Source organism: Electrophorus electricus, chromosome 10, assembly GCF_013358815.1.
Source record: "Electrophorus electricus isolate fEleEle1 chromosome 10, fEleEle1.pri, whole genome shotgun sequence".
NCBI classification, from domain to species: Eukaryota; Metazoa; Chordata; class Actinopteri; order Gymnotiformes; family Gymnotidae; genus Electrophorus; species Electrophorus electricus.
The window spans coordinates 4,454,511-4,523,010 of record NC_049544.1 but is presented as its reverse complement, the minus strand read 5'-3'; the positions used below and the strand labels follow the sequence as shown (position 1 = coordinate 4,523,010).

Here is a 68,500-nt window from a genome sequence, read left to right as displayed (position 1 = left end):
ATCTACTTTTTTAATAAAGAATTAACAGACATGGCAACATCTGTTACTTGTTCTCCCCCAACATAGACTACCCGTGGTATTTAACATTAAAGTGCATATAATTATAGACGAGGCAGCTTCTAGTGCAGGACATTGTGGCTAGGACAAGTGACTTGTAAATAAGTGCAAATCAAAGGCATATCCATCTTTTTGTCAGGTTTACATCCAGGCACAGTGGTGATCACCAAGCAGCCAATGGATGCCACATTCTTGCCCCGCTTCGAGCAAGTCATCCTGGGCAAGTCAGTGGTGAGAAGCACCGAACTGGATGGAGATCTTGCAGAGGAGCTGCTACAGTGCGGCAAAGATCTAGCAGAGTTCGACACGGTCATTGCTAACACAATGTGCACGCTGGACTTCTACGAAGGTATTAGTCTCACTCATGACCCACATGGGACAATAAAGTTCTAGTTTTAATGTAATCATCACTGAAGCTGTTGGTATACTCCAAGAACTGAGAAACATTTTTTGTGAGTAGTGAAGATGTGTTTTGTCTTCACCCTCTTTACATTAATTGCAGCACAACTGCATTCTTGCAATGTGAACACCCACCACCATATTGTTGGGCCTGGCATATGTTTTAGGTCAAGCTCGTTTGGACGGGGCTTTCTGTTCTTACACCGAGGAGGACAAGCAAAACTACCTGGCCAAGGCCTATGCAGCAGGAGTGCGCAACATTGAGATGGAGTCTTCTGTTTTTGCTGCCATGTGCAAACTGAGTAACCTACGAGGTAGAGAATGTCTGTGTTAGAGAGGCAGACATAGAGTTTGCCTCTCTGGAGTGCATCTGCGAATAGTCACATGTATTAGACAGCTCATCACCATATCAGTAGAAGTCAGTCTTACACACTTTTTTAAAAAGTAAGGGTTCTTAAGGGAGATATGGCGTTTTGGATGCAGCTTTCTTATTATGTAAGACCCATTTGGAATTTTAAATGTGGTAGTATTACTCTAGTGGTGTCACAGTAATAAAGTACCTAATATCCATGCGTGTATAGCACAGATTTATGTGTTAAAGCAAAAAAAAATTTGCACACTCATAATTTTGTGAAAGCTCATTTTGGCATCTCTTTTCCAGCGGCAGTGGTTTGTGTGACACTGCTGGACCGGCAGAAAGGAGACCAGCTCAGCAGTTCTCATGATGTCCTGCACAGCTACCAACAACGGCCACAGATCCTAGTTGGACATTACATCAAAAAGAAGCTTAATGCTTCCAAGAAAAGTTAGGCTTCATATTTATGAATGTGGAATGTATGTGAAGCCAAAACCTCAGTGTAATTACATTATTTTGTAATGTTTGATTTAACCTCTGCATTTGCCTCTGCAGCTAGTCTTAGTCATGTACTGCTTATGCACGCATTTGAACATAGTTAAAATTTGGAAATGGAAAGGAACATTTTTTAAATCTTGTTTTTATACTGCTTATTTGAAATAACTTTAAAAAAATATATTTTTAGAGGGATGAAGGGTTTTGCTCACTGTTTTGCATTTCGTCTGTCAATGTGTCAGTGTTCCTAACAACTCTATTAAGGTATAAAGATTTAAAACCACCTGTCTACAGTTCATAACCCTCACTCTAACACATCCAGAAACAAACATTCTTTTGTTTCTTTTCAGTGTGGTCAATGCATGACTATGCAGTGAACTGTTAACCAGCAAGTATTCTCTAGTATTGATATTGTTATAAGAGCACGTTCAGTGTGTCCAATGTTTATCAAAAATAAATAAATAAATACTGAAAAATGTCTTTGAATGGTTTGTGGGTCCATAGGATCATAAAGTGGCTTTCTACTTAAAATCCACTTGGCACTTATAGTGCTTCTTTGAGCAAGATGTATATAAATTTTATTGGCAGCATAGCTGCCATTTTCATTTTACAAATATTAAAGTATAATGATTAGGAAAACCATTGTGCTAAGTAATGCATTCCTTTAGAATTGTCAGTTTACAGATTACAGTTTTAGCAAGTTACAGCCTTTATGAACTAACAATAAGGTATTAATGTATGGGGTAGTCGAACTATTTTTGAGTACATATTTTAAGATCTCAAAAAGCCATATTGTGTTTATAAATTATTGTAAAATGTTTTAATTTGATGTTTGTGTTTGCTGTAAAATAGATTTTTCTTTCTCTTGACCGTGCTGTGTAGGCTGCTAGCAAGCTAACGTTGGCTAACTTAGCGGCTGCGTAGCTTGCGGGAGTTTTGTTTCACGATATAAATGGTGGGGGTTTGTGATGACTATTGTTCATATAATTAACATTAGAAGTGTTTTCCTTCATCAGTATCACAGACGATTGGATGGATCGATGCAAGTGATTTGACTTGGAACCCACGAAAATGGTCTTTGTGGAGAAGCTGACTTCCGCCGTCGTATTGTTTGCTAACCTAGTTATTTTGAGGTCATTGTTAGCTAGCTAGCTTCCAAAAAACGGCCCTTCAGGTTTCAGATGTGTCCAATATAAGATCTTTTTTATGTGCTTGATTTCTGGTGGAAAGTGCTGCTTGTTGATGATGTCGGGTTTCATCTTAAAAGCCTTTGTTCACCTGGTGGCGTTCTGTTTCGTGTTTTCCGTTATTTTGGACTTCATTTCGTCATCTTTCACGACTGTGGTTGTAGCTGACAGTACAGATATTCGAGTCTGATGTTGGCGTCAAAGGTCGATGTGCTTCTCGATCTGGTCAATGCTTGTGGTGATGTCTTCTGCAAGACATAAAATGACACCCTAAGCTCGTTTGTGAACATATTCTTCATGGAAATTTTGTTGATTCATATGAATTACATTTGTTGTACAAATCGGTTTATTTGCTGATTGTGGACTGGACAGTTCGTGTTTCCAACGGGTTTTTAACGGGAAGCTGCAGGACATTGACGTTAAGTATTCTGGGTACTGTGGTGCATTTTTAATGTTACAGTATGAAGATTCTGACATTGTGGCTGTTCAGAGCATGACTGGGTGGAAACGGACAGCATACAAATTGTTACAAAGTCTGGACAGCACACGCTGCACGGAGTTTTAATTGCAAGCTTCAATTGTTAAGGCAGAGCGTCATAAAAATACATGATCTAGAGAACTGAATGTCAGATGATAAGTGAGGTGTTGTTGGCATCATCATAGTCCTTGCATTGATGTTAATGCTTACTGCAGGGTCCATTAATAACCATTGGGTTTGGAATTGGAAGACCTTGAACACTGTGACATGGTGGGCCATGGCCATGACAGGGATAACACCATATGTACCCCTTTTGTCTACAGGTGCTGTTGTGTGTACTTCATCATGGCGGTGGTCATCCGCTTACAGGGACTCAGAATCACTGCTGGTTCTGAGGACATTCGCAATTTCTTCACTGGCCTTAGAATACCTGATGGTGGAGTTCATATAATTGGTGGAGACCTTGAGGAAGCTTTTATAATATTTGCATCTGATGAAGATGCGAGACGAGCAATGACACGCTCTGGGGGATGCATCAAAGGTTCCCCTGTTAACTTGCTTTTGAGTAGCAAGTCGGAGATGCAGAAGGTTCTAGAGGAAAGCACAAGGAAGTCTGAAACAAATGTCAAGAAGTTTTATAAGGAGGGTGTCAAAAGGCCTGCAGCAGATGGAAGACCACCCTTATTAAATGAGGACATGAGAATAGACATGCGAAGAGGAGATCATCAGAACATGGGGAAAAGAACATCCCCACGTTCTTTGAATGATTCTCAAAGTCAGATTGGCGATGGGGCATTGAATGCAGGTGGTCTTTATTTGAACTTGTCTGGAATGCCATTCTCAGCAACGAAGGAGGACGTCCGCCTGTTTTTTAACGGTTTGCAAATTGATGACGTAATATTTTTGAGAAACCACCGTGGAATGTTTAATGGGTGTGGTTTGGTCAAATTCGCAACCAGAGAGGATGCCAAAGAAGGACTCAAGAGGGACCGACAATACATTGGTCCACGTTACATCAGAATAATGTGTTGCTCAGAGGATCAGTGGGTGGATGCTGGGGGTTCTATTAGACTAGAAGGTGCCGGTCAGAGAAAATATTTATCAGACCGTGCAAGATCTCGCTCTCCCATTCGATCTCAATCACGATCAAGTTCCCCTTCTGATGACGAGTACTGTGTGCTGTATGAAAACCTCTCGTATTCCATTGAAAAGAGGGACATAAAAGCCATGCTGCATCCTGTTTGTGTGAAGGACGATCAGATCATTATTTTTGTTGATAAGAACAGTGATAGGACCAAATCAGCAGTTGTGGTGTTTAGAAATCTGATGGACTACTGTTCTGGATTAGCTCATCATAAAGAAACATTTTTCCAAAGGACCGTCTATGTTTCTCCTATCTCCAAAGAAAAGATGGTTGCCATATTGGAATCCTCTGCTGATTCAAGAGGAGATAGCAGAAGGTCCAGTAGGTCATCTGAACGATCACAAAAAAGTGCTTATGACTCAGAAAGGAGATGCCTGTACGTTCGCAATCTGCCTTTTGATGTCCGTAAAGTAGAGATCATGGATTTCTTTCATGGATTCCAACTCTCAGACAATACGGTTGTCCTGCTTCAGGATGAGAGGGGAGCTGGTCTTGGTGAGGCTTTAGTGATCTTCCCAACAGAAAAAGAGGCTATAACGGCACAGTCTTTGAACGGGCGAAGGTTTCTTGGATCAGAAGTTATGCTGAAATGCATCACCTTGGCTCAGACGCAAGAATTCAGAAATGAGGTAATAGGCAACATGCCAGAGAGGAATGTTCAGAGGAATAAAACGAAATATGGAAACTCGTCTTTTTTCTCTCGTGCCCGAATGCATGTAGATGATCGTGTAATGGCAGATGGGCCCCACTATGGACGTGGAAACAAAGGTCCTTTCGGTCATCTTGAAAGCCCCGATGCTTATAGACACGGAACACGTGGACCACATTATGAACCACCTGACCAGCAATTTGATGGGCCCACCTGTCTTAAATTGCTCAATCTACCTTCTCAGATAAGAATCGATGAAATCTATGACTTCTGCTATGGGTACAGAGTCATTCCTGGATCAGTCTCATTACAGTGTGATAGAAGTGGAGTGCCTGTTGGTTCTGCAACTGTTGTATTTGAAACCCACAGTGAGGCAGTCACTGCTGTTCAAGAATTAAATGGAAGACCCATTGGTACCAGGAAAATAAAGGTTGTATTTGTGTAGAATTTGGTCCGGGGATTCATTAACACAGAGCAGTTTATAAGGACTCTGTTGATTAAGAAATCTGTTAAGTAATTAATTTTGGTGACACTCATTTTGTTCTTTCTATTTGATTAAAATATCATTTTTGCTGTCTTTCAAATAGGGACATACTGACTATAAAATGTTTTCTGCATTTAGGGTTTATTTTATTTGGAATAACTGATTTTTAAAATTTGGTGAGGATGTTATTGCATTTGCATTTTGCAAAGCAATTTTAGGGTGTTTTAATTATTGTATCTTGCTTTAGGAAGACTCTGTTAACACTCCAACACCCCATTTTTGCTTCTTACTTTTTCCTTCCATCTTTCTCTCCTTTCTCCCATCATCTTCTGATTAAAAGTAACATCCTGGCCAGCGGTCTGTGATTTTGCCTTTTGCACCACACACACACACACACACACACACACACATACACTCACACACACACAATCTGAATATTTACAAAATGATTTTCTGACACAAAAAAGATTAATATAGTCCTGTAACTTGATAAGAAATAAATGGATTAGAACATTCCACATATTTACTGTTGTTATAAGGTAAGGTTTAAACTGTAGTAGGTATTTGTAATATGGATGGAAATGTAGACATTGGAAAAAATGTTAAAATCTATTTTTCTGCCCATAAGGTGGTCACATTGTCCACACTGGAAAGAAAAAACTCTTTTTAATTAGATAAACCTTTTTTTTTTTCCAGCCATTTCACATGAACCATTAATGTATTTGGTGATGCTGATCTTAAAGCCTTATTCCTGATTAAAGGTCGAGCATGTTATCTCCTTTCAAAGCAGTACATATGTATCATATATCTACTTTTAATGTTCTTTGTTTTGTATATGATGTTATATATTTTATGTTATAACAATGCATTGCAATAACTGAAATAATACAGTTATTGCAATGCATTGTAATACAACCACACTGTACTTGAGAATATGGTCATATGGAGGTGTTTCTAATCTGGAAACAGCTATTTACAAGCATTGGCTAATTAATGTTATTATGACAGACAGCTGCAGTAAATCTTTCACGTTATTTAGAGCAGTAATAGATGAAAAAAGCATTTTTTTAGACATTATTAAAATATCTGCTATCAGAACTCAGCATATTCTATTTTACAACTTAAATCTCAATTATTCAGCTTTGCTTTTTATAAGCCCATTAAGTGTCCTAAATCGTACACTCACCTCCAATTCATCAGAAGCATCAGGCTAGATATACAGTTACGAGTCTATAGCTTTGTTACGCATATTTGGCTGGACAGTTTTGAGTGGCAGTTCACTCTAAACTCAGCAGCGAGGCTGACTCGTGTAAAAATGGCAACAACTATTATGCGACAAACTACCAGCTCAGAACGCACAATCATGCCAGTACCTCAGTGTTGATTAAATGTTTGGCTACCAAAGTCATATCCAAGAATTCAGTAATGAGGTTCTAGGTAACATACCGGAGAGGAATATAGCATATGCCTATAATATAACATATCATTCAGAGAAATATAGCAAAGCATGGAAACTCATCCGTTTCCTCTCGTGACTGTAAAATGTAACACATGACAAAGATGTAAATGACTGAATTAATGTAAGTGATCGTGATGTGATCCAGTGCGTAAAGGGACCGCTGATCAACATGGTAGTTGGTGAACTGCGGCGTGTAGCCTAGTTCAAATGACGGCACACCGTTGCTGATTTTAATTAAGTGGCTAGTGCACGTAAGTAGTCTGGCTGACAGCCACCCTAGGCGTATCCCAGGAAGCAAGTATCAACTAATCCACATCTGTTAACATCTGTGGACACGTATCTGTCGTTTATCTGTTACAAAAATCGAGACGCGGTTGGTGCTTAATTTTAACAGTACTTTTGACACACGTGTTGACATACGACATAACCATGTGGTATTAAGGGCATCGTTGTTTAAATGGGTTTTTGCTATAGCATATTTTTAGTAACCTAATGTTTGTTCCCCTGCAGTATAGAATTTATCCACGAACACATTAATCACCTCAGTGTGTTCAGTGTCACTTCCAGAAGCAGTTTTGAACTATGCTAGTCAGCCGCGCAACACTGGAGACGTTCTACACGTTTCAGAACTCAGCGTCCCTCCTCTGTGAGTTTGCTTGGTCTACTTGCTTGGTTCATGTCCTGTTGTTGCTCCTAAATGCTTTAATTTCACAATAATAGCACTTCACGTTGACCGGGGCATACCTGGCAGGGCAGAAATTTCATGAATTGACTTGTGGCAAAACTGGTATCCAATGACAGTGCCACCATTAAAAGTAACTGGCAGTATAATGGGTAGCTCTTCAGTGCCAGTTTGTCTATGGAGATTGTACTGGTATGTCCTTGATTTTATACACTTATTAGCAATGAGCTTTGCTGAAAAACCTTAACTAAATAATTTGACATTGGTATAAAAGAAAACATCTTCATGAACTACCCCATGGGTAACCAATAGTGACCTTCTAAATGACTAGAATTACATATGTCCGGAGACTACGGTGGTTTTGAGCACTTGTGCCAGTCTAATTAGAAGGTGTTCAGTACCCTCTAAACCTCTAGCTGTGACATGAATAAACTGGTGATGAGGATCTGGTGAGGTTGTGCCGGGGAAGGCGGCAGTTGTAGTCACGGACTGAGGGCGGTTGCGTGACATTATCTTACCTAATATTAGCAATGCTGCAGATTATAAGATTATAAGATTGCAAACCTGAATACAAAACATCAGGTTTACAGTTGGGTTAAACGCCGTATTCATAGAGAAATATAACGAGCGTATAAATGCGTATTTATTTATGCGTGTTATTAATGCCGAGCATAGTGAATTAAAAAAAAATCAATTTCTTCATTGAAAATGGCATTAAAATTAATAAAACATCAAATGGATAAAACACCAAATGGTTTGTTTCATCATTTAGTAATGTCACAGTCACATATGTGCTTTTCAGCACATAAAGATGACAGGAGCAGCTAGCGTTATGTCACTTGAGCTTGGTGTTCAAATGGATGGAGCAAATATCGTGTAAGACAGTGCTGAAACTTTAGATATGTCATCTGATTTTAAAGCTAGCGTTTCTATGAAAAGCATGTGGTTCGTGCTTTAGAATTATGGCTTTGGTAACCAGGTTTAAAATGTTTAACTTGTTCAACAAAAAAACATGAGTGTGAGCTAGCTGGATGCCACTGATCGACTGTTGGTTTGATAGCGAGCTGAATGTTACTTTCGCTACAGCTTATGCTACTTGGCAAAAACAATGTAGTTAATTTGGATCGTTTTCTGCAGCATTTAGTTAATCAGCTAACTTAGCTATGTTGGCTAGCCACATGGTTACCTAGCATACATCGAATATGTTTCTTAACGTACTCTTGAGTGTGTTTTGCGACGTAGCGCTAGCTAGCTCCGCTAAATCGTTGTATTCGGTTTCATTTTAGCTAGCTAAAAACAATAACAAAAAGCATTCTTATCAGAAATGTCAGTTGTTAATGATTGCAGCTTCTCAAGGTGTAGTAAGTTAGTTAGCTAGGTTAGCTGGCTTATTTAATTGTGATTAGGCGAAATCAACTTATTGGTTTCAGAGACCGATTTGTTTAATTTCGGAATTTTAATAACCATCATACGAATTGAAGGCATCTCGCCTTAACTCAGTAGAAATCACTGTTGATTATTTGGATAGCTAGCCATCCAAGCTGCGCGTTAACGTTTGTAGCTGCTTGTCAAACGTTTTAATATTAAGTATAGTTTTGTTGCATGCTTAATTGTATTAGGGTGACACGACGGACATGGTGATTACTACAGTGTGTGTTGTGTGCTTTGTAGCTAGCTAGCTAACAAAACTACGATAATGAGAACTGCGATCATGAAATAAAGTTGTTGGCTAGGTGGCATGGATTTGACACAAACGTCGTTTCATGTGAAGGATGGGGGTGTCGAGGAGGAGGATCCGAAACCTGCAGCCGGCTAGGCCGCTGCGTCGTTTGAACATAAATCAAGGTAGGTTAATAAGCCAGGCGGCAGGACGTGCACGCAAAGTATATTTTAGTACCGCGTCAAGAACTGTGATCTGTTCGGCGAGGGGTGAAATAATTTTGGTGTGCTTCATACTGTGATCTATAGAGAAACACAGAGAGGTAGTGGCCGAGCGATCGGACAAGACGACGGACACACCAGTAAGGCGATATAATTTAGTACAGCACACTGAAGTGCCACACTTTCGTCTGTTATACCTGCTTATCATCCCTTCTCAGAACTCTTTTTTTATTATTGTGGACAGACAAACACCATTAGTGAGAAGCAGTTTTATGAAATCCTTAAACCTCAAAGCCAATGTCAATCACTTGCCAAGACAGGTAGGTATCACTTTGGATATTCAGTTATAATTATCATTATCACAAAGAGACTATATTTGGTTGTCAGACTTGCACTGTTTATAAATCAGTCAACATAGTAGTTTTAATACAACACTTATTTGCTGTTGAGAAGTTTCATCTGTCCATTTTTGGATTATTTTGGCCTTAAATTTTAATCAGCAGGATGGGGAACCTAAGAAAACAGAAGCTGATGGAGGCATCCACAAACAGTGAAACATTAAATCAAAAGGGAATTTTGAAGACTTCTTTGTAGAGTGTTTGGCTAAGTCTCAAAAATTGCAAACGGTCAACTGTGCAGTAGCTGTAAAAACTGCAGTACAACTGCTTTGGAAGTGTTTAGAAATGTAGCTAATTTTCATTAATTTATGTCTCTCTGAGGGGGGGGGGGGGGTCAGGAGGGAAGTGAAGGGAAATAACATTACAATGTTTTTGCTCCTAATAGAAAGAATATAAATACAGTAGGGACTTGCTGATCAGGTTGGCAAGCTCACCAATGGCAAAGAAAAAACCTGACTTCCTACCAGACCACCCAGTAGTTCTAGAAAAGCCAGTAAGGTTATTTTTTATCACCAATCACCATTATGTAAATGAATACATACTGTGCTGGTCCTGATAAACTGGTATATTTCTAATATATTTCCTTTATACATTGTAATCAAACCATCTGTGTTTTATTTGGTTCTTTCTTTTTGTCATTTCAAGCATTTTATACCACTGCAACGCTATAACTAATTCACTGTCATTTTTGTTACCTTGTCTTTGTTTCACAGACAGTTATGTAATTCGACTGCAAATATTGTAATTGCTAAATGATATCTTGATAATCCAATCTTGAGGTCACAGCATTTCAGGCCTTGGTGAGTTCTCTGATTTCTCGTGGATGGCTGTAATGACATATTTAGTGTACCATGTGTGGCAGTAATGACATATTTATTGTACCATGTATGGCGCTGGCCGCGCAGAACACGCTTGCCACGTACACTTCCTTCATGCTTGTGTAGTAGCGTCACATCTTCCAGTGACCCAGCCGGATGTCGAAGCTTAAAGCTGCAATATCGGAAAATCCCCCAGTCCAGGTTTTCAGTCCATTTAAAATATCGCTCATAGCGACGTGGTTGGAGGAAGGAGCATCGGCTTGAGGAAACTAACCTAAGGCAGGTATGCGGGCGAATTCCATTGGTGGGGTTGCGTGAGGTAAAGGATTTTTAACCCGTGTAGGTGAATATGAATTTGTTACCGTCTATTCGACCGGATCGTATAATTTTTTTTTTTTTTTTTTTTTGGGTGGGTGGGGGGTTTAGTGAAAGAATATAAAAGAAAAATAATTTGGTTGCTGCTAGCATTAAACAGTTTTATGTTGACATGCTATAAAGGTCTAAAACGCTGTGTTGCAGAGTATTGTCCCAGAGTATTTAACGGCACAAACAAAATGGCATCGGGATTTGCTGATGAGAAAAATGGAAAAAAATGCGGAAGGTAGACAACATCATTTTTCAAACATACAAATTTACTCAAAGTAAACAATTTAAAAGTACATTTGGTTATTGTACATTTGGTTATTGTGGTAACCTGTGGTAACCACCATTTCACTGCACGTTATACTGTGTATGACTATGTATGTGACAAATAAACCGAACTTGAACTTGAACCTTGGAACCGGGAACGACCAAGAGCACAACATTTAGCTTCCTGTAAGTTTTTACGATTTGGTCACAACACGCCCATATCTAGCTCCACTTCGCAATTAAAGTTGCTTACAAACGTCTTATTAACCATGGCTGTTACAACGTCTATTTGCTAAGGGTTTGTTTGTTTATATAAGGTCCCCATTTGTTAACAATCCACATTTGGACTCCATGAAAGAAGATATTCTGTACCATTTCAATCTGAATACCGGCACGCTTAATTTTCCTGCAAAGTTCGGAGATGTCAAAGTAAGTTTTATATCGTTTATCGGTCAGATCGATATGTTTTTGAATTGTGACATGTGCTACCACAGCGCCATAGTTTGTTATCAAGTATAATTACCCGCTTAATGTTTGTCAATGTTGAGCTGAATATACTGATCATTTAACTGAGATGACCTTATGCATCACAGCCAAACTGTTTTTCGTGTTTATTTCCTAGTTTGTGTGTGTTGGGGGTAGTCCATGGAGGATGAAGTCTTTCGCTGAGTACATTGCTGGAGAGCTGGGTCTTGCAGTTCCAAACGCAGAGTACCCAAACATCTGTGAGAGCACAGATCGATATGCCATGTACAAAGTAGGACCTGTCCTGTCTGTTAGTGTAAGTCATTACCATCAACATTAAAAACTCTACAAACAAATTTGATGCCTTGAACAAGTTGTGTGTGTGAGAGTTTTTTGGGGGTTTTTTTGAGGGTTGAATACTTTTTTAAAAGAAAGCTCTGTGTATGGCAGCTTCACTACATCCTAAGGTGCATTGTAGGTGTACTGTGTTTGACAGTGAAATGTCTCTGTGTTTTAGCATGGCATGGGCATCCCCTCAATTTCGATAATGTTACATGAGCTCATCAAGCTCCTCTACCATGCACGCTGCACAGATGTTACAATAGTGCGCCTCGGAACCTCTGGTGGAATAGGTACTCTTGACCTTAACACATCTACTTTTTTAATAAAGAATTAACAGACATGGCAACATCTGTTACTTGTTCTCCCCCAACATAGACTACCCGTGGTATTTAACATTAAAGTGCATATAATTATAGACGAGGCAGCTTCTAGTGCAGGACATTGTGGCTAGGACAAGTGACTTGTAAATAAGTGCAAATCAAAGGCATATCCATCTTTTTGTCAGGTTTACATCCAGGCACAGTGGTGATCACCAAGCAGCCAATGGATGCCACATTCTTGCCCCGCTTCGAGCAAGTCATCCTGGGCAAGTCAGTGGTGAGAAGCACCGAACTGGATGGAGATCTTGCAGAGGAGCTGCTACAGTGCGGCAAAGATCTAGCAGAGTTCGACACGGTCATTGCTAACACAATGTGCACGCTGGACTTCTACGAAGGTATTAGTCTCACTCATGACCCACATGGGACAATAAAGTTCTAGTTTTAATGTAATCATCACTGAAGCTGTTGGTATACTCCAAGAACTGAGAAACATTTTTTGTGAGTAGTGAAGATGTGTTTTGTCTTCACCCTCTTTACATTAATTGCAGCACAACTGCATTCTTGCAATGTGAACACCCACCACCATATTGTTGGGCCTGGCATATGTTTTAGGTCAAGCTCGTTTGGACGGGGCTTTCTGTTCTTACACCGAGGAGGACAAGCAAAACTACCTGGCCAAGGCCTATGCAGCAGGAGTGCGCAACATTGAGATGGAGTCTTCTGTTTTTGCTGCCATGTGCAAACTGAGTAACCTACGAGGTAGAGAATGTCTGTGTTAGAGAGGCAGACATAGAGTTTGCCTCTCTGGAGTGCATCTGCGAATAGTCACATGTGTTAGACAGCTCATCACCATATCAGTAGAAGTCAGTCTTACACACTTTTTTAAAAAGTAAGGGTTCTTAAGGGAGATATGGCGTTTTGGATGCAGCTTTCTTATTATGTAAGACCCATTTGGAATTTTAAATGTGGTAGTATTACTCTAGTGGTGTCACAGTAATAAAGTACCTAATATCCATGCGTGTATAGCACAGATTTATGTGTTAAAGCAAAAAAAAATTTGCACACTCATAATTTTGTGAAAGCTCATTTTGGCATCTCTTTTCCAGCGGCAGTGGTTTGTGTGACACTGCTGGACCGGCAGAAAGGAGACCAGCTCAGCAGTTCTCATGATGTCCTGCACAGCTACCAACAACGGCCACAGATCCTAGTTGGACATTACATCAAAAAGAAGCTTAATGCTTCCAAGAAAAGTTAGGCTTCATATTTATGAATGTGGAATGTATGTGAAGCCAAAACCTCAGTGTAATTACATTATTTTGTAATGTTTGATTTAACCTCTGCATTTGCCTCTGCAGCTAGTCTTAGTCATGTACTGCTTATGCACGCATTTGAACATAGTTAAAATTTGGAAATGGAAAGGAACATTTTTTAAATCTTGTTTTTATACTGCTTATTTGAAATAACTTTAAAAAAATATATTTTTAGAGGGATGAAGGGTTTTGCTCACTGTTTTGCATTTCGTCTGTCAATGTGTCAGTGTTCCTAACAACTCTATTAAGGTATAAAGATTTAAAACCACCTGTCTACAGTTCATAACCCTCACTCTAACACATCCAGAAACAAACATTCTTTTGTTTCTTTTCAGTGTGGTCAATGCATGACTATGCAGTGAACTGTTAACCATGCTTGAGAGTTTGTTCTTAAGGAAAGGAGGATATTAAGGCTGCATGGCTTTGTTTTTTGACTTCTATTAGCGACCCTTGCAGGACCTGTTGGCAAGCTTTAACATTCTTTATGAAACTCTGCTGATAACATAGCTGTAAGCAGTGTTACAGTTCCAGTGTTACAGTTTGAACTTCATTCAAACTTAGCTCCTGAGGGGGTCCACCCTCTTCATTCATTGCAATACTCTTCATGCAAACCTTTCACCAAAAGACAGGCAAGCTTATGACTTATCCCAGCCTTTTTAGTACTGTGGGCACATGCAAATAGACTGGAAAGGATGCCTCCATTGCAGAGGAGTTTCCTGATTAGTTAACACACCTGATCATTTTTGGTTAATTTGGTTACGTGGCTTTATTTTCTTCTCTGAGCAACTATTTTAGTCATAGCTGTCAGGATTTAAAGACAATTTTGCCAAAGTTTTAAAGACAAAAATGGAAATATTAAAACATAGATGGGACCATAATGGAGGAAGACCAGCAAGTATTCTCTAGTATTGATATTGTTATAAGAGCACGTTCAGTGTGTCCAATGTTTATCAAAAATAAATAAATAAATACTGAAAAATGTCTTTGAATGGTTTGTGGGTCCATAGGATCATAAAGTGGCTTTCTACTTAAAATCCACTTGGCACTTATAGTGCTTCTTTGAGCAAGATGTATATAAATTTTATTGGCAGCATAGCTGCCATTTTCATTTTACAAATATTAAAGTATAATGATTAGGAAAACCATTGTGCTAAGTAATGCATTCCTTTAGAATTGTCAGTTTACAGATTACAGTTTTAGCAAGTTACAGCCTTTATGAACTAACAATAAGGTATTAATGTATGGGGTAGTCGAACTATTTTTGAGTACATATTTTAAGATCTCAAAAAGACATATTGTGTTTATAAATTATTGTAAAATGTTTTAATTTGATGTTTGTGTTTGCTGTAAAATAGATTTTGAAAGAAAAAGTCACAATCTAAATGCTACATAAAACATAAAGGAAAACATAGTCATCTGACATATTGTCAACTTCTGGGCTGAATTCCCAGATCAAGATCTTAGCAGTAAATAAAAAAGACTTACAATGTTACTGACATTACTGACTAGGCTTATATGTACAGAAAATGGCAGCCATCTAGCAATGTTGCTCAGTTTCTCTTTTACTGTCTAGAAACATTGCATTCAAACTGCTGGCCTACCTAATTCTAATGCAGACACAGGAGGTTTATTTCGCCTGGGTTAGAGCAGGCCTTCAAGGACAGCCATACAATCATTTAAAGGCTGCAAATGGACAAACTGCCTTGGTCTATGGGCTGTGATGCCTTCCCAGTTCTTCTAGTATACCATACAGTTCAAGCATGGCCCAGGCCTCTTTTGAACTCACATATCAAACACATTTCAAAGAGATAATCATCAGACCTCTTTTATTGCTAGACTATCCTGCACATTGCCATGTGCTGTGATATAATGAGTCACATGTGTAGCTATCCTCATGCCTGTGCTTTAGAATTTTCAAACTTAGCAATTTTCATGTCATGATTATATCATTGGTGACCTGATAGCCAAAATGCATAGCTGTAAACCTTTTGCACACTTTAATATCTAGTGCCTCACCTGCTTCTGGCAAAGCACAGTAATTATATTAAATGGGAATGTCATTAGAACAAACATAGAACCATTCACACACACACACACACACATATATATATATAAATATATATATATATTATATATATATATATGTGTATATATATATATATATATATATTATATATATATATATATATATATATATATATATATATATATATATATATATATATATATATATATATATATATATATATATAGTCATCCTAATCTAGGTTAGACAGGTGCTTGGCAACGACCTCCATAACTAATAATTTGCAAACCAATCAACCGTGAACAGTGTAAGCTGGCCGTTTAAATCACTTTTTTTTTACGCGAGATGCGCGTCAGTGAGGTGGCGATGCCCGATCTGCTCTTGCGCGGAGACGGTCATAATTCAACCGCTCCCATCCTCTGCTCTCCTCCCCGGCTGGTATTGTGCTCTGCTCATTCAGTGCCTTAAGCATCCTCCCTACGCCACAGACACACGCTGCAACGCTTTTTTGAACGCTTCAACAAAAGGACAAGAATGGACAAAATTGCTGTCGGTGAGTGACTTGAATTTCTTGGTTAGAAGCTATATTAGCTAATAATTTGTCAGCACTAAATGGAGGTTGTCTGATTTCAAGCAGACGAATGACTCTCTTTTTCTTCGTAGTTTAATGCTTAGGGTACTGGATACAGACACGTCTGTCTATAAAGCATTTACTATTAATAAATATTTACAAAATAAGTTTACTGCAGCGAATCGCATCAATCACGTTGTATGGTTTTCTTTAAGCACAGTAGCTGCTATCGTTTCAGTAGTGTGATTAATAAAACATCAATAGGCTATAATGAATAATTCGTAAATCAGATAAGATGAAAAAGTGTAATAAATACAAAATATATTTGCGACCATTTATGAACCAACGCATTTTCGATGCCGCACCTGCCACATTACCCCGTCTCCTGCTTTTACAGCATAATGCAGAAAGACCCCACCCAAGACACCCGGCATTTTAGCCTACGATACTCGGCCAATAGGCTGGACAAAATATACCTCTTATCTACAATGTTAAGGTCTGTTTGAGATCAATGTAACTCTAGATTTGCACATACCATTTAAATGTGGGGTAATTTTCATGAAGTATCTATTCAGGAACGCGTATATCTTATGTATGCGATCGTCATTGTGTATGTTTCCTGGCCCTTTATTGCTTAATGTCTTGAATATTGACAAACTCATTTAACCAGAACATGCATTATTAATAATGATTTAGTGAAATATACTGATTTACAGTTAACTTTGTGTTAAATATTCGCGTTAAGTAAACGTCTAACACAGCCCAGCACCCGGTTTTTATCAGCATGCTGGTCAGTTTATTGAACGCTAAGATGTCGGAACAGCAAAAGGAAATATTGTAGATTATAGGCCTAAAGATAATCACGGATCATTGATTTCTAGGGAGGGTAACGTTCAGACAGCTGACGAGTTATATTCGGTTCTTCGTTAATAGAACAATAACAGAACAGGGTTTACAAAACAATAATAATCTTTTTTTAAAAAAGCTCAAAAAACAATCACACCACAAAATGAAGGCTTCATTATTTGTGAAAAAGGAGCATGGATGAGCTGACCCCCAGTTTTTGTTGGGAGCTTTTGGTTTTAGATGGGTGTGACTTTTTTATGATCCAGACAGACAAGGCAAACCCCACGTTCAGGTTTAGATCTTATAGCCTTATTGTAAGCATTTCAGCGGCCAACCAATGCACTGAAGTTTCTGGTCATGTCTGCTTTATTTATTTCCTCCTTATATTAATGCAATACAATACTATTTTACAAATCTTACAAAATTGTATCGTACAAAATGAGCAAAAGTCTTTTGCATGGCATACTTTCTTTCCTATGTGTGTGTGGTGTGTGTGTATATATATATATATATATATATATATATATATATATATATATATATATATATATATAGAGAGAGAGAGAGAGAGAGAGAGAGAGAGAGAGAGAGAGAGAGAGAGAGAGAGAGAGAGAGAGAGAGAGAGAATGTATGTGTGTCTGTGGCAATAAAAGCCATGGGATGCATCAGACCTGACTGTATTGAACAAACTGGCTGAGTTGCAGCAGACCAAGCAGACACAGACTGGGAGGCTGGCCAGCCCTGCAGCAATGGAGCACTGCACAGGGTGGCCTTTGCAGCTCAGGGCTAATCATTACTGACAGTCTGAGGACACTGGTGGACGACCGTCCTCAGGGGACCATGAGCCAGCTCCTTTGTTACTGCGTTGAGTTGCTGGTCTGAAACAGCTTTGGCGGTCGATGTTTAATAGAAAATGTCAGTACTAGGGATGCGAGGAGTGATATCACTCCAGACAATCTCTGCCTTACTCGTGTACTGATGCTGTTTTGGGTTCAGGTGTGTTCTTTTAGATAATAGAGTTTAGAGGGCATGCCTATAATCAGTATAACCTGTATAATTTGTATAATCTGGCAGGATCCGACCAGCCTTATTACACTCCTGCATATTTCATGAGCACCGTCACTGAATGTCTGTCTTCATGCTCCATTTGTGCACGTGTGCTGCAAAAAACCTGAAAGGAAAATGTTCACTTGGTTTTACAACTGATACATCCATTCTTAAACCAGCTAAATGACTTGAATTATCTGTACTGTATACCAGTGTGATGGTATGTGGAAAAATCACTGAATGTAACGTTAGCGATATATTAAGATAAAATTCACTAACATCTCTGACATACTGATGTAATAAGCTGAAATGCAATATTTACAGTAGTTTTAGATGAACAATTTATGTAAATGATCAATTCCATCTAACAAATGGACTCATTAGGGTACCTAAAAGTAGCAACTGGGTAGGATTTCACTTGTATATCAGGCAGAATATTATAAATAGATTGTGTCTAACTGTATCTATAGAGCAGTGCAGTGTTTGGGTTTTTCGGGTGTGTTTTAATGCTCCCATCTCAAGGTTCCTGAGTGTATGAAAGCGTGGCATAAACCTGGCAAACATGTCACCCATGGGGCCCAAGTTACTGTTTGGAAAAATGACACCTTGAATCTTTTCTTCGCTCTTCTTCCTAACAATGCCATCCACAGCTTCAAGCACTTCTGCCACCCCTAATCCTCAAGCTGTGCATTAATATATATTATTGTTGTTATTATTATTATTTCAACATATTAATCATTGTTAAATAGCCACAGCCTTCTGAGGGGCATTGCTAACATGAGCGGGTGCTTCTCTCTTCTTCCCAGCATACAAGGAAAAGATGAAGGAGCTGTCTGTGTTCTCTCTCATATGCTCCTGTTTTAACCCGAGACTACACAAAAACCTGGACTCCAAGTCAGAATGTAAGTACCTCTTATAAGGTAACACTCATGCCTTATAATTTCTTGTATTGTAATTCAATGCGCAATATGAAACGGTTAGAAATGGTAGAGTTCTACTATACCTCATCCGAATACATTTTGAATGTAGGAGAAAAATGTCCTGGTCCGATCTTATTATTATTCCTGGAGGTGCTCGGTGAGCGAAAGTACAATGGCAATTGAAAGTTGAGGGGAACGCTATATAATCGCTTCACCTCTGTGACTGTGGCACAGACATGGAGGTGAAGCCCATAAACAAGAGGATCTCGGGTCAGGCCTTCGAGGTGATCCTGAAGCCCCCCTCTCCAGTGTCAGACGTGGCGCACGGCATCACGTCCCCTCCCAGGAAGAGGGACGTCTCTCTGGAAGACATCCAGAAGAAACTGGAGGCTGCCGAGGACCGCAGAAGAGTAAGTGCTTGGGCTGGCCACTCACACAACAGCTGCTGTGCTCCGTTTGGCGCCAGCACTGGAGTGTTGGCTTTTATTCGCTGCCTTTCATTATTTATTGATATAGTTGTTTATATAAGGGCTATTTCGCTGTTACGTTATTTGTACGATAGGCTGTGCCTTACGGAGCAGGTTCTAGGTGACCTAGAAAAAGTAGGCAGCTTATTTATCTAATTGTCCATATGAATGCCTCTAGGCAGTTTAGATGTAGAAAACCACAGGTTCAGCTGTTGTTAAGCCTAGCAATCGTGCACATTCGCTTAGCCAACAGTGTGCTCGGAGCATAGCTAAGAGGCTTTGTGTTGATGTCGGCTCTCCCCAGTGCCAGGAGGCCCAGGTGCTGAAGACTCTGGCGGAGAAGCGGGAGCATGAGCGCGACGTGCTCATCAAGGCCATGGAGGAAAACAACAACTTCAGCAAGATGGCCGAGGAGAAGCTCATTTTGAAGATGGAGCAGATCAGCGAGAACCGTAGGGCCCACCTCGCGGCCATGATGGCACGCCTGCATGAGAAGGTAAGACATAGTTTTATATAGCCGTCAGGCATACCAGGTAGGAGTGGCAGCTCGGTGTGGAGCCTGCCGTGGGACCCAGTGCGTCAATGTTAAAAGCGTTTCCTCAGGGTTCAGCTTGTGTGGGGTGCGTGAGATGGTCTTGGCTGGGCCGCGTGTTGTGCTCTGCTCTCAGTGCTGGGTCTTTTGCACCTCTGTTAGGAGCGGCATGCTGCGGTGGTCCGCAGGAACAAGGAGATGAGAGAAGAACTCACAGCGTGAACGTGTCCTCCTCTTCCTCGCTCCCTTCATCAGCCCACCTATCCTCCTGTTACACACACACACACACACACACGCAGTACTATCTAGTAAGTAACAAACTCCAACACAGTTTAAATGGTCTTGCTTGATTTAATAGATTATCACTCACAAATTTTGTAAATACATCATTTTTTATATCTATCTATCTATCTATCTATCTATCTATCTATCTATCTATCTATCTATCTATCTATCTATCTATCTATCTATCTATCTATCTATCTATCTATCTATCTATCTATCTATCTATCTGTCTAATTAAACAAAAAACATACATCAGCTGTATCAAAACAAATCATTATTTGTCTGTTTACTTTTTTTACTCTTACATAGGTATATTATTTGTTTATTTATTGGTTGAGAAACTTCTGGAATTATCTTGTAAAAGGCTTTGATGTTGTGGGTAAGCACACTTGTTTACAGCTGCAGTGTTAAATGATGGTCAGTTTCTGTTATTTTGAAGAATGAAAGAAGACTGCTGCACTCAAGCCCTGGTTAGAGACCCAAACCTTACACGCATAAACAAATATACAACCAATCAACTGTCAGTCTCTACATCTAGCAGCTGGCTTGAAACAATGTTGTTTCCATGGTTTCTCTTTGACACGTGTATTAGTTTATCGCCTTCAAACATGTATAAGACCTCTGAGGGGCAGTTATGCTTACTGTGCTGGCCATTCGCAGTTTCTGGTCAGCAGCACCGTAACTCTGTCTCCCTGAGCCAGCTTGCAGGCTTAATGTTCTGGTCCTTTCTCATTTTCTACCCTGGGAGCATGATTTTTCTCCCCTGCCACTTTAAACAAACGCTGTGTCTTCTCTTTGATGGAAATCCAAATTCCCCTGCTCAAGGTTGACCTTGGCCGTCAGTTTCCGTTTGAATGTATCAAACAAAGTGGATTTTGCCTCTTCCAACAGCCCACTTTTCAGTGGGGAGTTAATTCTGACTGGATGATACATGTAACATCTTTTCCAGTGGAATGTATTATCCTCCTAACTTCAGCCTTTGAGGAGTGACTACGTTTTGTGTGAATATGAGTATTTGCGTGTATGTGAGTATGTATATGTACGTGTGTGTGTTTGTGTGTGTGCGTGTGTGTCTGTGTTAGGGTGGCCAAGCTTTTGTGACCTTTCTCTTTGAAAGCAAAATGCAAGATGGGAACAGAATAAGCAGTGAATCATTTTTTAAATTATTATTATTATTTTACTGTTTCCTATCAAAATATGCCTGCCTGCATCTTCCGCTGCGTAAATTGTGTTTCCCCTCATTTCTCTGTGTGCAAAATTTGGTGAATAAAGATTTGGGGTTCTGTGAACATTGTGTGGGCTGTAATTTTTTGGGAGTGAGCTGTCTATTGGCTACACTTCTATACTTGCTCTTCCATTTTCAGCCAGTAGATGGCAGTAAAAGCCTTCATGAACAGAACAAAATTCGCTGGGGCCAGGTTTACTTAAAACTCACCAATAACGCAAATGTACTGATAAATTGCTGACAAGTATGAGTTGGAGATAAAAAATCATATCTTCCCCGTAGTGACTGTTATATCAGCCTTTAATAAAGAGATCAAAGGGCTCTCATGGGTTTCCTACACCATCTTTTACCTTCCATGCACTAGGTCATGACCTAACATCTAGTTAGTTCTTAGTAGTTAATATTGTTAAGTCTCTTGCTAAAGACATCAATATAATTTCGTATTGCAAAATAGGTAATCTGGTTGTATGGCACTTGGATGTACTTAAGTTTATTATCAACAAGGACTGCACACTGGCACCTTTTCTATACTTTTTGAAACCAAACCAATGAACACAACCTTTTTAAAAATATTTAATCAGGCAATTCGAACATACAGTAATTTATCTTAACTACATTTAAGAAAAAAATGTGACTATTTAATACAAATCTCTGACTTTATTAAAACTTGCTTTTTGAGGACCAGTGAAGCTTTATGTACAGCATTACTATGAATATATGTTGCTTTAGTTCATTTATCGAGCTCCTTTATGTTGTCTGAAAAATGTACACACCCAAATATTGTTAGCTCCCTTTCTTTTATCAAAAAAGTGGTCAATATTTCAACATTATACAAATTTTCTTACATGCATCTGATACACGCATGCATGCACGCACGCACACACACACACACACACACACACACACACACACACACACACACACACACACTTCTCTCAGGTACAAATCCCCCAAAATACAGACTAAAGAGAGTCTTTTGCCAAGTTTGAGCAGACTGCATTTCCAGTTTTCAATTTTTACAGGGACACTCTCCATGCAGTAAAACAAAAGTCCCAGTTCTAAGTCTTCGTCTCGCTGTCCAGAATACTGAGTGACAGGAGAGTAAAGGGAAGCCGAGGTCTGCGGTGCATTTGTCCGTGAGCTCAGCGCAGCTGTGACCGGCTGACAGCGAGGGCCCGGGGTGTGTCAGAATGCCCCTACCTCCGCTCCCCACGGTCTGTAAGGCTTCCTCCCTGAGGACCCGGGGACCAGGGGCCCCAGCACGGCTGGGGCCAGCAGAGGAAAGGCCTTGAGCGATAGCGGCAGAGCAGAGAGGGAGGAGAGCGGGGGGAGGGGGAGGGCGGAGACCATACGAGCCACTCCCACCGCTCTCGAGTCCACCACTGTGGCGCCGCTTGACCCGGTGCCCCGTGAGGAGGAGGAGGGTGATGAGGATGATGAGGTGCTGATGAGATGGGGGGCTTCTGTCTTTACCTGTGCCTGCCACTGCCGGCGACGGAGGGGTACGGGAAGCATCCCGAACCCGGGGCTCCAAGCAAATGGCCCCGGTCCGGACTGGGCTTCCCGCTGTGAGGCATAGCTGCTGAGATGGGACAGCAAACGGATGCGGAACAGGTCTCTGCTATCCAGGCCCTCCATAGTGCCCAGGAAGCGAGCTGTCTCTGCAAGACACTCCCTGAAGCCTAAGTAGTGGTAGTCCATGGCCAGAGCATGGGCTTCGAAATAGCCTGGAAAATAAAGCCATCAGCGTATTACTCCAGCCATGAATTATACATTCACCAGCCACTTTATTAGAAACAATTACCTTGCACACACACTCATTGACAACTTTATTAAGTACATCTGGCTTTCAGATATCTTTTACAGTTTCAGGCAGGGCATTCTCCAGTAATTCATCTGTTGCTATACACAGTTTATCACTGGTCAGTTACTAAAGCGCCCTTCTGGATTGGATCGTATTTTGGTGGACAGTAGTCCATGTGAACTGGTTTTGGCATGACTGTGGGTGTGGAGCAGGTTTAACAGCCACAGCAGTCGTGACAGAGTTTTTATGTGTCAGTGCCACTGATGGGTTGAGAATAGACTGTCACCCAAAAAAGCTTCTCTTGTCAGAAAGTGAGCACTATGGTGTAATACCAGCTGTATAGGGCACCAAACTGTGCTGATTAAGAATCTAACAGTATACCTACATTAAGTGGCTGCTGAAGGTATGTGCGTGTGCAAAATTATACAAACATACATGAATTGCGGCAATGATTATCTATCTTAAAGTAGGTGTAAAATTATTATTTTCAGTTCTGAAAAGATAATTTAACCGAATCATCTCACCTTTGCCACCTGTTGCATGGAGCATCTTCAAATGATCCACAGTCATCTGTAGGATCTCGGCCTTCTCCAGTTTAGCAGAACCCTATAGATGCATACATGCACCTTATAATTACTGCAATAAAACTGTTAAGGGGCGCACGGACAGCCGCGAACTTTCAGCGCTAAAAACATACCTGTTTCTCAAGTGCGTTTGGCAGAAGACGTCGTAATTCCGATAAACTGCTGTTGATTCGGTCTCGTCGCCTCTTCTCGATTATCTGGAAACACAATCAAAATGACAAACTGTTAACGTGGTTAACGCTTGTAGAAGCTTGTAGGAATGTGGTTAACACACACACACACACCTCCATGGCTCGGAATTTACGCACCCCTCTACGACGCTTTCGCGCTTCTGCTTGACTCGTTGTTGATGGTGACAGTGATCTACTGGACGCGCAAAAGTCTCTAAAACGTATATGTATACTGTTATCATAATTGACCAGACATGTTGCCTTAACAATTGTTAATTAAATAAATATTAACGAACAATTTATTTTCGAATGTCACTTTAGAAATATTAATCATTTACCCATTCTCATCCGCGCTTTCCCTGTCTGCATCACCGTTGTCGTCTAATTCGCTGTCGGATGAACTGAAATCGCGATTCCGCTTCATTTGTTCCACTCTAGATGGATACTCCTACTTTGAAATTCGCACAGTTGTATGTCAGCCTCTGTTAGTCCCAGACTATAAACACCCAGTGTTTCCCACGGTCCTACTTCCACCGCTCCTCTCCTACGGTATTCTGTACTGGGCGGGGACATGGGAGGGTCGTAGAAGCGCCGAACCAATCAGAAACAAGCTGGGTTTTTTTGTTGTTGTTAGTTTTTTTTCAATTTTTTTAAATTTTTTTAAAAAAAATTAAAGACATTGTTCATAATGACAAAATTAGCAAATTCAGTTTGTTAATCCTATAACATTTTATAGGCTATATAGAGCGTCAGTTGGCCTAGTTAGTGACACTAAACATCTAATGTTAATTTTAAAAGTTAAAAATGTATTTATAGCACGGAAATCTCCATAGCAGGTTGTGTCAGTGTGTATGGTTCAGTAGGTCATCATCAAGTAACAGAACATGGTTTACTAGGCAGGAATTAATAGGAGATGCAATAAATGATGAAACCTTGGACAGAAGCCTGGTTCTATATATTAGCAAGTGCCATTCCATGGTGCTGCTTAGATCTCTGACGCACTGCACTAAAATCCATTCCATTTCAGGGTCTGACAAAAGGAATTGGGGGGAAAACCTTTCCGGATTGTAATAATTTGAAACGTAGTATGATTAAAATCATGTCTACAGATGACAGGTCCGCAACGCCTCATCTCTTAAAATACAGTAGTGAACTTGGTGTAAACAATGCAACATAAACAATGTTCCTCATGTAAACATCTATATTTTGTTAACCATATACAACGCATATTTTACTAAATCTGTTTTACATACTGCTCCTATTTCACACGTCAAAAATAGCATCGTATTCAAATCCTGCTTCATTTTGGAAGTGTCCTCAGTCTTGTCTGCAGTAGCTGACATGCCTGCACAGTGGGGTTCATGTTGAGTGATTGACTTGGCCAGCCTAGAGCATAAGACTTCTCATGTGTGGACACTGGCAGTTACATCAGCCTGCCCCGGCAGCCATATCTGCCTGTGGGCCTGTCAGCCTTATGTGCCCATGCTGCTGTGTTTCACAAATAAGGTGGTGTGCTTTTGATCAGGAGTGCTCCTTTTCTGATTTTCCCTCCAGCGTTTTGTCTTTCCATCCCCCGGTACAGCGTAATCTTCATCTCGTAAGACTTTCGCAGAACTTTACAACGTATTTATGTACAGTGAACCCTGCCTTTCTGTTCTTGAGGTTTACCAGTGTATGCATTTTTTGTTAAACCTTCTGAGGCCATGCCTTTAACAGTTCAGTGCTTACATCCTGGCTAGCATTCTTGATCTGCTTAGCGCTGTTTCCTATTTTTCAGTAATCCACTTGTCTTCCAAAATCTGTTTGGTCTTCCATAGGTTGCCTAAACTGCTGTAACTAAGTTCACCAGTTCCTCCTTGTTAGCAATGAGACATTTGATTTGGACAGAGCTTCAGCTTTGGTTATGCCTCTGCTCTGTTCTGTTCTTCTGCCTCACAATTCCCTCCTTTGTGAGCACCCACACTTCACTGGTCCTCCAAAAGCAAAAGTAACAGCCTCGTTTTAACAGATTCTACATCCAGATCGGCTCTAGACCTACTTTTGGTTCTCTGGTACATAAACTAATGATGACAATTGTACAAATGCACTTGGTCTATTCAAATGAAAGGGAGATGTATAAAAGGAGCTTTGATATCTACACAGCTCACTCTAACTGGACATACAGAATCTGGCAGTCTAGTACAGTACCAAAAATGTACTGTGGATTCAAAGCAGACGACTTGTACGTGGGTTTTATGTAGCCCAACGAGCTAAAGGCTTGTAGTAGCAAAGCCAAACTGCCGAAGACGGGGAATTGGATGAGTTTGAGTTCACATATCTAATTTCTCCAAGATAAGCTGCTACATGTTAGCATCTTGTTTGTAAACGAATGGACTGAAATAAGGGCAGTGTAGATGACACTACTGGGTGAGAGCCACTGATTTAGTTACTCAGCAAGATGCGCCGATCTGGCAGAACCAGATACTGATACCAGTCTTCGTGTCGACCTGGTACTGCCGCTTAGGGGCTCTGTTGGCATTGGTAACACAAGCATTAGTAACGTAGATATCATTATATTAAATTCCTCGCAACTTTGAAAATGAAGGCTCATTAGGTCAATAGAGTCCAGCTGGAACATAACAGAGGAGAATCTTACAGTGGGCAACATCCCCGAACTGACCAAGCTGCCAGTATTGCTCTATTCCTGAGCTCATCTGTGCACAGTTTGGTGGCACACTGTCTGCTCAACCGTCTTCCCCCTTGCTAAGAAACCCTCTCTGTCCATACCCCCTCTACCATGGTGTGGTGGGGGTGGTGTATACGGAGACATTTGTTGAACCCTGGCATGTGCCCAGCTGCCTCCCTGTGTTCATCCGGAGGCCTCGGTGAGCGACGGAGCGTGTGTGTGAGCGTGCGTGTGTGTTTAGGAGGTGCCGTTTCCCACAGTGGCGATCTAAATCAGCTGTAACTCGATCGCCGTGTGAGCGTGCTGTGGCCAGCTTTTTTCCTTCCCACTGACATTCACACTGATGCTTGCTGCGTTTGTGTGTGTGTGTGTGTGTGTGTGTGTGTTTGTGTGTGTGTGTGTGTATGTGTGTGTGTGTGTGTGTGTGTGTGTGTATGTGTGTGTGTGTGTGAGACATTAGGTTAAATAGTCTTCTTTGGCTTGTTGATTTATGGTGTTATCCGAGTACGCTGACTCTAGCATGCCTCTGTGCATCCTGCAGCCCGCCTGCACTAACATTCTAAACCTGTCACTCAGCACATGTGCCTCTTGTGTGGGTAAGACAGCAGTGGCAGGTTTCTGTGTGCAAGTTGTCTCCCTCCGAGGGTGTGTGTCTGTGTGGTGGCAGGTGTCTGAGGCTGTGGTGCGCAGATAATGGCTCGTTTTTGATCCTACTGCCCCAAAGCAATTATCCTTCTTTGGCGAGAGCCACCGTACAGCTTATACTTTTGTAGATGGCTCTCAGAGGCAGGTCAAACCTTAAACCCTCTGGTGTCTTATGCCTGACGCCCCCTCCTCCTGAGAGCATTTCCAGCATTTGTTTCACTTTCGTGGGCACTGCACCAGCCAGTGCTGAGATCTGTTCATTGGGGGAACCCCGCCGGCCACCCATAGAGCCCCATGCAGCAATACAGCAGTAGAGCCGGACTCCTCTGGTGCCGCCACAGAATGTTATCCTGTGCTCCAGGACTTCCTGATTCCCCATAAGAACTCCTATTCAGCACCCAGACAGAGGGTTAAACAGAAAAGGGCATTTACATATTCCTAATGGCTAATTAGGTTTAGGCAATATAATGGTGTCATTACTGAAAAGCAGAGGGTAAGGTAAAGGTGATCAAATTGTATTGATATACCGCTATGCCTTATTATAGTTTGAATTTGTCTCTGCTCACCCATTCATGTGCTGAATCACCTTCCTGTCTTTGTTGGCAATCAGTGGTTCCTTGACCCATTTCAGGCACGGACGATGACGGAAAGGAGTTACTTCCTTCTTCTTCAAGAACTTCATTAATTAAAAATGTTATGTTTTCATTAAAGAGTTCTTAAATATTTTCGTGCAATCGTGAGCATGAAGGATCAAAGCACTAAACATTTTAATATTATACAAGCTGAATATTTTATAGGGTTGGTTTTAGGTAATAACTCAGCTTACAACTCCAAGCACTGCTTGAGTTGTCTCTTCAATGAGGAATTGACAGACAGCAAAGACCTCCATCAATCTGCGAAAGAACAAAGCTTCGGAGACCACAAGCTATGAAGTTCAAATGCCAGTTCAAGACCCTTTGTGGCCCCTTGCAACCGGCTGGTGGTCTGTCACAAGTTTATCAGGGAAACACTGTTTCTCTCTTCATGCCGGCTCTCTTCCCAGTGGGCTCCCCATGCCAGCTGTCACAGTAGCGGTGCGCGAGGGCTGGTTTTCCCAGGCTACAGCCTGTGGGAAAATGTGCAGTGGCCAGTAATTGATTCCGCACTGCTGGCCCCATTACTTTACACTGCAGCAGAATTGCCAACAAAACAGGCAAGCAATCTGTGAGCAGCCTGTTAGCGCTCTGCTACATTCTCTCTCTCTCTCTCTTTCTGCCCCCCCCCCCAACAGTCTCTCTTGTTTACTCTGGCTGTACAGATCATGCACTTCCTTAGTTCAAGTTTTTTTTTTCTAGAACATTCTAGCCTTTCTCTCCTTCTGTTGCTAATCTCTTGCTCTCAGCTATTCGCTCACTCTTCTAATTATCTCCACCTCCACCAGGCTGCATGTTAATCGAATGCTGTCACTTGCACACTCTTTGCTGTTTAGTGCAGCAAGTGTAGGAATGCAAAGTTACATACTGTGCACACGCTGTGCGTGCGAACATGATCACCATTTGAAAGTTAATATGTATAATAAGATAATATTTATAACAAGTGTATTTACATTTGCAGCATTTAGCTCGTCCTGAATGACTTAGGCTTGTGCTTACACCAAGGAGTAACAATATTTATAAATGTAGAAGACACATTTGTTTGTGATGAAACGTGAAGCATGCTGAACTATGGCATTGAGGAGGTTAGTGTAAACCTCTTAGGCACCACAAGGTGCAGTGGAAGCGGAAACCTTCACGATGTTTCGTGAAGGTTAGCATCACCAATGGTTATCTGTTAAGGCAGTACGCTGTCTGCATTATTAATTCAGAATGCATGTTTGGCCAGTTCATTTGTCCAGTATCTGCCTGAGTGTGCTGATTTAGAGTGCTGTCAATTCACGACAGCGAAAAGTCACGCAGAACTCTCTCGCCAAGCACACAGGTGTTTCTGCTGGCAGAAAGTGATCTGAAGAGTACGGTGTTTTAGAATAAATCGAGGCCCATGCTGGCAGAATGTATGCGCTCTTGTTATTTTTTTTTTTCACATAAAGAGAGATCCTGTGAGAAAGTGTGAGAGTGCTATACCAATGCTGATGACATGGGACTGCTAACAATACACAATCTCTATGTACACCCCCACTCCCCTTTTAAAATACAAATAACGTGCATCAGTGAGTGGTGGGATGTGAGCGTGAGAAGTACTGGATCCCTATGGTTCCAAACATGACACAAACCAGCCAAGCACCATGTAACTTTTGTGGGTGCTCAGTGCACATTTGGCAAACTACAGCCATCTTAAGTTATGGAATGTGAAAGTAGAAATGTATGAAGCAAGGTGTTTTTCTTGTGCAGAAACAGCGCCTTCTGCTGGACATATGACAACTTAGCACATTTTACAAATGATCAATGTCATTTCTACCACTGACGCGACTGGATACATTATGACAGTACAGCATAACTACAGACAACATAAAACAATACATTTAAACCTATAGACCTAGGAATAAAATGCATTTTCTTTTCATACAGAATGAAATTGTCTCTCTTTTTTTTGTGTGCAAAAATGCTACTTTTTTCTGTTTTATATTGTCTCTTTGCAGTAATTCTGAAAGCAGAAACACAATCAACACTCAAGCTCCATGGATATTGGAACATCAGAAAACAAAGCATAAACCAACACCTGTAACAAATAGAGGCTAAGTTTAGTTCCTGTGCAGTGCCCCACGTGCACGCTGGGCCCCAAGCAGTGTCCTCTTTCAGCTATTCATGAGTGCTCAGGTTGGAGCCTGGGAATGAGCACAGGGGGATGCTGTGTCAATACCAAACACCAGCAGACACAATGACCCTCCATTCGGCTTTTCTGTTGACAGACGCTCGTTCAGAGCGGCTGAGAGGGCCCCAGCTCTTTCAGACACACAAACACACACACACACAGGGTATTTCATTACTAAATTTGTGTCTGCTTATCTGAGCACTGTTTATACAGTATGCTCTGCTGTGCTGTCTGTGTGATGGAGGTGCACTCAGCAGTGATGAAGGTAGTTTAGCTCATAGGCATAGGAGTTAACCAGTCTGAGCAGAAACTTCAAGTAGTAAGTGATTGCTGGCATATCCCAGGGCTCAACTACCCCTCATTTTGTCTTTGGTGCAGACTTCATGGTGCAGAAATAAAAGTTCAGTAGCTTTAAAAGGAATTGTTCTGAACAATAAATGTATTTTACATACCAATGTATAGTAAAAGCTAATATAACCAAAATAATTTTTGATGTGGCCTACACAGAACATGGTCCATGGGTTTGTTTTATTTGAGTCGATCAGACAATCAGCAGTCAGGAATCTAAGGCCTGAGACTTCCTGGTTGAGCTGTCCATGTAGGACATTATATAAAGATACTGGAGTAAAAGAATGTTGTTTTTTTTTGCTCAGACTGTAATATAGCAAAACAATAACAAATAAAATGAGAGATTTAAATATATTAAAGTAAAGCAGCTCACTGCTTAAAAATATTAGCAAAGTACATTTGGCGATCTAACACCTAAATGCACATCAAACATGTGCATGCACGTGTACACACACACACACACACACACACACACACACGCGCATTTTTTTTTTTCTGTAATGGGCACACCTCAGTCAGAAAATGCTGATTTCAGCACGTTTAGTAAAACTCCTCTAAATGGGATTACAGCTGGCTGCATACACACAGCAGGTAGGCAGTCCTGCTGCAGGTATACACTAATATGCTGTGGCTGATATTAATCCACACATTACATTAATACTCTACTGTCAATGTGATTTATACTGTTTTATCATTACTCAACCCCCCCCCCCCCGAAATCTTACCAGTTGACAAACACCAAGCTTCTACTGACATAATAGCATTCCTATAAAACTGCAATGAATATATATATATATATATATATATATATATATATATATATATACATACACACACACACACACACACACACACACACACACACACACACACACACACACGGGAAAACTGGATCAACTAATCACTGGATTGCAAGCAAATGGAAAACTGGATCAACAAGTTACACCATGCTGGGCTTGGGAAACCTTTTTTTTTTTTTTGCAATAATTTAACAAGTCAAATCTGATAGCACACCATATACATCATATTAACAAGACTGCAAACATTGCTAAACAGTCCCATCCAAATGGTGTGTTTAAAGCCATTGCCTTCGAGCATTCCTGGATCTTCGCAGGTCTCCCTAAAACGTGTGTTCCAATGAAACCTCCCGTGATTGGTCTGTTTGAGCGGCGAGTGCCCACGTCTCATTAAATCCTGAAATAAAGGCTCCGAAACTTCTCAAGTTTAAGTCACTAGTATTAGAATTGTACAGTGTTTATATTTATAACACACTGTGTTTTCTTCATAGTTACAAACAACTGCGAAAATGGAACAGTTCATGGGTAAATGGAAACTGACAAAAAGTGAGAATTTTGAGGAGTACATGAAAGCAATAGGTAAGTTTCCGTTGCTTTTGACGTAATATATTTTAATTAATTGCATATCTAAGCAATGTGTTGCTGATGCTTTTAAACGTTCTTTGCATTTCCCAGGTTTTAGCCTCATGCTCTTAACAGTTTTTAGTTTTGCTAAGGCGCCTGTTGCGATGAAACCGAAGTGATGAAGGCCATGTGTCTGGCGTCGTAGGTGTCGGATTTGCTTCCAGGCAAATGGCTAATTTAGCCAAGCCGAGCCTGGTATTCAGCGAGGGTGACGGGGGTCTCATATCTATGAAATCCACGACCACGTTCAAGACCGTGGAAATAAAATTCAGGCTGGGCGAGGAATTCGGTGAAATCACCGCGGATGACCGGCAGGCAAAGGTAGGCGCAGAGCTTCTCGTTGGGGCCTCGTCTCGGACGGGTACACCTCCACATCATGTTTCTCCAACATGTTGCAGAGCACCATGAGCCTCCTCAACGGTAAACTCATTCAGAGCCAGACGTGGGAAGGCAAGACCACGACAATCGAAAGAGAGATTCAAGACGGCAAGCTGATCGCGGTAAGTGTCCTACAGGTCCTCTGACAGCAGAAGTTCTTGGTAAATTTCAGATTGTGCATGAATCCTAAAAAAGGAGATTTTATTTCATTTAGAAGTGCATCATGGGTGACGCGGTGTCTCTGAGGACGTACGAGAGAGAAGACTGAGCCGCGGTTAGCAGCTTGCTAGGCCATCCCGCCGTTACAAATACGAATGAAAAGAAATAAAATTAAAGTTCAAGCATATTGTTTTTATGCATGCTTTATATACTCTCCCTGCAGTATCTATCTCTGTCTCTGTTTGTTACCTTGAGCTAAACATGTTGCCGCACGTCATGTATTGAAAGTGTTATGCCTCCCCACCCTCTTACGAATCAAACGTGTTTTGCAGAAATATCTCTGCAACCACTAATCATCATGCAGCAAAACAAGACCATCCCCAATGCTGCTATTATTTTTTTTTTTACCAGGATTTTTTTCTTCTTCTAAATATTCATTCATAGGAAACGTTTACATAAGAGAAATGTTCCTCCTCCTAATTACCTGGAAGGTATTTGCATTAAAGGCAAACACCACCTGACTTCAAATCAGAGCTCTGCGTGTTACAATGGAAAGAGATCTGCCATCCAATAGAAATACAAACATGTGATGTTAATCCTTTTTGAGCCTTTGTACAATGACCTTCTGAACTGAAATCCTTAATACCTCAGGATTAGTGATGGTCTGGTAGGCAGAATGAAGTTGCTGGAGGGTCAGTGTGAATCTTTTTCTTTTTTTTTTTTCTTCTTTTTTTTTTTGGTGTGACTCTGACTTTCTCATGAATGTACAGCTTCCCTGCATGTCTAATCTTAATTTTGTCAAATTTAATAGCATTTTAATTAGGTTAATGTTTTTCAAACAAAAAGAATAAATATATATTCTAAACATTTGCTTATTTAAAATTAAAAATGAATAAATGTGTGATTTGTCCATATATGGTTCAATTTAAATTATGATCTAAAGCATTCTGTAATATGAATAATAAAAGAACACACTTTTATTTGCATTTTCCTTGAGCAGTTTTTTTCATGGCATCAAGTATGCCACTATTTTGGTTTTAACCTCATACTTGCATAATTGCATTATTTTTAGGAAGAACAAAGAATATCCGAACCATTCTCTCAGGCTCCTTCATGACAGCAGCATTTTCTAAGGTCACCTGTAATGGTGCTTCACGGAGTTCCCTCACCCAATCTTCAGGAACCCTCATACGCACAATTGTTTCTCTGGATTGCTCGGTTAAGGTATGTTAGTATGGAATAGAGAGAGCAAAGAAACAAAGATATTTGTGGCCATGAGCATGCCCTTGAGAAATATGCTATGCTCTTTATTTTAAATTGTCTCTAATCTGACAGAAATTTCACCTATGAATATGCAAATGTGGATAGTGTAATTTTATCATAAAGCTACATTTTTATTCACTTAATTGCGAAGCCTTTTATTTGCGAGTTATGATCATAGAAAACAAAAATAGATTCATGAAAAGCTGATCAAACTAGGCTATATTTAAAAAAACAATTAAAAGTCAAGTTACACAAAACATTTGAAATATCTACTAAGAGACGTAAGGCTCAGTATAAAAATATGAGGTGGTGCCTGCACCTGCAGCCTGTTCAGGTTGCACAGGTAGTCCAGCTCCTACAGGATAGTACATCCACATGTTGCAAGATGATTTGCTGTGACTACCAGAACAGTCTCAAAAACATGAAGGAGATGCCAGGATACTGGCCACTGCATGAGGAGAGCTGCCCAGGGCCATAGAAGGGCATCAACTCAGCACCACGACCAGTATCTGCTCCTTTGTGCAAGGAGGAACAGAAACAAGGGGCAAGAGGCTTTTTAATGTCATTTCAGCTATATACAGGTATACAGTGAAATGGAAAAAAAAAATTCCTCTAGCACCATGGTGCAATACAAAAGAACATGTGTGTACACAATAAATGTGAAATACACTTAACAGATGGCAACCCTGACCAGTGCATGACATCGGGTGGGTGGATGTGCCAAACGATGTACCGTATTGTGATATATATGTAGCAGTCACTCAGGTAACAGCCAGTACAATAATTTAACAAAGTATTGTTGAGTGGAATGTAGTATTTAAATATTATTGTTAAATAATTTGTTAAATACTAATATAACAGGAGGAGCACTGCCAGAGCCCTACAAAATGACTTCCAGTGGGCTACTGGTGTGCATGTTTGTGATCAACCTGTCAGAAACAGATTCCATGAGGGTGGCATGAGGGCCTGACGTCCTCCAGTGGGACTTGTGTTCACAGCCCAGCACTGTCCAGCTCGACTGGCATTAGCTAGAGAACACCAGAATTGGCAGGTCTGCTATTGGTGCCCCATTGTCTTCACAGATGAAAGCAGGATGAGAGCAGATGAGAGCAAAGAGATTTCTAGTATGATTTAAACCACAAATAAACCCTCACATTTTGTCCACAGTGTGGTCATTGTCTGAACCAAATTAACTGTTGTCCAAGGAAGATATGCAAAACATAATTTCTTTGCTTAAACCATACAAAAGGTCTTGAAGTGTGGTCTAGTATTGGTTTCCAGGCAGGTGCTGGGATCATTGAAACCAGTGTGCTTGAGAAAATTCCCACACAGTGGGGTACGGCACACTCAGTACGGCACTGCCATCTTGTGTGATCTTAACACAGGTACACAACATTTAATTTGCTTATAAATGGGATGAAAATACAACCGTAAGATTGAATTTAAATGTTCACATCCTTTATAAGTAATACATTATTTTATGTTTTGGTTAAAAATCACCCTATGTTCTTTTCCTTTGTAATGGTGCAAAATAAAGCTGTTAATTTCACACATTTATTGTCAGTTAGTTAAATCATATTGAGTAAAAACATTCTAGACAAATAATGGCGACTAACTACACCAGCTGAAAGCATGAATTCAGATTGTTAATACATTTTGTAATAATCATTTTCAATTTTACTTGACTGATTCAGAGAATATTGTTTAGAGATTGAGCATATCATATTGCTTGTCCCAAATTGGGTTTTCCAATATGGCAGTTAATATGTTTGTGCAATAAGTGATCGTCGCTTGAAGATGAACGAATCGTGTAATTAGTCTATCATATGCAGTACATCAACACATTATGATGAACTGGACAAAATAGTCAACATAGGGAGACTTTTATTTTGAAATAGGATTTAAGCGCCTAACAGCACGGTTGACGACAGCTTCATGTCGTCGAGACCGTTTACAACAAAGAAGAGAGAAGGCATTTTTTTGTTTGGAAGTAGCGCAGCCTATTAACAAAAGCGTTCGGAGTACTGTAGCTCTTCAGTACAAGTGGATCGACAGCTATCGTTGTGACAATCGGGTAAATATGTTTTTTCAAGTTTTTTGTTTGAAATGTATCTTGCAGTTAGCTTCGACGAAGCGGCTCGCTAGATTAATGCTAGCTAGCGTTAGCTGGACAGGTTAGGCTCGTTATATCCAGCTGCTTCAGACTAACTAAGTAGCTAGTTAGCTAGGTTAGCTGTTCAGTTAGCTAATTTATCTAGCTAGCTACTTATTTGAACCCAGCTATATATCTGCCTATCTATCTAGCTGTCCATCTAACGCTATCTATCTATCTACACATTTTTGTCTTCCGCATTGGTTTAGTAAACTAGTAACTAATCTGTTTACCTGACTTAAATGTTGACATTAAAATAAATCCTCTCTGGCTATTTGAAGCAAGCTGCTATAACTAGCTAGCTAGCGGTTAACCACCAAGTAAAGCAGCTAGCTAGCTGTTTTACTGTTATTGTTGCCGGCCCAGCGTTACCGTAGCTAGCTAACTAGCGTTACTAAGCAAAATTCGCCGGCTCTAAAACAAAGTAACTGGCCAGCTAAGCAGCTAGCAAGCAGGTATATCGCTAAACTAGCTACGCTTTAGATAACCAACGCTATTTGCGTTGACCTAACTAGCCCGAAGGGTCGCCGCTAGCTGGCTATGGATATGACTGGAAAGCACGACATTAGCTAGCTAACCTAAGCTGGGTGACCTGACTGAATTAGTGAATACACGGAGAAATCGGAGACCAGCTTAGGTAAGGTGTGTCGATATGGCGAGAGCGACGCCGATTAGATCTGGACAGTCCTGTTTCGTGTGGAAGCTGGCTCGCTAGGAGAGCTTAGGTTAGCTGTGTGAGATTTTTAACGCTTCGTTCTGAAATGCCCTGCCGTTGTATCACCCGTAGACGTCAAATGTTCTCGAGTGGCCACTAAAACTGCTTGTCGAGTTTAACTTATTGTGGGATACATTTGCCTTTGCCGAAGCGTGACAGTATTTTCTAAGCGAATAAGGTGTGGTTGTCCAGCAAGGTGTCCTAATAGCTCTAGCAAGAGCGTGTAAACAACACATCGCCCAGCCTCTTCTAGGAAATGGACATTTAGCTATAAACAGCTCAAAGAATCTGGAGCGCCACATGACCGCTGACCTCCCGCCTGAGTCTAACAGTATGGCATTTCAGACGAGTTCAAACTCCGTTTGCAAATTAACTGTACCCTGATGCGTTCTCCTGCCCATTTTGCACTTAAAATGACAAACTAAAATACTCTTCAAACTTTCCAAACGGGGTTTCCCCCCAAATGTTTTTTTTTTTTTTAAATTCTGTGCACAAATTATTTTTTTTATTTCTAATTTTTAAAATACTGTGGCATTCCTTTTAAAATCCGTTAAAAAAATCAAATGATTTTATCTTTAACCTTTTGTAGCTAAGTAGGAAGCGAGTGCGGCAGGCTACCCACCACAGCCTTGTTTAACACTGCCCGACATATGACCATGATGTAGCCTCGCAGGCAAAGCGCAGACTTGAGCGTCATCTGACTGGGCACCTCAGGTGCCCGTACGGACAGATGGCATATGGGAAGAGGTATAACTGGAGCTCTGCTGGGGCCTGCCCCTCAAGCAGAACCTCCTCTCACTGGGCTGATAAGAGTTGGCAGAGGGAGCCGGAAGCCCCTGGTGTTCCTGGGCAAAAAATGTATTTCTTTTTGCGCCACTGGCACCTGCTGCGCTTGAGTCAGTGTGTTGGGAGCCATGCCTTTGCCGCCGTGCCTTTGCCGTTATTATTAATCAAGAATAAATTGTCTTAATTCATAACGATCCTCCTTCAGTTACTCCAGCTCACATTGCTGCATGTGTGTATGATAGATTATTTCATGCAGCTTTAGTGTGACCACTGCTTTGAACATAAGGCAGCAATTATTAAAACACAGGGCAGCAACATTTGTCCACTGTGCTCATTAACAAATAAACTTTGCCCGTTAAGACAAGTTATTGTTCTGAGAGAACACTGTGATCTAAATGTTTAGGTCATTAAATCAAATGAACACTTTACTCTAACTTTGCAAAGCAGAAAGATAATCAGTTGTGACACTGATAGCCAATTAGTATCACTTGCTAGTGGTAATGTATTAGCATAAAAATAGCTGAATCCTCTGCTATTCTACCTAGTACATGTGTTAAACTATGCGGTAAATTAAAAAGACAGATGTAATGTAACTTCAAACCTCAAGATTGCTGTTTGAAGAAAATGTGGTGACAGTAGCTGCTTGACAGGTTATGTGAGACAGGCTCTGTCTATTTTTTTAAATAAAATATGAATGAGTAATAACGATTGTTTGTTACTTTTTTTTTCCTCTGATCTGAATTTAACTGTTCTGTGTTTCAGTAATACTTCACATACTGCCTCTAGAACAGGGTCAGTGTGCATTTAAAGTGAGTCAAGATTCAAGAAACACCACCTCTAGCACTGGATTGCTGTATGTCATGATGCAGTATGTTTCCAAAATGCCTTTGCAATAAGCACCCATGAGTTTGTCACGTGTTACCTAGTTAGCATTGTTAATTGCAAGAGAGTTTGATGCAAATGAGTATTAGACATTTTACTGAAGGTTGTTCACTTTAATAATGACTTTATTTAGCTCTTTGTGATAAAATATTTATGTACTTGATTCTTTATGTAAACTGTCACTCAAACAGTTCAACACATTATACAGAATGTGTTTACAGACCTGTCTAATTCTGGCTTGCCCTTGCATATAATACATGTAACTAACAATGCACGCTGTTACTCAGTAGGCCTACACTCCAGATATTTGTGTAGTTACCAGTGGAAGTATAACCTAAAGTGTTGCAGGTATTTATTTGCAGTACATTAGTCATTTCTTTATTTTTACTGCATGAGAACAGTAAGTCCTGCAGGCTGGGTGGTTTGATAATACTGAGATAAATTTGTATGCTTACATATTCCATCAAAAGCCCATTGTAGTAGTTTGAGAATGAACAAAAAAACCCAGTAGTTTAATGTAAGAATTTACACGTTTACAGAGAAAATGGGATGCTTTTCATGTCGGATTTATGCCAGATAGTTTTTGCTCACTCTGTATCAGCATCACACCATTTATATTTTATATTTTTCTTATCCATAATTCTAACCATGTTGTTTGCTGTAAAGCACACATGGGTTCCAATTAGTCCAATTTAGACTGATGACTCAAGTCCAGGTCCTTAAGGCAAATCCTTGGCTTATTTGGAATCCTGCACAGCAGGCTAGCAAATATACAGAAAATTTGCTGATTTTGATTAATTCATAAAATTGGTTTCATAACCGCAAAAAACGTGCAGCTTTTCATTGTTGGAACAACATTATAGATGTCAAAAGCATTGGTGGATTTATGGTTTGTATCTCCATATAGAATCTGATACAGGCTAAATATCAACTCTCAAAGGCAGCCCTCTCCTGCAAGTAGACCAAATGGATCAAGTAGGACATGCTGAGCATCTGCTTCTGTCAGGGCCCTCATGTGCCTGAACATGTGACTGTTTTGTGAATATTGCTGGGCCACAGTGGGGAGGAGTAACTGCACTCCAGCAGAGAACAACCTCACCTTCTATGCATGTCTGTGCAGACACTTCAGTCTCTGAACTCACTGGGCTTCTACTAGGTTTTGCAAAAACCTGAAAAGGAAGCTTGACTCCTTCCTCTCTGGTAGCCTAAGCATTTGTAAGATAATGGACTTTGAAGTGTAGGGTCATTTGAACAACATCCACTCGATTACGCCCCTTCTGTGTCCGTCCTGAATGTCTGTCTGAAATGGTCCCGCTTCTTGCTCTTCCTAGGAAGTCCCGCTATGCCAGCTGTCCACGGGTCCAACGGCTAAAGTGGCGCTGACGAGAGCAGAGCGCTGGGAGCCCAGAGATGGGGAACACGGCGACAAAGTTTCGCAAGGCGCTCATCAATGGAGACGAGGTCCTAGCCTACCAGCTGTACGAGGGCAACCCGCAGTTCAAAGAGTCTCTGGACCCAAACACCTCTTATGGGGAGCCTTATCAACATAACACCCCTCTCCACTATGCTGCCAGGCATGCCATGACACGCATACTCAGGTAGTGTATGTGCCACTCTATGCTTGTACTCAAGTAGTGAATCGAGTCCAAAATGCAATCAGTGATGAGGGTTTTTTTGGAGGGGGCAACAAAGTGGTTTGCATTGCTGTTGACATTATGGTTCATGTTTAATTGAGTGAACTGAATAGATATGTAGAGTAAGCTCTGAGAAGACTGTTGGAACATTTATATTTGAATTGTTCTGAGCACTTTTGTAATTGGCATTACCAATCCAGGAGTTGATTCTAATCTTTAGAGTGGACCTTTGTTGTCCTTCGTTGAGACAGTATGGGTCAGTTCACTTACTATTTACCTCTTAAACGCATCCAGTGGATTTTTACATAGATGGCACATGAAGTGCAGTTTTGGTTAGATTTTTCTTTGCCTTGATTTGGTAGCATGGCCTTTAGAATTGATACTATTGATCCAAGCGTAATTGGAAGTGCTTATTAGACAGGTGTACTCGGGTGTATATTTGTGGTTACAGTGCAGACACAAGACAGGGTTACAGGATAATGGATTTGCTCTTGGGAGTCTGCTAGTGTTTGACGGCAAGATGGGGTGTGTATGGAGGATCTGTCCATGTTCCCAACCACATCCATTAATCTGGATGCTTGGTGGATAGACTGTTATGGTATAACTTGGCTGGTTCACTTGACATCATTGATGATGTGGATGCTGATGTGCACACACAAACGCACACATGCAGGTGCAGACATTCATGGAGAATTCAGAGAGTATTCAGACCTCTTGTTGTACCCTTTGTGCTATAGATTTGATTTTGAATGGTTATAATTGCCATATTTACCCATCAATCTACATTTCATCATCCACAGTGATGAAGTACAAACATTTTTAGAGAGTTTTGAAAATGAATTAAAAATCAAAAACAAATCTCATGCCTTGCACCCCTGGATTTGAGAGGTTTGTCACATTCATGGCAGATTCTCTCAAGGTCCATTATATTAGATGGCGAGCTATTGTGAACTGCCATCTTCAAGGACATTCAGAGACTAGCCCCAAGCCACCCCAGTGTTATATTGGCTGTATGCTTCAGGCCATGGTCGTGTTGAAAGGTGAACTGCCATCCCCAGACTTGGCATGAGATCTGGAAGAGGTTTCTTCTAGGATGTCTCCGTATTTTGCTGTTCATCCTTCCCTCAATTGTCTCTCTGTTCCTGCCACTGAGAAGCACCCCCATAGTGTGATGGTACCACTACCATGTTTCACCACAGGGATGGTATTACCCAAGTGATGTGCAGTGTCTGTTTTTAGGTATACGTAATGCTTGATGTTCTGCCCAAAGAGTTCAAACCTTTGGTATTGTTTTATATTCTTTCCCTGATGTATGCCTTGCCACAATTTGTTTGGAGATCCACTGAGAGTTCAGTGGATTTCATGACTTGGTTTTTGTCCTGCCAATGCGTAAAGTGTAAATTGTGGAATCTTGTAGACTCAAGTGTTTGCCTTTCCAAACTGTGTCCAGTCAAATTGCAAATGATGGAATCCAGATATAGACACAGCCCAAAAATAATGAAAGAAAACAGAATGCATCAGAACACAATTTGGAGTGCTACAGTAGAAGTCACAATAGTTTTGTGAATAAGATATTTCAGATTTTGATGTTCATTTTAGAATTTAGAATTTTTTTTTCCAGCTTAGTAATTATTGGTGATAAGTGTAGCTAGATTGGTAAAATGGCAATAATTTGGCACAGGATTTTGAAGCCAAAAAGTGGAAATAACATAATTCCTCCAATCTTAAATTATGGTCTATACATAGGCCAAAGGCAAGAAGGTTCCACAATGAGCCCAGCATTTGCTGATACCTGTTTCTCCATTTTTATATGGAAAGAATATGCAAACAGATTTTAAATGATACGTTCCTATAGAACATGATGTTGGTCTGTGCAAAAGCTTAATCCTAATATGGATATGTACAAAATGTACTCTAGCTAACTTCTAAATTGGCCATCCCATAAAATACTTTATAGGTCTGTTAAGTCTGCCAGTCTGTGTTTTGCCGCTGGTGATTTTGTCTGATGTGCAACACTATACCAGGGTGTTAAAGTCCAAACACTTTTGCACTTTGGTGTATCTAAGCAGGAGCTGGGGAAACACATTTCAGATCAGTTACCTGGCTGTCCAGGTCACTAATAGCCATTGCCAGTTTCTAGTTCCAGTCCTTTACTACATAAATGATGTCTGTGTTTCCTTGAGGATGTTTGCACTTCAGTTTTTTGTTTTAGTGGTTTAAAGTAACAACAAAATCCAGTTGAAGCAAAGTGGTTTCCAATACATGCCTATTTGAGTTGATGTATTACTCTTACCTTCTTTGTTGTGAGGGCATAAGCACTTTAGGGGCAGCCACTTTGGTTAAAAGTACTTTTTGTCTGAACTTGTACAGTGCTGTACGCTGGCTGAGCCGTGAGCTGTAAATTCCTGAATCTCATGCTGTCCCCACCTCCATTGCAGGTCCTTCCTCTTCAGCAAGGACGGCAACCCCAACAAACGCAACGTGCACGACGAGACGGCGCTGCACGTGCTGTGCATGGGGCCGCGCATCCTGCTGGCGGAGGGCGCGCTGCAGCCGCGCCTCGCCCGCCCCCACGAGGACGAGCGTCGCCGTGCTGACTGCCTCCAGATGATCCTCAAGTGGACGGGCGCCAAGCTGGACCACGGCGAGTACGAGAGCGCCGACGTCAATGCCATGGACAGCAAGAGGAACACACCGCTGCACTACGCCGCTGCCTCAGGGATGAAGACGTGTGTGGAGGTGGGTGTGATGCCAGACTCGCAGGGGCCAGGCTGCTAGGCTCTGGCCATCCAGCTCTAGTCCAGGAGGGCCTCTAGTCCAGCACAGTTTGGTGATTTTGATTCAGTAAAATTAATTAATTAATTAATTAATTTTTCTTAACAACACAATCTTGATTCAATTTCCCAGTTAATTCCGAAGATTAGTAGGTGCATTTGAGAAGGGAAATGATCAAACTGTGCTGGATTCTGTCCCGTCTGGACTGGAGTTGAGCACTTTGAGTGATAATAATAATAATAATAATAAGAATAATATTTTTTTTTAAGGCATTTGACACGTTCTTCTGTCAGTTTGTTGCTGTTGAAATGTAGCCATATTGTCATTCATCTCTCTCCCCCCCCCCCCCCCCCTTTTTTTTTTTTTTTAATGGAAATATATGAAAGTTGAGATTTCAGACTGCATGATGGCTTCCTCTCTATTAAGCCCTGAATGACATGGTTTATCTTCTCCTCTGTTTGCAGTTGCTGGTGCAGCGCAGCGCTGACCTGTTTGCAGAGAACGAGAACAAGGAGACTCCGTGTGACTGTGCTGAGAAACAGCACCACAAGGAGCTGGCCCTAGGTCTGGAGTCTCAGATGGTTTTCTCCACGGACTCCAGCGCAGAGGACATCGAGGCTGAGTATGCGGCCCTCGACCGCAGAGAGGTGAGCGCTTGAGGGAAACCCCTTGATCATCTTTGTTAAAACGCCATATATAATGTTATTTTTTCTTTCTTTCCACTCAAAAGATTGAGTGGTTTTTAGGCCCCTCTAAATGTAAGCCCTAGGTCAGCTGTCTCCAGTCCCAAGAGTGGTTGTTGGGCAGTTGTTTTGGTCTAGCATATAGAATGACTGACTGGAGACGGCCTCTCATCACGTCTGTGGCAGTTTTACGAGGGCTTGCGCGTCCAAGACCTGAGGAGGCTGAAGGACATGCTGATAGTAGAGACAGCAGACATGCTGCAGGCCCCACTCTTCACTGCCGAGGCACTCCTCAGAGCTCACGGTAGGCATGGTGCTCACACACGCACTCGTATGGCCCTTGGGACGTGGCTGGTGTCTGTACATCCTAAGGGTTGAGTCCTAGCTCGGGATAGAGGGTATAATATGAGAGCTCTTTTAGTATTTGACAAAATATCTAATGTCAGTTTAGGATTTACACTTTTTAAACACACGTAGACCCTGACTGGACCTGAAATATCTCACCAGACTTGTGAACTTTATATGTTGTCAGTGGGATCGAGCTGAATATGTACAGCCACGGTGTTTTCCCTAATGTTAGTATTTGAGGTTGTTAAACAGTTAAAGGGTATTTGGCACAAAACACGTAATTGGATCAGTGCTTTCTTTAATAATATTCAATTATGTGCGCAGGCTGTCTGGCCGGCCTCGTTCCAGTGAGGTGAAGCTCTTGGGGGAAATGGGAGAGCTCTGCTCCACTGTGCTTGCTATTATTTTTACTCTGGCCTCTTTGGAGAACACCAGCTCAGGCCTGAAATCTCTTTACAGTGTTTGAAATTCTCACTCGCGTGACTCTTAAAGTGTCAAACCACTTAGCAAGCAATGTTTGTCAGTACAGGTTAAACATAAAGAAAGAAGGAAAGAATTTCTAAGTTGTCAAACGTTCACTCTGAAGAGTCCTCGTTTGGCTATGTTTATTAAATGTTTTTTTTTGGTTTGTTTCCAGTGCTGTCCTTATACTTTAGAACATGTGTCCATTTGTCTATAATTAGCAATTATTCTAAATGGCCTTATAATTACTTACTTGAGCTATACCCTCACAGTCCCATTGATATGTATTTAAAGCACAGGTATGTCCTTGAAGATCCATTATATATTGTCATTAGCTAGTTTCCTTGGGCATTTGTCTATTAGATACCATTGTGTGTGTTTTTTTTTTTTAAACAAGTGACAACCAGATGGTAGTCATTTCCTTACTTTTTATTATAGTGCAGTTAAACATTTGAGTTTAAGCCCCTTTTCTCTAAACTGATGTTAGTTATTAAACTTAGGACAACAGAATCAGTTTTGTATTACAGAATATGCCTAACCTGTAAATGAAGTTTTGTGGTATAAAGCTAGACTTTGAGCTCCTCAAATGTTAAAAATCGCATTTAAAAAGGCTGTTTGTAACAAAAAAAAGGCCAACTCATACATTCATTGGTTACTTATTATTGATTATGACAGGTTCAACCTGCTTCAGGGCTCTTTTAAGCATGTGGGACTTTATGAACCGCAGTAGAGCTCACAGCCAATTTTAATGCGGTGACACACAAATGCTTTAGCTTTTATGTCCTATGAGAAAACATCTGGAAGAGATTTTTTTTTGGGCTTTTGGAGGATAGGGTTTCCCCAAGACTGTACTTGTAAGTTTATCTGAACTTAGGTTTCCACAGAAAATCATAAAGCTGAGGCAAGACTAATTAGGCGTTGAATTTTTGACCCTTCTTGCCAGTCAACTCTAGGAAGAGTGACTGACGGGAGAAATATAAGCAAGTAGCTCAAAATAAGTACAGTACTACTACACATGGCATGGTGCCAGTTTATTCTGATACGAACACCCTTCTAGTACAGTAGAATACGGTACAGTCATGTCCACTCTCCCTGTTCTGCCCAGACTGGGACAGGGAGAAGCTTCTGGAAGCGTGGATGTCTAATGCTGAGGACTGCTGTCAGCGCTCCGGCGTTCAGATGCCTACCCCCCCGCCCAGAGGCTACAACGCCTGGGATACACTACCTTCGCCTCGCACCCCGCGCACCACCCGTTCCTCCATCACCTCACCCGATGAGATCAGCCTATCGCCTGCCGACGATGACCGCTCCCTGGTGAGAGGACAGAGCCAGGGTTTGGATCATGCAGTTCAGCCTGTTCCATTTTCTGTGTATTTTAGACTCAGTATAGTACGTTATACCATGTGTTTGATAACACACTACAGTTCCTCTAATCTGTGTTGGAGGTATTCTACCCAATGTCTGCTAACTGTCAAACTCTTAAAACACTCAGTTTGTGCTTTATGGCTTGTATCTATTGAGCTTTTACATGAGCCATTTAGAAAGGCCTCAGTAACTCATAGAACAGTCAGTCCTTTGACACATCTGTGTAGATGCTGAAGTGGACTAATTCTTCACAGGGTTCTGTCCTCTCATGGAGTCTAGAGTAGAAACACAGTCTGCACAGTAGGGGAGCTTTATAGCAGAAGACTGAATGGATGTGCTGAAGTTTGCCATGACAAATACCGTGGCTCATATGAGTTCCAGTCATATGAACTCTTCACACTCGTGTGAACTCATGATACCCCGGAGACTGGGAGCTGCAAAACTGCATATATTGGTGCCCACAATAGTTTTCAGATTCTTCAGCTTGGCTTTTCGCAGTTGGCCTGGGATGAACATGAGCCAGGTCTAATGGATCGCTGAGATGGGGAAACGCAACCTAAATGCTTCTTTGAAACATCTCGCCGTGACTTCTGTTTTGTGTTTGTTCACTCCCACAGTGTGGTATTTGTATGTGTGCTGCCTCTATGTATGAAGAGCCTGTTGATATTCCGTGTGGGCATGAGTTCTGCAGAGCATGCTGGGAAAGGTGAGTTTTTTTTTTTTTGTTTTTGTTTTTGTTTTTTTTCTCTCTCTCTCTTTTGATAAAAAGAGAGTATCTGATCACATTCCAGATCTTTTTTTCCCCTCCTGAAATTGTGGTGTGGGCCTTTCAACATTTATTGCATGCTTATGCGTATGACAGATGCAAGCCATAAGCCTTCGTTTGAGATCTGTCCTGTGTCACAGTAAATGCGAAAATGTGACCCGCCTGCCCACTAACGCAGCTTAACACAAGTCATATGTGTGCTTTCTGTGGCAGCTTTTTGAATTTGAAGATCCAGGAGGGAGAAGCACATAACATCTTCTGCCCAGCCTACGACTGCTTCCAGCTGGTGCCTGTCGAGGTCATCGAGAGTGTCGTGTCCAGGGAGATGGATAGGCGGTACCTGCAGTTTGACATCAAGGTACTGTTTACCTCCTTATCATGGGTGACCCTACTGAGTGCTTGCTGCATGGTCTGGCTTCTCTGCCTCTTACCAGCAATTATCGACTCGCTGCACTCAGTTAATGCTTTCTGGGAAGGAGATCCGTTTATACCGGATGCGCCGCGCTAATATGCAGAGACTGCGCTCAGAGTACATGTCTTGATGCCTTTCTCTCTCTTGCGCTCGCGCTCTCTCTCTCTCAAAAAACCATCAGCGTTTTCTTCGTTTGTGCAAGCCCAACTTTAAATTCAGTCTGTAGTTGATTGGTTGTTGCTCAGTAGAGTTCCACTCACATTCTAGAAGATCCTGAAGAAACTTCGATGTCTAGTGTGACCTCAGGCCAACACAGCAGTAGAATAGAATGTGAGCATTTAGAGGAAGGCCACAGTATCAATGGCCTCCCTCATCAGTGCGGGGCTCCAGAGTGACGTGTCTTGCTGGACACCCATAGGCTTTCATTATGTCACCATAGCAACTCGGACTCTCCCGCTAAGACGTCTGCTCTGTCGTAATGCTGCTCAGGGTCACAGGTTAGTAACGAGCACGACTGCAGTGTTGCTCCGTTGGCAAAAATGAACCAACTCCTTGTTTTTTGTTATGCCAGAACCATCCTTATCTTGGTGGTGTGGAATGTCCTTGTGTGTACTGCAGTTTGGAGTCAGTGATGAGGCTTCCTATTATTGTTCTTGTGCTTAGATACTGCACTGAAGGAAAGAGTTGTATTTTTAGTGAGCGTAGTGTCTTCTGTCTTGATGTGCTGTTTGTGCTAGCCTTACAGATTATAATAAACGTCTCCCTGTGTGTCGATCTGTTGTCTGTGTCTCATCTGTCTCTATCTTTTTCTTGCTTACTCTCCAACCTCCCCTCTTTCCTGCACCCTCCCTCCTACACTGACCCCCCCCCCCCCCACTTCCTCTCCGGCAGGCTTTTGTGGAGAATAACCCAGCCATCCGGTGGTGTCCGCGGGCAGGCTGCGAGAGGGCGGTGCGGCTGGCGGGCCAGGGGCCTGGTGCCAGTGCCTCCGACCCTCTCAGCTTCCCTCTGCTCCAGGCCCCCGCCGTGGACTGTGGCAAGGGCCACCTCTTCTGCTGGTCAGTGCCAGTCACTGCTCCTTGTTTCCCTAAAAGCTTTGGAAATGCTTAGATAAAGAACTAGCCCCTGCCACTTTTCAAAGCAGGGCTTTAAGTTTGGTGATGCACACTTTCCTAATCCAGTATGCAGCATCTGCGCTAGTTTTCTGTTAGGAATGTTTTTTCTTCCAAAAAGAAAACTACACTTTGCCTAAACAGCACAGAACTTTATCACAGATGTTATATTGTGCTTCACGTGTGGGAGACGTGTGTTGTGGTATGTGTAGGTTTTGCTCCCTGCCATAGCAAAAGGCTGAGCTTCACTTCCCTGTAGCTCTGGTCCTTCTGTTCTCTCTCTCTCTCTGTCTCTCTCTCGCACTCACACACACACTCCTCAGTTTTGTGTCCAACAGTGACTTTGCCAGGCCTTCACAGTACATTTAGCTCAGTACACTCTCGCCTCTGTTCCTCCATATGCTCCATGGACACTCACTCACAGCTCGGAGCTCTGGCTAAATGAGTGCTGCACAGAGAGAACACTGCTATTCAGCTCATATAACTCCTTTCTCTTAACAGCTTCTCTTACAATATCATTTAATCATGCATGGTTCCACCGGATCATGGAATTTCTGGAATATTATGGAATTATTGCAGACATGGAAAGTCAGGGAATTTGACCATTTTCTGGGTCATGGACCTTGTCCAAGTCATGAAATATCAGGAAAATTTGTATCATCTTTGGATTTTGGTTGCCATTTATCAAAATGCTATATTTTCATGCATTTCCCATACTGAGTGAGTGAATGCTATAACTCCCATTTAACATTGTTGGCCTGTGCTTGGTTCCTTATAGGTTATGGACTTTCAGCTTTTTAGTCAGTGAAAGTCAGGGAATTTGGCACTTGACCAAAGTGGGAACCATGATCATGATCCTCAATGTCTCGTAATAATGATTTCATTAGAAATCTCATCTCTACACGCAGAGAGCCCATCTTTCCCTCATGCTAATGAAAGAAATGCCTGTATCAGATGACTTCAGCTAATCCTTATAGCTTACATCTCCATAGAGCAGCAGTGTGGAACATGCGGTCCGCCTTTGGGCTGGCTCCAAGTTGATGACTCAAACGTGTTTGGAGGGTGGGGGGAAAAAGTAGTTACATCTTATAGATGCCAAGATGCAGTTACTAATTTATCTGCTAGAGGTAATTTCTAGGTAGTGCACACACAGGCGAATGTGTTCATGCTTCCATATATAAATATACAGTGTTTTACAAATATATCTTTGCGGAAGGTATATTCTGAATGCAGTGTTTTCCAGAAGAAATAATAGTATTTTTGAAGGCCTTTAAAGTAGAACCTGTCTATTGTGCAGTATTTAACAGAAAAAGTAAATGAGCAACACTCAACTCTCAAAATCGGTCTGTTTTCAATTGTGAGACATGGTGTGTTGCTGTGAAGTCTAGTTTTATTATTGCCCAAGAGATAACATCAGCATCAAAGCCGTATTGTGACAGGCAGGTTGTTTAAAAAAAAAAACAAAAAAACCCAAACAAACAAAAAAACAAACATGCATGTAGAAAAAGCATATCGAAAGAAGCTGAACTGTCCTGTAAAGGGATGGACCTTTGCCAATTTGATTGCCCTATTTTTGTTGTTATAAAATCACAGTGCTGTAAAGTAATAAAAATGCATTGTCTGCTGTAGTCATAGGAATAGGTCAGTCAAAGATACTAATTTCAGTATTCTAAAATAAACTGATCACATATTAGAAATGACAAGTGATTTGGATGTATTGTTGTGGCCACTTTAATGAGCAGTGTTAACCAGTGATGCCCAAATGAGTTTGCCATCCTTGGCTTAGACTGATGTGGCCTTCAAAACTCTAAAACCCTTTCACATCAGCCATTGGTGAAACACTGGCAGGCACTGTCAGTATTTCGTTGTTAAATATGTAATGGCTTAATTTGTATAATGTTTTAAGACTGGTGACAGGATAAGTAAGGATGGGAGGTGGGTGTCACCAGTACCACTAGGATGAACTTTGACTGTCGGTCTACGTTGTGTGTAGGAAGGGCACAGTGTTGGTCCTGTCGCTACATTCATGCTTTTATTGCTGTGTTCTGTATGTGTAAAAGATGTAACACATTTCTGTGTCAAAGGGAAGACTGCACTGCAGAGACACCTGAGACAACTTAAGAAAAGGAATTCTCAAGATCTCCGCAGATACAATGGATTAGTTTAGCTAACTCGCTCCATTTTAATGCCAGCTAATTGCGTCACCTCGCTCAGTGAGGCGCGTAGCCCGGCCCACGCAACACGACTCACTTTTTACAACTACACCAAGAAACAAAAACAATTCCAAAACATGAAATGCATCTCTAACAATCAGGTTATTACGTATGATTGATTGCCATATTACGATATTCAGTGCTTTCGGCCTGCTGGAGCAGTTCATATATGTACCTTTCCCTGCAGTACTTAATGCAGACTGAAGAAAGCACGAACCAATGAATTACACATGTCTCTTAAAGAAATGATACTGCTTTTTAACCTAAATGGTTTTAACATTTTTTAAGTTGGTTTCTTTACACTAAACATGAAAAGACATATTGTATGTTGCAGATTGACAACTATTAATACAATTACCTGATGCAGATTTCTAAGAAACTAAAATAAATTAACCAAAAGCAATATATTTTTGCACTCTGCACACACTTCCTCCCTCTCTCTCTCGCTCTCTCCTCATGCATGCACACACCATGTTGGCCCACATTTGTTAGTATATGCTGTTAGCGTATGTTGTTAGCATGTGGTGGCATGTTCACCGCCATGTTTCACCACGTTCATCACGCTCACCCAGGTCCACTTCAGTGATGACCAATAAGTTGGTCAACAATGGAGAAAAATGAAACCAGTGGCGAAGGTTCAATTACAAACAAGACCGTGCATGGTTGAGGAATGATCCCCAACAGGGTGGTGTGCTGTGCAAAGTGCGCGATAAAAACAACTTAAGGCAGCTGTACACCAAATGTATTTCACCATCTCAAACTACATCATCCACTGCAGTTGGCTGAGTTAGTGAAATACAATGGAGAGGAACAGACAGTTAAATACAGCATTTTAGTTTCACTGTTACAAATATATATACTTGATTATACTCTTACGGTTTTCATTACATTGTCATAACATATATCGCCATTTAACTTAAACCCATCTCAGTATGTTTTTTTTTTAGTCATATACCCCAGCCCTAAGGAGAAGTAGGCTGAAATGTCTGCTACGTGGCCCATCATGCCTAGTGAGATACTGTACGCCTTGCTGTCTAAAGGTTTATTAAAATCCTGATCCAGATTCCTCCACAGCAAAAAACCTAAACAGTGGTTTGAAATGTAATACTTGATTGTTGATATTCTCCTTGGACTTTTCTGAGAGTCTCAGGTTCTACACTGGGTTCTCTGTTTCTACCTTGGTTGTACTGTTTTTTGTTTGTTTTGTTGTTGGTTTTTGTTTTTTTGGGGTAAGATTTTGTTTGGCTTTTTGACGTTTTTCAGCTTTTTGTTTTGAAACTAAATTTGTATTTTGGGGAAAGCTAATCCGTGTAATATGTAAGCAGGATAGATTTTTCACCACCTCTGAATCAAAAACACCATTTCATAGTTTTGATGATTTATCATCACACCCCTCTTTGGTATTTGTTTGCAGGGAGTGCCAGGGAGAGGCTCACGAGCCATGCGACTGCCAGACGTGGAAGATGTGGCTACAGAAAGTCACCGACATGAAGCCAGAAGAATGTGAGTTGGGTTTTACCATGCCATACAGTTCTAAACACTGTGACCTACCAGCGTTGGCTGTGTTTATAGTCTGTAGTCAGAATGTTTTTGGTAGAAGATGAAAATCTGAATCCTTCATTCCATCTTCACACTTATTGCTGAATTTTTAGTGCCCACTCGCATGACGCAGGTTCTGAGACAGCTTTACATTATTGGTGTATAGCAAAGAACCCCCCCCCCCCCCAAAAAAAAATCAGAATTTTACACCACAATGCATGAGAAACAAAGAATTCTATGAAGCGTAAATACAGTTGTGCAGAAAACTGGGCTTTTAATATTTAAGAATACTTAATATTTGGAACACACAGTTGTTTGTGTTGGAGGTTACATTTTGCCCCAAGCACGAATCCAGATAATAATAATAATAATAATAATAATAATAATCACATGCACTCATCATGCGGATCTCACCTCTCCAGAAATAACAGTTGTCTGTGCCCTGAGTCAAAGGTGGGGGTCTATATTTGTCCTTTCCCGTTGCAGTGGCAGGTGTGAGTGAGGCGTATGAAGATGCTGCCAACTGCCTGTGGTTACTCACCAACTCCAAATCCTGCGCCAACTGCAAGTCGCCCATTCAGAAGAATGAGGGCTGCAACCACATGCAGTGTGCCAAGGTGCTCTTACACGCTCAAAGGTGCAGGGCGGAAGCCATTAGCTGGGGCTTGACTGATTTAGTGCAGGCCCTACCCCTCTGTTCCAGCTGCTTAAAGTAGTTGCTGAGCTATTGTGGCTTACACAGGTGCTTTGCTATGTTAACCTGAAAGGCTTTTACATTTACACTATTAGTCTAAAAGGCTAGAGAGTCACATTTGCACTTTTTTGATGATGGCAACGTTAAAAGGTTAGGGATATTATTAATTGCACGGGAATTGTGTTTTAACAGACAATAGGTACATGCAAATAAATAAACAAACAGAAATAAAATCAAACTCCAGTCATTAAAGTGTCACCACACTAGGTTATTAGCATGTTTTTCTAGGCACCGTGCCACTGTGCAATGCTTTTGTGTGAAAGTGCGAGTGTCTGGCTTCTGTGCCTCTGCAGTGTAAATATGATTTTTGCTGGATCTGTCTGGAAGAATGGAAGAAGCACAGCTCTTCAACAGGAGGATATTACCGCTGCACCCGCTATGAGGTTATCCAGCAGGTGGAGGAGCAGTCCAAAGAGATGACCGTAGAGGTGCCTGCCTTTTTTTTATGCATTACTTGTCACAGGTGCACAACCATTTGATTGCTTGCTTGTTTTGTTTTTGGGATTTCAAGTTTACTTGGTGCCCATACTAGTGGATGGAAGAATCCATTTCATACATTGTTTTGGAAGATAACCCCAATAAAAAGGACTCTGGTTGTTATTGTATTCAGTGAATGCCATTGTGCTCAGTAAACAGAGCTGTTCTACTTTGTGCGTAACCATCCAGGCTGAGAAGAAACACAAGAGCTACCAGGAACTTGATCGTTTTATGCACTACTACACTCGCTTCAAGAACCATGAGCACAGCTACCAGGCAAGGATCCTTTTACTGGCATCTCCTCTACTGTGAGGCAGCCGCGCTGCCCAAACCTGATCTAACACTCTTACTCTCCCACATAGCTGGAGGAGCGGCTTTTCAAAACGGCCAAAGACAAGATGGAGCAGTTGAGCAAAGTCCTGAGTGGAAGTGAGTGCATTTCTAAGCTTCAGAGCACCGCTGACCAGGGCATGAGTGCTCCCCAAGTAATCTGTTCCCTTTGCTCTGCCCTTGCAGGGGAAGGGGGTCCTCCAGACACTACGTTCATCGAAGACGCAGTACACGAACTTCTCAAGACTCGTCGTATCCTCAAGTGCTCTTATCCTTACGGTTTCTTTCTGGAGCCCAAAAGCACAAAGAAAGAAATCTTTGAACTTATGCAGGTTGGTTATCATCGCATCACCCACCCCTAAGAGAACACGCACCTTTCTTGCACATCTGCAGTTTAAAGCAGAGAATGATCTTGTGGGCTATTTAGCCTCTGTTGGTGAGGTTTGGTGTGCTCCTTACCCACTTACCCCTCTTTCTGCTGCTATAGACACTTACCATTTATTCTGATGCTGCTTCAGTGACTCTTTCCCACACCAATTCTGTTTTATGACACACAATGTACAGTTTTCCACTGACCTCAGGTGGTACACAAGCAGCCTATTTTATCACTCTGACTTGCCAGGCCACTGTACCCTGGCCTGTGTTACTGTCACATGACCTGGTCAGCGTTTCTGCCACTGCTCTCTAGCCCGAGTTAGTCACTGACCCTCATGCTGTGGGGGTTTATTGTGTCTCTCATATGTCCTGCTTCTGCTGAACTCTTTTCACACTGATGCGTTGTACATCAACAATTGGGAGTCCTGTGCGCTGTGCTGCGCTGCTGATGTTGCGTTGCATCATCAACCGGGGGGGGAAAAAAAAGAAAGAAATGGCATTGTGTTCCAATGTATACAAAGTATGTGGAGGAATGACAAAAAAAGAAACTTAAACAGCCAACACTTATAAAAAAATGGGTCACCCTCCAATACTATTACATGACCTCATTCTCTTTGTGTCTGGTGGTTCTCCTTAAGTGACTTCTAAGTAGATTTTTTTCACCACTGGGCAAAAAGAGTTTTCATCAACCAGCTGACAGATTACCCAGACTCCAAGTTAATATAGAGAGGCCCGTTTCTTACCCATGTGTCAGAGCGACAGCACGACTGTTGGGCGAGGATCTTTGTGGATGCACTGGTTCTCCTGTCCCACTTGCGCTCCTCTCCTCAGACTGACTTGGAGATGGTGACGGAGGACCTCGCCCAGAAAGTCAACCGGCCTTACCTCCGCACCCCCCGTCACAAGATCATCCGCGCCGCCTGCCTGGTCCAACAGAAGAGGCAGGAGTTCCTGGCCTCCGTGGCCCGAGGCGTGGCGCCCAACGACTCGCCAGATGCCCCCCGACGCAGGTGCGAGCAATTCTCAAGCTCTCCGATGCGGTGTGGATCACGCTAGGAACTCTGTGACGTTAATCTCCGCTCTGGGCTATGTGATGCTTTCCTGCTGTGGATTTCTGTGACATGATGTGTGAAAATACTTTGTGTTTCCTTCTGTTTGAAAACATATGGATCATTATGTGAACACAGCCCTGTACTTGTGTGTTCAGTTTTGCAGGGGGTACGTGGGACTGGGAATACTTGGGCTTCGCATCTCCAGAGGTAAATTTTCCTTCTGGCTTGTGTTGAGATGTCTGCATTTATACACTGCTGAAATTGATTGTACTTAAAGTGAAATGTCCTCAGTGTTTTCATAACCATGGATAAGTTTCATTATGGTCAAAAAACATTTTTTGGTGTTATGGAGAAATTATATTTGTCTCCACAGAATGTACTGGTAGGCCTGCAGAAATATATAGCTCCCTGAACTTGAGTTGAGGAATAAATCAACACAGTAGAAGAAATTGTATAAGAAGAGAATACTAAGTATACACATAAACAAGTATATGATGGTGTCTACTAACAAGCTTAGAACAAATCCCCTACTCATTCATTTAACCAATTTTATAGCATTTATAGTATTTCTTAGATCCCCAAAAAGGTCACTTCAGGACCATAAGAGGAGATCATGGTGTGTTGCTTAGATAATGCCACTCTAGATGATGTGTCTGTCCTGAGAGAAAGCAGCTGCCCACCTCAGAGCTCTGGAAATAATGTCTCCTTATCTTAGAGCAGGTAGGAACAGCACACAGCGAGAGCCATCAATATCAGCATACAACAATATTAAAATAATTATTTGTCAAATTTTTCATTTGTTTCAATTAAAAGCATAACTTTCGGAACATTTTCACAAAGTGTTGTAAGGCATTAAAAGTGCAGAGATATGTGTAATTTTCTTCTTCTCTGTTTTGTAACTTCTTTGTGTTTTGCATAGCGTAACCAGTTTTGGTGACATCAGTAAAACATGGAAGTTTCTCAAAATGCAGAAGCCCAGAATAGAGCTGTAATCTTGCAACACCTTTTGCATTCCCAGAACATGGGAAGAGCTCCAACAGTCTTCAGATAAAATTTCCCTTTAGGTGTCTTACTTGCACATTCCACCTGCTTTTGATAGCGGGTCTGATTTAAACCAGTTTACTCCACTGGAGCAAATCCTTGGTAAGTTCTAGACAAACGAGTCACAACAATGTCCGATCCTGTTAGCTGATGTACGTTTCTTTAGACGGCTAAAGGTTTATTGGTGCCTAAAGCCCTGTAGACCAAGGCAATGTGTGAGGTGCGGCACTAGTGGATGTCTCGGTTTGAAAACGTATGGCTGAATGGTCTCCCCTGCTGTTCTGTTCTGATCTAAAGATCCAGGGGAATCAGGCAATTCTCGGGGGAAATGATCCGAGAGGCCACAATCAGAATAGAGGAGGCCAGCGGCAGGTATTACTGAAGCCCCAGTGTTCATCCATTTCAGGGATGACAAACATGAGGCACGAAATGGGCCCCTGTCATCTGCACTCCATCACTCTTGCCATTTCCTCATTCCTTTATTTGACCGCATGCTTCTGTTTTCTCTGTTTTGTTTTGTTTTGTTTTTTTGTGTGTGTACCCTGCTATTGCAATATATCAGAAAAATCACATGGCCCAGAGTTTGACCTTTTTGTTTACATGTTTGTTTTTCCCTGCTAATTCCATAATTTAATAACTTTTTTTGTGAATTGGATCATTGGAAGATTAGAATTTCACATGGTCTAAATTTTACAAACAAACAGTAAAAGTGATTACAAATTAATCTTATTTGTCATGTTATAATGTTTTCTTTTGATCTACCTTAAACTATATTTATTCAAAGAGAAAGTAAAAGGAAATTGAGAGAGAAAAGGTGAAAATCTGCTCTAATCATGGTTGTGCGGTTTACAGATTGGCCTCCTTTTCTCTTGGAAGTGTAATCCATTTTTGGCACAGACCTTTCTTGCATGCGTCTGTGGTCAGATTAGACTAATATTTCAATACTGGCGCTAATTAAGATATCACATGCTTGAAAAATGTAGGGAGGTTATTGGAGCTGAGGTATCCTTTTTGTTTTTTTGTCATGCATTTCATTTGTATTTGGAAATTTGATCATTTATCTGAAAATTGGTTGCAAGGTCCATGCTTGGCCTCCTGATGTAATTTCAGTGACCTGTTTTTGTCTGCTTTATGAAAGTTAATAGCATTGTGCATGATGGTTGCTTACTAAAGTAGTTACTGTGTTACGCAAATCCAGTCCTGTCCACTCCGCTCTGTTTTCAGACTTTTTTTTTTTTTCAGCTTGCCAATTAGTGATCATGTTTTTCGTGAAATAAATTGGCCATGCTGAAATAGGAAACACCTAAACTGCCTAAACACTGCAGCGCAGTGGTTGTCCAGGTCTGGATTGGTGTAACAAGTTGTGGAGGTTGCGTTGAGTTGTCGGGCCCCTCTGAAGGTCTTCTTAACAGGCTCTTGTCCATGGTAGGAGTCGTCATCTGGTCATGTGCTCGCAGATTTCTCCGGAAGTGGTTGAGTGTTTCTGTTGTACCGCAGGAGTATGCGGAGTTCCAGTACCGGCGCAGACACAGACAGCGCCGGCGTGGGGACATGACCAGCATGCGCAGCAACACCCCGGACTCGGATGAGCCCAACCTCAGCACTTTAGGTACCACTACACTGACTTGGACAGCTCCAAAAAAGCAGAAGAGTCTGCTGGGGGGTTTTTTTGGCCGTTTTTTGCAAATTTTGTAGGAAACGTCTGTCAAAAAAATTTTTTTGAGGTGGGCTGTGGCAGGGGTTTCCTATTCATGTGTTTTCTTGCTGTATGTAGAGACACTGTTCAGCTTTTCAGGAATGGATTTCCGTTTTTCCGCCCCCTCTTCTCTCAGATTCAGAGCAAGTGAGCTGTAGTCAGAGACCTGGCCTCCCTATGGTAGGTGTGGACTCATACATACATTTGTAATCAGTCCCTTAACCGTGAATTTCTCACCAATGGAATGTCAGTGGTGTTCTTTCCCTTGTTCTGCAGCCCCTCAGCTCCTTGGATGAAGACGATCCCAACATCTTGTTGGCTATCCAGCTATCTCTGCAGGAGTCCGGACTGGCTGTGGGTGGTGGAGAAGGTGTTGAAAGTCAGGAGCTGCTGACTCACGAGATGTCCATGGGGGCCATTGGCACCTCTCTGCCTTCCAGGCTGGACCCTGTTCTTCACGGGGTGGATGTTCCTCGTGCTGCTCTAAGTAGCTCTGAGCTCCTAGAGGTCGGCGATAGCCTGAAGAAGCTGGGCAACATGAGCGGCCAGAACGTACCCCAACGGTTCAACAATCTTGGCAACCCGTCCTTCGAGGCTACGGGAGGCCCCCTCCCTCCCCCCCCTGCGCACATGGAGCCTACTGACTTGGATCCTGCCGACAACGCCAACCTCCTTGGTAACATCATGGCCTGGTTTCATGACATGAACCCGCAGAACATCAGTCTGGTCCCTCCGGCTACTTTGTCAGACGTGGAGTTTGGCGCCCAGCTCGGCAGGACGGGTACAGAGCAGACTGCAGAGAGCCACTTCCAGCAATGGACAGTAGGTGGCGAACACGAGGCTAGCGAGTATCGTGGCACGGAGGAGCGGGAGCCAGTCAGGCCCACTCAGCTAGACCTAGTTAGCGTGGATGTGCCGGCTGCGCCTCCTGTGGTAAGCCAGATGGGCGAAACGCTGGGCGGGTCTCACCCCTGTCACCCCGACACCCCAAAATGTGACTCGGACCCCGACCAGCCTAGCAGTAGCTCTTCTGAGTGGGAAGGTCAAGTGCACCTTGTATGAAAATTTTGGCTTATCCTTCTCCATATGGCCAAAACCCCCTTTTGATGTGAAGTAGCTGACTTGTAAACCAAGGAAGAGAGATTCACTGCGAGAAGAACAGGCTTAATTTGTGTAGTCAGACAAGTAGAAATGAGTCCAAATTGTGTTTTTAAGAATGCTGAAATCATAAGTGTTGAAGCGCGTCCGTTGTCTCATGTTGCAGGCCTGCATCTTTTTGCGTTTCAGAGACATGTGATCTTTCTTTATTAGAAGCAGACACTGTTTCATGGCCCAGGAGAGGCGAACAGCTACAAAAGAAGGAAGCAGCTGAAATAAGAAGCTGCCAGTAAAAACAGTGGCTGTATGTGGCCTATGGCAGGGAGTCATTAGGTAGCTCGGTGCAGTCGGTCTCTGCAGAACTACTGCCTGAATTCTTTCACAGAGAAAGGTATACTGTACGGAACCGAAGCGCTCCAACGGCCGGGTCGGTTAGTCTGAACGTCCGTGTGGTTTCCTCTCTTCGAGGGGCCCCTGGGCCTTTATGACGGGTGTCATTGTAGGTGCCGTAAACACTGGCTAGCACACGCCGAGTCCATGCCAGCCCAGTGTGCTGATCGTGCCTGCTGCTGTGGGCTAAGCAGCCCCTTTAGAACCACGGCCCTTCCTTTAAACCCGGCGCTGTAGTGTCCAGCACAGCGGACGCTAGCTGCTCCCTCTGGTGAGCTGGGCTCTTCTGAGGTGCTCGTTACCATGGCGAAGGAAAGTGTGGTCCTCTGTTCTTTCGTCCAACCCATTCACTGTAACGATATGCCACCGGTCCATTCGAATGGGGAGAGATGCTGATGTACTGTGCGGGGAAAGCTGCAGCAGGTCTTTCGAACAGCAACTCTACGCAAACCTATCACCGTGCCTTTTCTGCGAACCTCCTCTCTTATTCGTCACATCCCTCGAGCGCTCGATGAATGGCGCACTAACTCGTGATGCCGCTGTCGTTTGCAATGGCTATGAAACTAACAGCCTCCAGAACACTTTTAATGGCCCACGCAAGCGTGTGTGGGAATATATATATATGAAATATAAAAACACTCACCCACCCACCACCCTTTAGCTCTTCTCTGGATCATTCCCAGAGCTCTTTAAGACACATTAACTAACACACTCATGTGGGATCACTGTTGTTATTTTTCCCTGCATCTCTTCATACCGGTTCTAATGGCGATACGATTAAGTGGAGCATTCAAGGAGATGTGTGTAATGTGATGCCGTTGTGCTTCATACAAGTATGTAAAACACCAGACCTAATATATTGTGAAAATTGATTTTATATTTATTTGGAATTGAATGTGTTTCATAAAAAAGATGAACTGATGGATAATGTACAAAAAAAATTAACAAAAGCCAATGTTTTTGTCCATGTGTCAAGAAACAGTCCTTTTACAGTGCCACTTTTAAATATGTGCTTTATACTAATTAAATTGTGACTACTGAGGTAATTGTTGATAGCCATTTAAACACAGCAAGTTTTTGATATGAGCATGTATTTCTCGGAAAGACCTGGCCAAATTCTTGACCTAAACTGCCAGTTCTTTTAAGTCTGAAAGGCAGTGGTAATTGCATCCATTTTCAAAGTGAAAAATTATACATTGTGCAGAAATCCCAAAATTGTACAAGTTTATATTATTGCAATTATACATTGCTGAAGAAGAGTTGCTGTATTGCTGTAATGTCAATCAGAATTCATAGTAGAAATAAGCCAATCCTAGTAGTGCTAGCAGAATTACTGAAATACTGTACTTCATAAATGACATTATCATGTAGTAATCGCTAACGGTGACATTCCACGCAATTTCATTCATTTTTTTGGGGGATACATGTAAAAGTGCTTTGAAGGTTTTACTTTTCTTTTCTAAAATTGCATAAATAGAAATGACTGAGCTCAGTAACCTGCAGTATTTCTTCAGTAATCAGTAATGTATGTTGCCAAAGTGCTGATGGCGCTAACGTATGTGGTGAAGCACTCGGTAGGACCTTTACATCTGTTCAGACGTGGAGTGACTAATGTTGTCCTGTATGTGACAGTATGCTGTGCATTAAATCACAATACATATAAATCCTATTTTCTTCGCAAAGGCGATTTAAGCGTGAAGGCCGATCATTGTCTGGGGGTGGGGGTGGGGGTGGGGTGAGGCAAGCACATTTTGTAGCCCATTAAAGATTTTATATTGTTAAGAAACTAATCCTTGAAATGTTATTTGCACTTTCATAGTCTATACTTGATACATTCCCACTTTGTATGGAAACAAATACAAATGTTTGGTGTTTGGCCAATAAATTTGACTGAACTGAGTGTGGAACTCAATAAAGATGTTAAGACAAGTCCCCCAAAACTGGCAGCATTATTTTGACTTTCTGCTCGCTAATCTTACTAGAAGGTTGTTGTAAAACACAACCCAGCAATGGTAGTCCCCTTCCTGGTCCAGGTGACTCGGTGCTTTTTGCGCTGTTCTCCTGACTGGGCTGCCCGGCCTGTGGTGTGCTCCCAGGTGCAGCGTCAGGTGCGTCAGAGCACAGCGATGTGCTGAGCGCACGCTTCCCCAGAATGGGGGCCAGAGCCCCTGCCTTACCGCATAGCACAGCAGCCTTTGAATTTGGCATCTTTTAATGTTCACAGGTACGCCCGAGACCATTTTCTGAATTAAGAGAGAGATGTTACCACTTAATCATATATTTAGGCTTCAAGCTAAACACTTCCAAATGTTCATCTTCAAAGAATCTTGGTCCTACCTTTTTAAACCAGCTTTTCTGTGGGTTTGATTCTTTCCAGGCTTTGTGTTGGCATGGTTGCAGAATGCTGACGTTAGTGTTCTTAGCCGGGAACTTTACGAGTTTTGGCTAAAAGCCTCTCATTCATTCTGAACACGGATATTAATGTTAGCATTTTGACACTCAGCAAAACTATAACTGCTTCACCCATGAGTAAGTGAAAGGTAAGATTACATGAAGATGAATATTTGGTGGTACGAATTGACACCAGAACACATTTGGTCAGCAGTATAAAGTTTAGATTGAAGGCTAGGATATGGGTTTAAAGATTAAAATCTTGAATGTATTGACTGTCCCTGCCGGGACAGTACAAACAGGGACAGAACAGCTGGCTTTCATAAATATCTCGTGTAGAAGTTACTTTGGGGGGGAGATTTGTTAAAGGTAAATGTCAGATGTAATGAAGGCCATATTTGTGAATAGTGTGGTATTGTGGCAGGGTCGAACCACAGGGAAACCCCAGTAGAAGAATTGAATATCAACATCAAAGATTATTTTCTTTCTATTCCTCTTTATTTTAAAGTGCTTGATGCCTAATTATATATTTGTACTGAAATATGGCACTCATGATATTTTTTGATTAATTAAGTATATAAACAATGCTTTAGTTAGTCATGAGCTAATCGTGCCTTGAGTATTTAAACAATATGTACAAAGAGTTAAAATCCTTTATCTGATAATGTAGCCCATTTAGAGCCTTTGTGGCGAAACAAAGGTGGGTTAATTATTATACTCCAAATGGCCAGTAGAGAGCAGTGTTTTCACACAATAAACAAGCGTCTCCTCTCACTACTACTGGCAGCAGAGCATCTGCTTTTCAGAGCATCTCTAGAGGCCGTTAAAGTATGTCAGCAGAACATCCTGCTAAATATTCCCACAGTTCATCAAAATTAACTTAAAGTAGAAAGACAGTATTGAAGCCTTTATTTAGTACCCCTTAATCCATTTCAGGGGAAGCATCTCTAACGGTTGTGTAATTCTTGAAGTACATTATCTGTTTGGCATTATGTGGACCATATGTGCAATTATGCATTATTTATTTTTGTTAGGTCTGATTGTACAGCTTTTACTCTACATGAAGGTTTAAAGCATATGATTGTAGTCCATATCGCATCGTGCTGCCCAAATATTTGCAGCTAAATCTTGGTTCACTTCTGTTATTCCATCTTCAACAGCAAAATTTAGCTTAACAAATGAAAAGTGAATGCTCAAACTCCACAATTAATCGGAACTGGAGATGAGAACTGTCAGTGATGATTGTAATGATTCGAATAATCTAAACTAGAGCTAAATTAAAGATGATCTCTGTCATTATGTAGATTGCAGAGTGGATCACCTTAATGATTGCACTTATGACACCAAATTAAGACTTAATGAACCGCTTTGGTAACAGCTGCAGGACTCGCAGACAGAAACGTGAGCAGTTCTTTATAGTTCTTTAACTATATGGTGTGGAGCCGTTCTGGAGAGGCACCACATGGTTTAAATGTGGGAATGAGTGATTTAATTGATCAGCAAATGTAATTTAGATTCATGTAGGAACATTTTAGTGGTACATGCCATGGTTTATTATAGACTGATGAATGGAAGAACTGCTTTTCAGAAATACAATAGAAGGCTTGTTTTGCAATTTTGCTTGTCCAAGCTTGCAGTGTATTTGCATCTCACCCTTGGGTTTTATGAAGACTTGCTGGATACAGGAAAATGGAACTGGACCCTTCCCAAGTGATATTCATGGATGAATCACAGAAGTCATGAAGTCAGATCCCTAGGATTTAATTTTAAGGCAAAGTATTTTCCTTGCCAACTGAATGTACTTGTTCTAGACTGACGTCATTTACTGCTATCTGAGCTTTTAGCGCTACACGTGGCAAGATGTATTCTGTCTGCTTATCAGCTGGCACTTGCAGTATGTGTTCAGTAGTGCCTCCTCCCTGTATGAAGAAGGCATTTGCCCGTATCTGTAAGGCTTTACTTCTGTAGGTGTTGTACATTAAGATATGATGTGTCATCTAGGCATACTGCATGGGACAAACCCACATATTCCCCATGCGGTTTGCCATAGACCTTTGTGCCATATATGGCAGTGATGTTCGGGAAGCTGCATATGTGGGCGTGCGGCAGCAGAGTTCAGAATCTCCGATAAATAAAGGTCTGGGAATTATTTATCGCCATGCAGACGAAGTGGTTTTCATCTCAGTGCACAGGCTTTAGTCATTATTAAGTTTACGTTCCTTATCATGTAAATTGTTCCGTGTAGTTTTCAATCAGGCTCATAATTATGTGCTTTCTTTGTAAGACACAGGATCTCTCTCTTGTTTCTTGTAAATTAAACATTCCTGAATTGGAACAGCATATAAGCATTGGATTGGCCATTTCAAGTAGATGTTTACTGATCAGCAGAGACCTTGACTGTAACTTAACCATTAGTAGGTTTTATTGGTTTTACATTGCCTCCCATTAACAAACTATATTTTTCAAGTCCAAATAATAAATAATAATAATAAATCAGTTTAATGTACTTCCCCCTTTGGCTAAAATTCAAAACCTTATTATCTGTACTAAAATTAGTGCTAAATACACAGAAAATTAAATAAAAATTTTGTTTATCTGAAATTTATTTTCGAACTATTATCAAATAAAATCCTGTCATATCTTTGTGTGTTAGAATATTATTCCAACAGGCACATACTTATATAAAGCTATTTGGGCATCTCATGACATTCTGAGGCTCATATATGTATTGTATAGTTTAGTCAAACTAGTTTGCCTGACTACACTTCTGGATATTGTAATGTGTGCAGAAAAAGTATAAACACCGGAACACATTTGTGTTTAAAAGGGAATTAATGATTGTGTTAAAGTGCTGTGACTGAGATTCAGATTTTTGTTTATTTATGTAATTACCAACAGCACAGTAACATGTGTTACTAAATCTTGCAGTTGTTATTGTTGAACCAAGCTACAAAAATTGACTCATTTAACATGGCTTAATATTGCTACACGTAGTAGCCTCTGCCATATTTTCCAAGATCTTATCAGAAATGGCTGTGGTCTGTGAATCATTAGACCCACCTGCAGCCTCTTCTTGTCTTAAGCAGAATGAATGGTTTACAGGGACTCCAGTCAGCCAACCCCCCCTCCCCCAGTCTTAAATGCCACCCTGGTTCTCTCATTCTTAAATTTCCCTGGGCACAAAAAAAGTAATGGAAGTAATAAGTAATAGGGTTTGTGGGAACAAACTACATGTTCCTCTCAGACACCAACCGAGAGGCCTAGAGGTAATACTGCGCCCCTGGAGAGGCAATCTCAGATGGCGCTGTGGACGAGGGCAAGTCTCGGGTTACTGTCGCACAGTGACAACACGATTACCACACAATGGATGTGCCTGGGCACAGGAGCCCGAAGCCCTTGCATGTAATGAACACCGGGGTTTGGTTCAAATGTGATACCTGGCTGGGCCGAAGAACGCACTCCACAAGGACTAGAAGAGGTTTTCATCCACTGCAGAACATAGACCCAACAATCTGATTGAGTGGTTCTCCTATAGGTGTTCAAAGAAAATAGTGCCCCCCTTCCCCTTTAGAAACAGCCATTTTTCAAAGGATAATACATTATCACTGGTGCACATCCCTTGGCTCATAATGCTACCAGTAGATCATTCTTTGCAGGGAGAATCTAAATGGTGTATGTAAACTACCTGGGAGTCTTCCCTTTGGCCTTAACTCTGGCCATATGGAGTAGCTGCAAGCACATGTGGTTTTGATGAAGGCACAGTGATCGCTCCTCTCCACGCTTTCTCACAGCGCTTACTACAGAGCGGCTCTGCTGGACAGCAGAAGTAGGGCAATCTGACCGGCGACCACATGCAGAGCGGGCTCCACGTGTTAGTTTCGGATCTTTCTTTTAATTTCATCACTCTTTCTTTTAATTTCATCACATCAACTTTGTGATGAATGTATAAATCATCCCTGTTTGGCATATGCGTTTTTATTCTATCATTACATTCAAGGAATTTCAGTGAGCGCACCTTGTCCGGTTAAGTACACATGCTACATCTTATGCTAAACACCAGTGCTGAATATTTATCACAGCTAGACTGTCATAGCCACGCTGTCTTTCCCTACTGCACTGTGGGTTCGCTCTTCCTCTTTGTAGCTTCTGAGCTACTCTGTAACACTTTCACCTTCAGACACCAGTGCACTTCATGGCTAGATTTCTGTTCCCTATTCAAGCGGACCACAGCTTGTTTCATTTAAGTGCGTGTGAAACGCAGGTCCTTAATTTCACATGTGCAGAGATCGTTGCTGTTCTTTCTTCCTACATCATTTTCATTTGCATGTTAGCTGGATCTTCAGTAATGAATTGCCAAAATATTCTAAGACATCTGTGCATCGCCATAGTTAACGCTGTGTTCTGAGAATTCGGGTTCGTACGGAATCGTGTTGTTGCCCCCACCCCCGACTCTTTTTTTTAAGGAAACATGACTCAATGCTGCTGTATGATTTCGGGATTTCCAGACAACTGTAGGACCTGGTGGCCTGTTTGTTATCTCTCGTTGGCCGAGCGCTGCTTCAAGCTTCTGTCAGAGGGTTTTCACACACATGGCTCTGACATACACCCTGCACCAGGAGGACCCTTTGAGTTCCACGCGTCTTCTCCTTCTAGAAGCTTTAGCCAGCCAAGAGCATCACACAGACCCAAATCCAGGAACGCTGGGAGACCCCAGAGACCCTTCTGGGCAAAAAAGAAAATTCTTTAAAAAACTGCTGTAGGTTTAATACAAATTTTCAATAACGCCATTAATTTTTATGGGAATTTAAATATGACTATATAGTTGATTAGCTGATAGCCAAGTTTTAAGCCACACTTGAAGCAAGTACCAGTGCTTATCATTGTAGGACGGGTGGGATGGGCTCGCTATCTCCACTCAAGATGGATCTCTCATCTAGGGAACTTGAACAAGTTTTGGCACACGATGCTCACAGCTAGACAAACAGCTCTTTAGTACAACAGCAATCTGTGATGCTAGACAGTGCAGATGTGCTAAATGGACTTCCAGTCAGAAACCAAATGTTATTCCCTCTGCTTCCTTTCCAGGACTTAACTGCTGTGTGTGTGTGTGTGTGTGTGTGTGTGTGTGTGTGTGTGTGTGTGTGTGTGTGTGTGTGTGTGTGTGTGTGTGTGTGTGTGTGTGTGTGTGTGTGTGTGTGTGTGTGTGTGTGACAGATGGGGGGAGAGGGTGTTTAGCTACAAATAGGCAAATTACTGTCAAATTTGTGTCACCAGGCAAAATTATTACTGCTATTTTACTTCTCATTTAGACAGACGATTGAGGCCATTGTTTCTATAAATCTACTCCTATCAAAATTCCAAGTGCAGCGAAGTTCAAGTATGCCAAGTATTTATACAATTGTTTTTGGGGTTTTTTAATCAGCAGCTAGGAACAAATCTTTGCTTTTTCTGTACTGGTGACAATGTGATGCATTTATAATGTTATTTCATTCTTCTGGTTATCTATGTAGCAGGTAATTCATATTTACAGTCCTAGTCCATAAAATAGACACCTCACATCTTTACAGCACATCGTAAAGACAGATAGTAACAAGATCAAAGAGTTCCTGCTGGGTGATGGGTATGGGATGACAGGCGAAGAGAATTCATCAAATACATTATAGTACTTTGGAAAAGCAACGCATGAGGATATAAATAATACACAATTTCAAATATACATGCTCTTGAAAGTATTTGGCAGAAACATCAATGCACAGAATCTACTTTGACAGAGGAGTTGACACTTATTCATTAAAAAAAACAGTATCACTTTTCAGAATGGTCATGATTTCTTTTTCCTTTCAAATCAGGTTGGAACTTGCTCATTTTTGGATATAAACATATAAAGAAAACAAAGCCCCGGGTGGGCCAGCGATTGCCCACAGCTGAATCAGCATGGTCAAGAGAGTGGCTTGGTGCTTTGTCATTCGTAAAACTGATCCCTAACACCTTTTACACGTGAGAATATAGGTCATAGAAATGAGCCATAGTAGGGTCAGCTAATAAAACAGCTGTTTGAGCGTAAGCAGGATTTATACTCTCTCTGTTTCTCTTCTGCTTTCTGTTGCATATATGGTCCGGCCTCATGTCAGCTTGCCAAGGGTGAGAAGGCAATACCCTTCAGATTATGCCAAATATTATTAATGTTCGAGTGTCTGCCATCGCACCAATGACATACCACGCAGCTGCTCCGCCGAAAGGGTGGAGGTGCGTAATGTAGTGGGACGTGTGGAACTGGTGGAGGGCCAGGCCCGGTGGGAGCAATAGCAGCAACCTTGTCCCCATGAACCCACCTCAAACGCAGGACTCGGCAGCGAACCTGCCCTGGCCTCTGCCCGTCCCACGGGATCGCTCGTCTCCGAGCTCCACCACAGAGTGGCAGTAACATCGTACTAGCTTCACATATGGATCAGATCCTTTGTGAGAAGTGCATATGCACTGGGAATGACTGGGATGCACCATATGGTCTGATACAGTCTGTATTTAACACCATAACAGCCCATTTGTTTCTCTAGGCACAATTCATTTCTCATGCATCACCGAGCCAAGAGTGCTTTGTTAATTCCCTGTTGTAGGTTTAACAATCTTTCAGGCTGGTCAGACAGTAACACGCCTGTAAATCATTATTAAGTCGTACCTGGCAGCTCAAAGAAATCTTGCACAACACTTCCACAGTGCTTTTGAGGGCTAGACTCGTCTACCTGATTTGCCGCTGTGGCAGCAGTTCACTTTCTTTATCTCCTCCTTGAATGAAAGTGCTTTCCCCTGCCCAACTAAATCTCCTCCCCAGAGTCAAACTTTCCCTCTCATCCCTTCTCCTGTCTTCAGCGGAGGTGATAGTCAAAGATAGCAGTGGCATGACAAAGACCAAACCTGTTTAGAGGAGACAGGTAATAGCTCTTGCATAATTTATGACCGGTGTCCCAGCATGTCTGCATAAGTGGCATTTGAACCTTGTAAGCACTTTGATCTCCCACCCTCAGCTTCCGGTAGATTTGTTCACCCACGCTCAGCACCACAGCTTCAGATACTACGCAGACCCAGACACAGTTACTTACGCTGACTCACTCTATCTGATGCTTTTTTGGATGTAATAGTGGCGTTCTTACTCACACTCTCAAATTAACTTCCTGCCGTTCTTAAAGCAAGAAGTCAAATTGTTTAAAGTTTGTGGTAGCTGGACATCCCAGATTCATTCTTCATTTCGCTTCCAAGGAGATTAATCATTCTGCAGACTAGACTGCCTTATCACTGGTTGCCCAGGCTCAGGGAAAACCGCTCGTCTTGTCCAAGATGACAAGCCTCTGTGGGGTCCTC

General features: G+C 41.6%; 7 protein-coding genes across 18 annotated transcripts in view; 6 read left to right on the top strand and 1 right to left on the bottom strand.

Annotated features, from left to right (window-relative positions):
- Positions 1-1,611, top strand: part of LOC113569356 (uridine phosphorylase 1-like) — a 3,224-nt gene extending 1,613 nt beyond the window's left edge. For all 4 annotated transcript variants that reach the window (XM_035531097.1, XM_035531096.1, XM_035531099.1 and 1 more), the window contains exons 6-8: positions 197-406; positions 624-770; positions 1,118-1,611. In XM_035531097.1, coding sequence (XP_035386990.1) covers positions 197-406; positions 624-770; positions 1,118-1,266 — 506 coding nt within the window. In that variant the 3' untranslated portion in view covers positions 1,267-1,611. The remainder of the gene's footprint in view (positions 1-196; positions 407-623; positions 771-1,117) is intronic.
- A 1,676-nt stretch (positions 1,612-3,287) lies between these two features.
- On the top strand, positions 3,288-5,602 carry LOC118242174 (RNA-binding protein 12B-like). The gene has a single exon (XM_035531095.1). The coding sequence runs from the start codon at positions 3,317-3,319 to the stop codon at positions 5,207-5,209; it is 1,893 nt and encodes a 630-aa protein (XP_035386988.1). The 5' UTR covers positions 3,288-3,316; the 3' UTR covers positions 5,210-5,602.
- Positions 5,603-10,620: 5,018 nt separating this feature from the next.
- On the top strand, positions 10,621-14,181 carry LOC118242175 (uridine phosphorylase 1-like). 4 transcript variants are annotated; one of them, XM_035531101.1, is made up of 8 exons: positions 10,621-10,765; positions 11,006-11,087; positions 11,434-11,545; positions 11,739-11,897; positions 12,099-12,213; positions 12,429-12,638; positions 12,856-13,002; positions 13,350-14,181. In XM_035531101.1, the coding sequence occupies exons 2-8, from the start codon at positions 11,041-11,043 to the stop codon at positions 13,496-13,498; spliced, it is 939 nt and encodes a 312-aa protein (XP_035386994.1). In that variant the 5' UTR covers positions 10,621-10,765; positions 11,006-11,040; the 3' UTR covers positions 13,499-14,181. The 4 variants fall into 4 exon arrangements, with proteins under 4 accessions (XP_035386994.1, XP_035386993.1, XP_035386996.1 ...); XM_035531100.1 differs by having other exon boundaries at positions 10,621-10,769; XM_035531103.1 differs by having other exon boundaries at positions 10,621-10,769; positions 11,006-11,302.
- A 1,772-nt stretch (positions 14,182-15,953) lies between these two features.
- Positions 15,954-20,398, top strand: stmn2a (stathmin 2a). The gene is made up of 5 exons (XM_026999211.2): positions 15,954-16,132; positions 18,850-18,945; positions 19,198-19,373; positions 19,735-19,926; positions 20,125-20,398. Exons 1-5 carry the CDS (start codon positions 16,114-16,116, stop codon positions 20,182-20,184), a joined length of 543 nt encoding a protein of 180 aa, XP_026855012.1. The 5' UTR covers positions 15,954-16,113; the 3' UTR covers positions 20,185-20,398.
- Positions 20,399-22,109: 1,711 nt separating this feature from the next.
- On the bottom strand, positions 22,110-24,565 carry LOC113570595 (hairy/enhancer-of-split related with YRPW motif protein 1-like). Of its 2 annotated transcripts, none has more exons than XM_026999086.2 (5): positions 24,369-24,565; positions 24,145-24,244; positions 23,974-24,057; positions 23,801-23,882; positions 22,110-23,199 (listed from the first exon to the last, which is right to left on the bottom strand). In XM_026999086.2, the coding sequence occupies exons 1-5, from the start codon at positions 24,452-24,454 to the stop codon at positions 22,658-22,660; spliced, it is 894 nt and encodes a 297-aa protein (XP_026854887.1). In that variant the 5' UTR covers positions 24,455-24,565; the 3' UTR covers positions 22,110-22,657. The 2 variants fall into 2 exon arrangements, with proteins under 2 accessions (XP_026854887.1, XP_026854888.1); XM_026999087.2 differs by having other exon boundaries at positions 24,169-24,244; positions 24,369-24,563.
- Positions 24,566-31,596: 7,031 nt separating this feature from the next.
- fabp4b (fatty acid binding protein 4b) lies at positions 31,597-33,790 on the top strand. Of its 2 annotated transcripts, none has more exons than XM_026999236.2 (4): positions 31,597-31,851; positions 32,042-32,217; positions 32,295-32,396; positions 33,506-33,790. In XM_026999236.2, exons 1-4 carry the CDS (start codon positions 31,782-31,784, stop codon positions 33,548-33,550), a joined length of 393 nt encoding a protein of 130 aa, XP_026855037.2. In that variant the 5' UTR covers positions 31,597-31,781; the 3' UTR covers positions 33,551-33,790. The 2 variants fall into 2 exon arrangements, with proteins under 2 accessions (XP_026855037.2, XP_026855036.2); XM_026999235.2 differs by lacking the exon at positions 33,506-33,790 and adding an exon at positions 32,489-33,413 and having other exon boundaries at positions 31,606-31,851.
- A 1,837-nt stretch (positions 33,791-35,627) lies between these two features.
- On the top strand, positions 35,628-60,693 carry ankib1b (ankyrin repeat and IBR domain containing 1b). 4 transcript variants are annotated; one of them, XM_026999206.2, is made up of 22 exons: positions 35,628-35,770; positions 38,112-38,202; positions 39,563-39,829; positions 42,304-42,604; positions 43,105-43,287; positions 43,510-43,627; positions 45,239-45,447; positions 46,116-46,204; positions 46,478-46,622; positions 47,568-47,734; positions 51,416-51,504; positions 52,027-52,157; positions 52,588-52,722; positions 52,961-53,047; positions 53,134-53,200; positions 53,288-53,433; positions 54,308-54,486; positions 54,684-54,735; positions 55,867-55,941; positions 57,067-57,178; positions 57,402-57,445; positions 57,542-60,693. In XM_026999206.2, the coding sequence occupies exons 3-22, from the start codon at positions 39,642-39,644 to the stop codon at positions 58,325-58,327; spliced, it is 3,303 nt and encodes a 1,100-aa protein (XP_026855007.2). In that variant the 5' UTR covers positions 35,628-35,770; positions 38,112-38,202; positions 39,563-39,641; the 3' UTR covers positions 58,328-60,693. The 4 variants fall into 4 exon arrangements, with proteins under 4 accessions (XP_026855007.2, XP_026855006.2, XP_026855005.2 ...); XM_026999205.2 differs by having other exon boundaries at positions 38,112-38,217; XM_026999204.2 differs by lacking the exon at positions 38,112-38,202.
- The last annotated feature ends 7,807 nt before the right edge of the window (positions 60,694-68,500 follow it).

What these genes read in the sequence shown, in the direction of transcription:
- LOC118242174 (XM_035531095.1), top strand. Translation starts at nt 3,317, where the DNA reads ATGGCGGTGGTCATCCGCTTACAGGGACTCAGAATCACTGCTGGTTCT.
- LOC118242175 (XM_035531101.1), top strand. Translation starts at nt 11,041, where the DNA reads ATGGCATCGGGATTTGCTGATGAGAAAAATGGAAAAAAATGCGGAAG. An exon ending in CGGAACCTCTGGTGGAATAG is followed by an intron (nt 12,214 to 12,428) that starts GTACTCTTGACC and finishes TCTTTTTGTCAG; the next exon opens with GTTTACATCCAGGCACAGTG. An exon ending in CAAACTGAGTAACCTACGAG is followed by an intron (nt 13,003 to 13,349) that starts GTAGAGAATGTC and finishes TCTCTTTTCCAG; the next exon opens with CGGCAGTGGTTTGTGTGACA.
- stmn2a (XM_026999211.2), top strand. An exon ending in CCTGGACTCCAAGTCAGAAT is followed by an intron (nt 18,946 to 19,197) that starts GTAAGTACCTCT and finishes ACTGTGGCACAG; the next exon opens with ACATGGAGGTGAAGCCCATA. An exon ending in CTGCCGAGGACCGCAGAAGA is followed by an intron (nt 19,374 to 19,734) that starts GTAAGTGCTTGG and finishes GGCTCTCCCCAG; the next exon opens with TGCCAGGAGGCCCAGGTGCT.
- LOC113570595 (XM_026999086.2), bottom strand. Translation starts at nt 24,454, where the DNA reads ATGAAGCGGAATCGCGATTTCAGTTCATCCGACAGCGAATTAGACGAC. An exon ending in GAAAGCGCGGATGAGAATGG is followed by an intron (nt 24,245 to 24,368) that starts GTAAATGATTAA and finishes TATACGTTTTAG; the next exon opens with AGACTTTTGCGCGTCCAGTA. An exon ending in GTAAATTCCGAGCCATGGAG is followed by an intron (nt 24,058 to 24,144) that starts GTGTGTGTGTGT and finishes TTGTGTTTCCAG; the next exon opens with ATAATCGAGAAGAGGCGACG.
- fabp4b (XM_026999235.2), top strand. Translation starts at nt 31,782, where the DNA reads ATGGAACAGTTCATGGGTAAATGGAAACTGACAAAAAGTGAGAATTTT. An exon ending in GGAGTACATGAAAGCAATAG is followed by an intron (nt 31,852 to 32,041) that starts GTAAGTTTCCGT and finishes CTGGCGTCGTAG; the next exon opens with GTGTCGGATTTGCTTCCAGG. An exon ending in CGGATGACCGGCAGGCAAAG is followed by an intron (nt 32,218 to 32,294) that starts GTAGGCGCAGAG and finishes AACATGTTGCAG; the next exon opens with AGCACCATGAGCCTCCTCAA.
- ankib1b (XM_026999204.2), top strand. Translation starts at nt 39,642, where the DNA reads ATGGGGAACACGGCGACAAAGTTTCGCAAGGCGCTCATCAATGGAGAC. An exon ending in GGATGAAGACGTGTGTGGAG is followed by an intron (nt 42,605 to 43,104) that starts GTGGGTGTGATG and finishes CTCTGTTTGCAG; the next exon opens with TTGCTGGTGCAGCGCAGCGC. An exon ending in CGGCCCTCGACCGCAGAGAG is followed by an intron (nt 43,288 to 43,509) that starts GTGAGCGCTTGA and finishes CGTCTGTGGCAG; the next exon opens with TTTTACGAGGGCTTGCGCGT.